The 71,863-nt window shown below is 49.5% G+C and overlaps 1 protein-coding gene across 5 annotated transcripts; it reads left to right on the top strand.

Annotated features, from left to right (window-relative positions):
* Positions 1 to 24,233: 24,233 nt before the first annotated feature.
* Positions 24,234 to 47,812, top strand: LOC140430905 (uncharacterized). 5 transcript variants are annotated; one of them, XM_072518697.1, is made up of 3 exons: positions 24,234 to 24,268; positions 35,354 to 35,583; positions 44,451 to 47,812. In XM_072518697.1, the coding sequence occupies exon 3, from the start codon at positions 44,834 to 44,836 to the stop codon at positions 46,103 to 46,105; it is 1,272 nt and encodes a 423-aa protein (XP_072374798.1). In that variant the 5' UTR covers positions 24,234 to 24,268; positions 35,354 to 35,583; positions 44,451 to 44,833; the 3' UTR covers positions 46,106 to 47,812. The 5 variants fall into 5 exon arrangements, with proteins under 5 accessions (XP_072374798.1, XP_072374801.1, XP_072374800.1 ...); XM_072518700.1 differs by lacking the exon at positions 35,354 to 35,583 and having other exon boundaries at positions 24,235 to 24,268; XM_072518699.1 differs by lacking the exons at positions 24,234 to 24,268; positions 35,354 to 35,583 and adding an exon at positions 37,508 to 38,014.
* Positions 47,813 to 71,863: the final 24,051 nt, after the last annotated feature.

The raw sequence follows: 71,863 nt of genomic DNA, 5'->3' as shown, positions 1-71,863 counted from the left end.
CCGCTCCCGCTGAAATCGACTGGCCTGCTCCTGCGAAGGTAAGTGTTTTTAAAGGAGAAACATACCTCCCAGAAATCACTTGCGCACCGGTCCAGCTGAAATCGACTGGCCTGCTCCTGTGAAGGTAAGTGTTTTTAAAGGAGAAACTTACCTCCCAGAAATCACTTGCGCACTGCTCCGGCTGAAATCGACTGGCCTGCTCCTGCGAAGGTAAGTGTTTTTAAAGGAGAAACTTACTTCCCAGAAATCACTTGCGCACTACTCCCGCTGAAATTGACTAGCCTGCTCCTGTGAAGGTCTCACAGAAATCACTTGCGCACTGCTCCCGCTGAAATCGACTGGCCTGCTCTTGTGAAGGTCTCCCAGAAATAACTTGCGCACCGCTCCCGCTGAAATCGACTGGCCTGCTCCTGCAAAGCTAAGTGTTTTTAAAGGAGAAACATCCCTCCCAGAAATCACTTGCGCACCGCTCCCGCTGAAATCGACTGACCTGCTCCTGTGAAGGTAAGTGTTTTTAAAGGAGAAACTTACCTACCAGAAATCACTTGCGCACTGCTCCCGCTGAAATTGACTAGCCTGCTCCTGTGAAGGTCTCCCAGAAATCACTTGTGCACCGCTCCCACTGAAATCGACTGGCCTGCTCCTGCGAAGGTAACTGTTTTTAAAGGACAAACTTACCTCCCAGAAATCACTTGCGCACTGCTCCCGCTGAAATTGACTAGCCTGCTCCTGTGAAGTACTCCCAGAAATCACTTGCGCACTGCTCCCGCTGAAATCGACTGGCCTGCTCCTGTGAAAGTCTCCCAGAAATCACTTGCGCACCGCTCCCGCTGAAATCGACTGGCCTGCTCCTGCGAAGCTAAGTGTTTTTAAAGGAGAAACTTACCTACCAGAAATCACTTGCGCACTGCTCCCGCTGAAATTGACTAGCCTGCTCCTGTGAAGGTCTGCCAGAAATCACTTGCGCACCGCTCCCGCTGAAATCGACTGGCCTGCTCCTGCGAAGGTAAGTGTTTTTAAAGGAGAAACTTACCTCCCAGAAATCACTTGCGCACTGCTCCCGCTGATATTGACTAGCCTGCCCCTGTGAAGGTCTCCCAGAAATCACTTGCGCACTGCTCCCGCTGAAATCGACTGGCCTGCTCCTGTGAAGGTCTCCCAGAAATCACTTGCGCACTGCTCCCGCTGAAATCGACTGGCCTGCTCCTGCGAAGCAAAGTGTTTTTAAAGGAGAAACATACCTCCCAGAAATCACTTGCGCACCGCTCCAGCTGAAATCGACTGGCCTGCTCCTGTGAAGGTAAGTGTTTTTAAAGGAGAAACTTCCCTACCAGAAATCACTTGCGCACTGCTCCCGCTGAAATTGACTAGCCTGCTCCTGTGAAGGTCTCCCAGAAATCACTTGCGCACCGCTCCCACTGAAATCGACTGGCCTGCTCCTGCGAAGGTAAGTGTTTTTAAAATAGAGAAACTTACCTCCCAGAAATCACTTGCGCACTGCTCCCGCTGAAATTGACTAGTCTGCTCCTGTGAAGGTCTCCCAGAAATCACTTGCGCACCGCTCCCGCTGAAATCGACTGGCCTGCTCCTGCGAAGGTACGTGTTTTTAAAGGAGAAACTTACCTCCCAGAAATCACTTGCGCACTGCTCCCGCTGAAATTGACTAGCCTGCTCCTGTGAAGTTCTCCCAGAAATCACTTGCGCACTGCTCCCTCTGAAATCGACTGGCCTGCTCCTGTGAAGGTCTCCCAGAAATCACTTGCGCACTGTTCCCGCTGAAATCGACTGGCCTGCTCCTGCGAAGGTAAGTGTTTTTAAAGGAGAAACTTCCCTCCCAGAAATCACTTGAGCACCCCTCCCGCTGAAATCGACTGGCCTGCTCCTGCGAAGGTAAGTGTTTTTAAAGGAGAAACTTACCTCCCAGAAATCACTTGCGCACTGCTCCCGCTGAAATCGACTGGCCTGCTCCTGCGAAGGTAAGTGTTTTTAAAGGAGAAACTTACCTCCCAGAAATCACTTGCGCACTACTCCCGCTGAAATTGACTAGCCTGCTCCTGTGAAGGTCTCACAGAAATCACTTGCGCACTGCTTCCGCTGAAATCGACTGGCCTGCTCTTGTGAAGGTCTCCCAGAAATCACTTGCGCACCGCTCCCGCTGAAATCGACTGGCCTGCTCCTGCGAAGCTAAGTGTTTTTAAAGGAGAAACTTACCTACCAGAAATCACTTGCGCACTGCTCCCGCTGAAATTGACTAGCCTGCTCGTGTGAAGGTCTCGCAGAAATCACTTGCGCACCGCTCCCGCTGAAATCGACTGGCCTGCTCCTGCGAAGGTAAGTGTTTTTAAAGGAGAAACTTACCTCCCAGAAATCACTTGAGCACTGCTCCCGCTGAAATTGACTAGCCTGCTCCTGTGAAGGTCTCCCAGAAATCACTTGCGCACTGCTCCCTCTCAAATCGACTGGCCTGCTCCTGTGAAGGTCTCCCAGAAATCACTTGCGCACTGCTCCCGCTGAAATTGACTAGCCTGCTCCTGTGTAGGTCTCCCAGAAATCACTTGCGCAGTGCTCCCGCTGAAATCGACTGGCCTGCTCCTGCGAAGGTTAGTGTTTTTAAAGGAGAAACTTCCCTCCCAGAAATCACTTGCGCACCGCTCCCGGTGAAATCGACTGGCCTGCTCCTGTGAAAGTAAGTGTTTTTAAAGGAGAAACTTACCTCCCAGAAATCACTTGCGCACTGCTCTCACTGAAATTGACTAGCCTGCTCCTGTGAAGGTCTCCCAGAAATCACTTGCGCACCGCTCCCGCTGAAATCGACTGGCCTGCTCCTGCGAAGGTACGTGTTTTTAAAGGAGAAACTTACCTCCCAGAAATCACTTGCGCACTGCTCCCGCTGAAATTGACTAGCCTGCTCCTGTGAAGTTCTCCCAGAAATCACTTGCGCACTGCTCCCTCTGAAATCGACTGGCCTGCTCCTGTGAAGGTCTCCCAGAAATCACTTGCGCACTGTTCCCGCTGAAATCGACTGGCCTGCTCCTGCGAAGGTAAGTGTTTTTAAAGGAGAAACTTCCCTCCCAGAAATCACTTGAGCACCGCTCCCGCTGAAATCGACTGGCCTGCTCCTGCGAAGGTAAGTGTTTTTAAAGGAGAAACTTACCTCCCAGAAATCACTTGCGCACTGCTCCCGCTGAAATCGACTAGCCTGCTCCTGTGAAGGTCTCCCAGAAATCACTTGTGCACCGCTCCCACTGAAATCGACTGGCCTGCTCCTGCGAAGGTAACTGTTTTTAAAGGACAAACTTACCTCCCAGAAATCACTTGCGCACTGCTCCCGCTGAAATTGACTAGCCTGCTCCTGTGAAGTACTCCCAGAAATCACTTGCGCACTGCTCACGCTGAAATCGACTGGCCTGCTCCTGTGAAAGTCTCCCAGAAATCACTTGCGCACCGCTCCCGCTGAAATCGACTGGCCTGCTCCTGCGAAGCTAAGTGTTTTTAAAGGAGAAACTTACCTACCAGAAATCACTTGCGCACTGCTCCCTCTGAAATTGACTAGCCTGCTCCTGTGAAGGTCTCCCAGAAATCACTTGCGCACCGCTCCCGCTGAAATCGACTGGCCTGCTCCTGCGAAGGTAAGTGTTTTTAAAGGAGAAACTTACCTCCCAGAAATCACTTGCGCACTGCTCCCGCTGAAATTGACTAGCCTGCCCCTGTGAAGGTCTCCCAGAAATCACTTGCGCACTGCTCCCGCTGAAATCGACTGGCCTGCTCCTGTGAAGGTCTCCCAGAAATCACTTGCGCACTGCTCCCGCTGAAATCGACTGGCCTGCTCCTGCGAAGCGAAGTGATTTTAAAGGAGAAACATACCTCCCAGAAATCACTTGCGCACCGCTCCAGCTGAAATCGACTGGCCTGCTCCTGTGAAGGTAAGTGTTTTTAAAGGAGAAACTTCCCTCCCAGAAATCACTTGCGCACTGCTCCCGCTGAAATTGACTAGCCTGCTCCTGTGAAGGTCTCCCAGAAATCACTTGCGCACCGCTCCCACTGAAATCGACTGGCCTGCTCCTGCGAAGGTAAGTGTTTTTAAAATAGAGAAACTTACCTCCCAGAAATCACTTGCGCACTGCTCCCGCTGAAATTGACTAGTCTGCTCCTGTGAAGGTCTCCCAGAAATCACTTGCGCACCGCTCCCGCTGAAATCGACTGGCCTGCTCCTGCGAAGGTACGTGTTTTTAAAGGAGAAACTTACCTCCCAGAAATCAGTTGCGCACTGCTCCCGCTGAAATTGACTAGCCTGCTCCTGTGAAGTTCTCCCAGAAATCACTTGCGCACTGCTCCCTCTGAAATCGACTGGCCTGCTCCTGTGAAGGTCTCCCAGAAATCACTTGCGCACTGTTCCCGCTGAAATCGACTGGCCTGCTCCTGCGAAGGTAACTGTTTTTAAAGGAGAAACTTCCCTCCCAGAAATCACTTGAGCACCGCTCCCGCTGAAATCGACTGGCCTGCTCCTGCGAAGGTAAGTGTTTTTAAAGGAGAAACTTACCTCCCAGAAATCACTTGCGCACTGCTCCCGCTGAAATCGACTGGCTTGCTCCTGCGAAGGTAAGTGTTTTTAAAGGAGAAACTTACCTCCCAGAAATCACTTGCGCACTACTCCCGCTGAAATTGACTAGCCTGCTCCTGTGAAGGTCTCACAGAAATCACTTGCGCACTGCTCCCGCTGAAATCGACTGGCCTGCTCTTGTGAAGGTCTCCCAGAAATCACTTGCGCACCGCTCCCGCTGAAATCGACTGGCCTGCTCCTGCGAAGCTAAGTGTATTTAAAGGAGAAACTTACCTACCAGAAATCACTTGCGCACTGCTCCCGCTGAAATTGACTAGCCTGCTCCTGTGAAGGTCTCGCAGAAATCACTTGCGCACCGCTCCCGCTGAAATCGACTGGCCTGCTCCTGCGAAGGTAAGTGTTTTTAAAGGAGAAACTTACCTCCCAGAAATCACTTGAGCACTGCTCCCGCTGAAATTGACTAGCCTGCTCCTGTGAAGGTCTCCCAGAAATCACTTGCGCACTGCTCCCTCTGAAATCGACTGGCCTGCTCCTGTGAAGGTCTCCCAGAAATCACTTGCGCACTGCTCCCGCTGAAATCGACTGGCCTGCTCCTGCGAAGGTAAGTGTTTTTAAAGTATAAACTTCCCTCCCAGAAATCACTTGCGCACCGCTCCCGCTGAAATCGACTGGCCTGCTCCTGTGAAAGAAAGTGTTTTTAAAGGAGAAACTTACCTCCTTCGGGCAGCACGGTAACCTTGTGGATAGCACAATTGCTTCACAGCTCCAGGGTCCCAGGTTCGATTCCAGCTTGGGTCACTGTCTGTGCGGAGTCTGCACATCCTCCCCGTGTGTGCGTGGGTTTCCTCCGGGTGCTCCGGTTTCCCCCCACAGTCCAAAGATGTGCGGGTTAGGTGGATTGGCCATGATAAATTGCCCTTAGTGTCCAAAATTGCCTTTAGTGTTGGGTAGGGGTTTATGGGTTATGGGGACAGGGTGGAGGTGTTGACCTTGGGTAGGGTGCTCTTTCCAAGAGCCGGTGCAGACTCGATGGGCCGAATGGCCTCCTTCTGCATTGTAAATTCTATGATAATCTATGAAATCACTTGCGCACTGCTCCCACTGAAATTGACTAGCTTGCTCCTGCGAAGGGCTCCCAGAAATCACTTGCGCACCGCTCCCGCTGAAATCGACTGGCCTGCTCCTGCGAAGCGAAGTGTTTTTAAAGGAGAAACTTACCTCCCAGAAATCACTTGCGCACCGCTCCCGCTGAAATCGACTGGCCTGCTCCTGCGAAGCTAAGTGTTTTTAAAGGAGAAACTTACCTCCCAGAAATCACTTGCGCACTGCTCCCGCTGAAATTGACTAGCCTGCTCCTGTGAAGGTCTCCCAGAAATCACTTGCGCACTGCTCCCGCTGAAATCGACTGGCCTGCTCCTGTGAAGGTCTCCCAGAAATCACTTGCGCACCGCTCCCGCTGAAATCGACTGGCCTGCTCCTGCGAAGGTAAGTGTTTTTAAAGGAGAAACTTACCTCCCAGAAATCACTTGCGCACTGCTCCCGCTGAAATTGACTAGCCTGCTCCTGTGAAGGTCTCCCAGAAATCACTTGCGCGCCGCTCCCACTGAAATCGACTGGCCTGCTCCTGCGAAGATAAGTGTTTTTAAAATAGAGAGACTTACCTCCCAGAAATCACTTGCGCACTGCTCCCGCTGAAATTGACTAGTTTGCTCCTGTGAAGGTCTCCCAGAAATCACTTGCGCACCGCTCCCGCTGAAATCGACTGGCCTGCTCCTGCGAAGGTACGTGTTTTTAAAGGAGAAACTTACCTCCCAGAAATCAGTTGCGCACTGCTCCCGCTGAAATTGACTAGCCTGCTCCTGTGAAGTTCTCCCAGAAATCACTTGCGCACTGCTCCCTCTGAAATCGACTGGCCTGCTCCTGTGAAGGTCTCCCAGAAATCACTTGCGCACTGTTCCCGCTGAAATCGACTGGCCTGCTCCTGCGAAGGTAACTGTTTTTAAAGGAGAAACTTCCCTCCCAGAAATCACTTGAGCACCGCTCCCGCTGAAATCGACTGGCCTGCTCCTGCGAAGGTAAGTGTTTTTAAAGGAGAAACTTACCTCCCAGAAATCACTTGCGCACCGCTCCAGCTGAAATCGACTGGCCTGCTCCTGTGAAGGTAAGTGTTTTTAAAGGAGAAACTTCCCTCCCAGAAATCACTTGCGCACTGCTCCCGCTGAAATTGACTAGCCTGCTCCTGTGAAGGTCTCCCAGAAATCACTTGCGCACCGCTCCCACTGAAATCGACTGGCCTGCTCCTGCGAAGGTAAGTGTTTTTAAAATAGAGAAACTTACCTCCCAGAAATCACTTGCGCACTGCTCCCGCTGAAATTGACTAGTCTGCTCCTGTGAAGGTCTCCCAGAAATCACTTGCGCACCGCTCCCGCTGAAATCGACTGGCCTGCTCCTGCGAAGGTACGTGTTTTTAAAGGAGAAACTTACCTCCCAGAAATCAGTTGCGCACTGCTCCCGCTGAAATTGACTAGCCTGCTCCTGTGAAGTTCTCCCAGAAATCACTTGCGCACTGCTCCCTCTGAAATCGACTGGCCTGCTCCTGCGAAGGTCTCCCAGAAATCACTTGCGCACTGTTCCCGCTGAAATCGACTGGCCTGCTCCTGCGAAGGTAACTGTTTTTAAAGGAGAAACTTCCCTCCCAGAAATCACTTGAGCACCGCTCCCGCTGAAATCGACTGGCCTGCTCCTGCGAAGGTAAGTGTTTTTAAAGGAGAAACTTACCTCCCAGAAATCACTTGCGCACTGCTCCCGCTGAAATCGACTGGCTTGCTCCTGCGAAGGTAAGTGTTTTTAAAGGAGAAACTTACCTCCCAGAAATCACTTGCGCACTACTCCCGCTGAAATTGACTAGCCTGCTCCTGTGAAGGTCTCACAGAAATCACTTGCGCACTGCTCCCGCTGAAATCGACTGGCCTGCTCTTGTGAAGGTCTCCCAGAAATCACTTGCGCACCGCTCCCGCTGAAATCGACTGGCCTGCTCCTGCGAAGCTAAGTGTATTTAAAGGAGAAACTTACCTACCAGAAATCACTTGCGCACTGCTCCCGCTGAAATTGACTAGCCTGCTCCTGTGAAGGTCTCGCAGAAATCACTTGCGCACCGCTCCCGCTGAAATCGACTGGCCTGCTCCTGCGAAGGTAAGTGTTTTTAAAGGAGAAACTTACCTCCCAGAAATCACTTGAGCACTGCTCCCGCTGAAATTGACTAGCCTGCTCCTGTGAAGGTCTCCCAGAAATCACTTGCGCACTGCTCCCTCTGAAATCGACTGGCCTGCTCCTGTGAAGGTCTCCCAGAAATCACTTGCGCACTGCTCCCGCTGAAATCGACTGGCCTGCTCCTGCGAAGGTAAGTGTTTTTAAAGTATAAACTTCCCTCCCAGAAATCACTTGCGCACCGCTCCCGCTGAAATCGACTGGCCTGCTCCTGTGAAAGTAAGTGTTTTTAAAGGAGAAACTTACCTCCTTCGGGCAGCACGGTAACCTTGTGGATAGCACAATTGCTTCACAGCTCCAGGGTCCCAGGTTCGATTCCAGCTTGGGTCACTGTCTGTGCGGAGTCTGCACATCCTCCCCGTGTGTGCGTGGGTTTCCTCCGGGTGCTCCGGTTTCCCCCCACAGTCCAAAGATGTGCGGGTTAGGTGGATTGGCCATGATAAATTGCCCTTAGTGTCCAAAATTGCCTTTAGTGTTGGGTAGGGGTTTATGGGTTATGGGGACAGGGTGGAGGTGTTGACCTTGGGTAGGGTGCTCTTTCCAAGAGCCGGTGCAGACTCGATGGGCCGAATGGCCTCCTTCTGCACTGTAAATTCTATGATAATCTATGAAATCACTTGCGCACTGCTCCCACTGAAATTGACTAGCTTGCTCCTGCGAAGGGCTCCCAGAAATCACTTGCGCACCGCTCCCGCTGAAATCGACTGGCCTGCTCCTGCGAAGCGAAGTGTTTTTAAAGGAGAAACTTACCTCCCAGAAATCACTTGCGCACCGCTCCCGCTGAAATCGACTGGCCTGCTCCTGCGAAGCTAAGTGTTTTTAAAGGAGAAACTTACCTCCCAGAAATCACTTGCGCACTGCTCCCGCTGAAATTGACTAGCCTGCTCCTGTGAAGGTCTCCCAGAAATCACTTGCGCACTGCTCCCGCTGAAATCGACTGGCCTGCTCCTGTGAAGGTCTCCCAGAAATCACTTGCGCACCGCTCCCGCTGAAATCGACTGGCCTGCTCCTGCGAAGGTAAGTGTTTTTAAAGGAGAAACTTACCTCCCAGAAATCACTTGCGCACTGCTCCCGCTGAAATTGACTAGCCTGCTCCTGTGAAGGTCTCCCAGAAATCACTTGCGCACCGCTCCCGCTGAAATCGACTGGCCTGCTCCTGCGAAGGTAAGTGTTTTTAAAGGAGAAACTTACCTCCCAGAAATCACTTGCGCACTGCTCCCGCTGAAATTGACTAGCCTGCTCCTGTGAAGGTCTCCCAGAAATCACTTGCGCACCGCTCCCGCTGAAATCGACTGGCCTGCTCCTGCGAAGGTAAGTGTTTTTAAAGGAGAAACTTATCTCCCAGAAATCACTTGCGCACTGCTCCCGCTGAAATTGACTAGCCTGCTCCTGTGAAGGTCTCCCAGAAATCACTTGCGCACTGCTCCCGCTGAAATCGACTGTCCTGCTCCTGTGAAGGTCTCCCAGATATCACTTGCGCACTGCTCCCGCTGAAATCGACTGGCCTGCTCCTGCGAAGGTAAGTGTTTTTAAAGGAGAAACTTACCTCCCAGAAATCACTTGCGCACTGCTCCCGCTGAAATTGACTAGCCTGCTCCTGTGAAGGTCTCCCAGAAATCACTTGCGCACCGCTCCCGCTGAAATCTTGATTGTTCGTCTGGTTACTATGTTGCACAACATATTTTTATTGTACGAACATGGGAACAACCTTGCCTCCTTGCTACCAGGTTCTAACACACAGGGAGCTGTCATACATCCGTTCCCCTTACATTATAACCCACCCTACACGATAATTTACTAAAAGGTGTAGATCAAAAGATCAACAGGGAGGGAATTGATGAAGGGAAATTAATGAGTTGCCAACTTAGAAGCATGCTGGGAAATGCTTGACTATAGTTCAACACTGCTTTTGAATGAAAGTAAGTAGGTCAGGTAACATAAATTAAATACTGCTTAATATTCTGGTCTCGGCCTTATTATGAAAACACATTATCCTCCGAAAGATAACAAAATGTGTACTCGAGTTGTTTTTAGCAAAGGGCAAGAACATACGTACTAAGTATTTCATTGTACGTACTTTCCAATGTCTATTTAATATAAACATGCCGGCTTACTTCAAGCTGTTATTTCAGTCTCTAAAATATATGCTTCCTTCAAATCGAATCTCAGAGTGCAGTGCCCTGGCTTTACAGCTAGAACACTCTCTCTCCGCAAATATATTTGTGTAAATAAGTTACCTTAAATCGAACCTCGAGGAATTTGTCTTTATTATAATTTCAACAACAGAATTATACTCTTTATTTTATACTGTCTGTCCATGTTCTTACTACCAAATTCATCACCTCACACTTCTCTGCATTGAACTTCATCTGCTAACTATGTTCCCGACTCCATAAACTTGTACATGGTGGGGATGGTACATGGTGGGGATGGTACATGTGGCGGCCATGGCGTGAGTGGTCGCACATTTGGTAGCTCCCGCTGATGGTGGTCTTTTTTGGGCCTTTTCCAGTGTTTGAAGGTGGAAGTGAGACAGAAAAAGATGTAGGAGATTGACCCTTTGGTTTCTGGAGCTGAGGCCCAAAAAAGATGGAATAAGTCAGTCGAAGCGGGTGTGAAGCTGGCAACGCACGTGGAGATGGCGGAGGGGTAGGGAGTGACCCTGCCGGCTCAATGGTCGACGGACCAACTGGGGAGCTTCTTGAATGAGAAGTTCACCCAGCAACAAAAGGAGTGTCTGGAGGACCTGGCCCAGGCGGTGGACTTGATCAAGGCGATGTTTGACCACGTGGAGATGAGGTTGGAAGCTCAGGGTGTGGCAATTCAGAAGTTGGAGAAGCTGGCGGGAGAGCATGAAGAGCAGTTCACCTCGACGGCAGCGGAGATGGAGCTTATGCGGGACCAGTAGAAGCGGTTGCGGGAGAAGGTGGGGGACCTGGAGAATCGAATACGCAAGAATAATATTCGGATTGTGGGTGTGCCAGACGGGTGTGAAGGAGCCGATGTTGGCGCATATGTGGGGAAGATACTCGAGAAGCTGCTGGATGAAGGTGAGTTTGACTGGCCGTTGGAGGTGGATTGAGCGCACTATTGTTGATGAGGAAGCCCCAGGGGAATGAGCCGTCGAGGGCGATGGAGGTGCGGATGCACTGGTTCCTTGATAAGGAGCGAATCATGAAGAGGCACTGCGCCTGGGAGGGCAGTGAGATTCGTGTGTACCAGGACCTGGGTGCAGAGCTGGCCAAGAGGAGGGCAAGTTTCAATAAGATCAAGGTTACCCTCTAAAAGAAGGGGAGAATTTCGGACTATTGTACCCAGTGCGCCTATGGGGGCCGGGAGCTGTACTTTGGATCTTCGGAGGAGGCAGCGGAGTTTATGAGAGACAATGGACTGGCAGGAGAAGTTGGACCTTGATCTCTGGCGGAGGAGTTGTGATGCTGCTGTAAAAACCTTGTTGGGAGCCATTTTTTTTTCCCTCTTTTTTTTTTTTGGGCTTCAGTTCTGTTTTTTTTGTTCTTTGATAGTTTCTACTTTCTGTTCCTATTGATTGTTTGCATTAATATTTGAGAAGGGGGAGGGGAATCAGTGGGGGGTAGGATGTTGCTTTATCAGGCACCGGTGGTAAACGTGCGGACGAATTTGGTGAGGTTGGAGTATTTTAGGCTGTACTGGGGGACGAGGCAGGAATGTCCACTCTCCCCGTTGCTTTTTTCTTTATAAATGTTTTTTATTGGGTTTTTGAATAAAGTATAATTACCGTTATGTACATAAAATAGAATACGTATATATTTATATGTAGATATATACATAGAAGAGAAGGGAACAAAAAACAAAACAAACAACAACAAAAAAAAAGTTAGAATAAAATAACTGGAAGGGTATTATGTGCTAGCTCAACAACAGCAGCTCTGTACAATTGGCAGTATTGTTTTTAGCACATAAGTAGGCATCTATTTGTGGGGGGGGGGGTACATTTAATTTGGGTGCTGGGGAAACAAATGCAGAACAATTACAGAGGGCAATACGCGAATGGATCAGGTGTTGGTGTTGTCGCTTGCTTCTCCCGGATGGTTTGTCATCCCGGATTGTCATCTCACGATCACCTCCGCTTCAGCCGTTCGTCCCGTCTTTCGCCCGGATTTTCCTTGTTCTCTGCTCCTGTAGATGCCAAGTTTGTTATTGTTTCCCGTGCCCTCCTTCCGGTTGTCATTCCCTTGCCTCCCCCCCACCTCACTGGGTCCCCTCTTTTTTTCGCTGTCTCCTCCCTCTTCCACCACCTCCCCGTCTCCTGTGGTCCGCCTTTCTTTTCTCTTAGGTTTAGCTGCCACCCCCCCCCCCCCCCCCCCCCGGGGTCTATCCCTCCCTCCCCCCAGCCTCGGCTACTTTCCCCTGGTTCTTGGCTACCTGGCTATTCTTCTGCTTGTTCGCTGGCCACAAACAGGTCCCGGAACAATTGGGTGAGTGGCTCCCACGTTCTGTGGAAGTTGTCGTCTGACCCTCGGATGGCGAATTTGATTTTCTCGATCTGGAGAGATTCTGAGAGGTCGGACAGCCAGTCTGCAGCTATGGGTGCTGCTGATCTCCAACCGAACAGGATTCTATGGCGGGCGATCAGGGAGGCAAAGGCAAGGGCGTCCATCCGCCTCTCCAGGAATAGATCTGGCTGGTCTGATACCCCGAAGACCGCCACTTTCGGGCCTGGTTCCACCCTCACACCCACCACCTTGGACATTGCCTCGAAGAATGCTGTCCAGTACCCCGCAAGTCTGGGGCAAGACCAGAATATGTGGGTGTGGTTGGCCAGGCCTCCGTGGCACCGTTCACATCTACCTTCCATCTCCAGGAAGAACCTACTCATACGAGTTCTTGTTAAGTGGGCTCTATGTACCACTTTTAGTTGCGTCAGGCTGAGCCTTGCACACGTGGAGGTGGAGTTGACCCTATGCAGTGCTTCGCTCCAGAGTCCCCACCCTACTTCAATCCCCAGATCCTCCTCCCATTTCTTTTTTGTTGCGTCCAGTACGGTGTCGGCCCTTTCTACCAGTCGGTCATACATGTCGCTACAGTTCCCTTTATCTAGGATGCTTGCGTCCAGTAATTCTTCCAGTAATGTTTGTCGTGGCAGTTGTGGATCCGTCCTTGTCTCCTTTCGTAGGAAGTTTTTGAGTTGCAGGTACCTTAGCTCATTCCCCCTGGCTAGCTGAAATTTCTCTGTCAGTTTGTACATTGTTGCGACCCTGCCGTCCATGTATAGGTCCCTGACTGTCAGGGTCCCTCCGTCCTGTCCCCACTTTTTAAAGGTGGCGTCAGTCAGCGCTGGTGCGAACCTATGTTTGTTGCGGACATTTTGTCCGACATTTTGGTCAGGCCAAATTGCTGCCGTAGTTGGTTCCAGGACTGGAGGGTGGCTATCACCACCGGGCTGCTGAAGTGATTTTTGGGTGGAGATGGGAGTGCCACCGTGGCGAGGGCCTGGAGGGAGGTCCCTTTGCAGGAGGCCTCTTCCGCGCGCACCCACTCGGCTTCTGGCTCCTTGATCCATCCCCTTATTCGCTCGGCCGTCGCCGCCCAGTGGTAGAATTGTAGGTTTGGGAGGGCTAGCCCCACCCCCCCCCCCCCCCCGGATTTTGCTTTTTGTAGGACCTTCTTTGGGACCCTCAATGTCAGCAAAACAAAGGAGCTGGTGATCGACTTCAGGAAGCGAAGTATTGTACACACCCTTGTCTGCATCAATGATACCGTGATGGAGATGGTTGACAGCCTCAAATTCCTAAGTGTGCACATCACCAACATTCTGTCCTGATCCACCCATATTGACGCTACAACCAGGAAATCACAACAGCGCCTATTCTTCCTCAGGAAATTTGGCATTTCCACTTGACTCTTACCAACTTTTATAGATGCACCATAGAACGCATCCTATCTGAGTCCATCACAGCCTGGTATGGCAGCTACTTGGCCCAGACCGTAAGTAACAATAGAGAGTTGTCCATCATGCAAACCCGACTCCATCCATTGACTCCATCTACACCTCCCGCTGCCTTGGGAAAGTGGGCAGCATAATCAAAGGCCCCTCCCACCCAGGCTATTCTCTCTTCCAACCTCTTCCATCGGGCAGAAGATACAAACGTCTGAGAACATGCACTAACAGATTCAAAAACAGCGGTGCGGGATTCTTCTTTCTGAGACTAAGTGTTGATGCTGACGCAGAATTTGTGTACTTCCATGACAGCAAAACTGGCGCCGAACCTGGATCGATTCAGCAACTGTAGAGGGTCTGGCACCAGCACCACGTTGAGCACAATCGATTCCAATGAGAAACGGGGCAGGATTTGCTGGGTCCGTGATTGACTCTCGGGAGGCTGACAAGCTGCAGCCGCATATACACTCCCCACACACACTCATCCCAGCCAACAAGATGGCACTGGTTGCGCTGGAGTGTGCCCATACATGGGTCGGCTGGGGCCAGAGGGCACCTAGGGAGATGTGCTGGTGGGAAATCTATATAACCCGTGGCCCTAAGTGAATTGTCAGCAGCATGCACAGCTGCCTTTCCAGCTGCGGCAATGATATTCTTTGTCCGTCCACCTCGACCCCACAGCCCACCTCCTGGACACCACCAACCGCCACGTCCCCTCACCCAGCCCTGGTAGAAGCCCCTGGGCCAGTGGCATGACTGTCAGCAAACTATGGCTATGTTGGGCATTTTCCATACCCCCCCTCTCTCCCTTAGCAGCCATGACACCGGTTTCACAATTTTTAAAAGCACAAGTGAACTGCGCTATCGGGAACTTGGCCCATCGGAAAAGGAGCATCGGGGAGGCCCTGGAGAATACTGGGTCAGGCCCGCTAATGATATGCAAACGGTGTCGACTGTATGTGCATTCCGGAACACATGGCCGTCGCTGACGAGGCGATGGAGAATTGCAATTTGGCGTGAAGTCGGCGCCTGTCACGATTTCGGCATTGGAACCTATTCTCCGCCCAATCGCATTTCCCGATTCCAGTGTCGGCTGATGGAGAATCCCACTCAACTTCATCCCTGCTGTCATCAGACTCCTGAATTGTTCACTTATAGACTGAAATGATCTCCCTTTGTATCTCTCTTCAGTTGTAGCACTGCGCTGCGCATGCTTCACCCGATGTCTATGTCTAAGTATTTACATTGTGTATTTATAGTGTGTCCTCTGCGGGATTCTCCGTCGGTTGGGTCCTCCTTCCCACCGGGCGCACACCCACGCCCACACATTTTCTGATGGTATGGGGTGGCCCACAATTGGAAACCTAATTGGCCGGCTGCGGGAACGGCGTGCCATGCAGGAAAATTGCAGCTGGAGTGCGGAGCATTCCACCCCTTTTGTTTTTCAGAGATGGAGCGATCTGCCTGGACTGCACACAGAACAATGCTTTTCTCTGTACCTCAGTACACATGACAATAAATCTTAATTTCCCTGTTGAATGTAGACGCCAAATTGCTGGCCAAGGTGTTGGCTTTAAGACTGGAGATGGCCGGAAGGGTTCAGCAGTCTGGAGGAGTGAAGGGAGCTGTTGAGAGGGAGTGAGGTCAGGTATCTGCAGGTATGGGTCTTTGCGCAAAAGGTCTGGAGGGGGTGAGGGGGTTCCCTCGGTTGCCGGCATACATCCTGCTGCAATGACTGCTGCTTCCGGATGTGGAAAGGGAGGGAAGAATTGGGGACATATACAAGTAGCCGGGGGGGGGGGGGCAAGCAGGTGGTGAAGATCAAGGAGAAATGGGAAGGGAAGATCAATTGGGGAGTCTGCGGAGGGTAAACGAGACCTCCTCTTGTGCAAGGATGAGCCTGATACAGTTTAAGGTGGTGCACAGGGTGTACATGACTCGGGCAAGAATGAGTGGGTTCTTTCACGGAATAGCAGATGAGTGAGAGGTGTGGGCCGGGGCCAAGGAATCGTGCGCACATGTTTCGGGGTTGCAAAAAATTGGGTAGCCAGAATAGTGGAGGAAGTGGTTGGTGGCGATATTTGGGGTTTCAGAGAAAACAGAACTCATGGAAAAGGGGAAGGCCGATGTTGTGGCCTTTGTCTCTCTTATTGCACAGTGGCGGATTTTGCTGGAGGGGCGGTCGGCATCGCCTCTGGGGGTAGCGGCTTGGCTGGGTGACCTGTACGACTTCCTACGGTTGGTGAAGATAAAATATGAGTTAAGGGGCTCTGCAGAGGGATTTGAGAAAAGGTGAGGGTGATTATGACCGTGCTCGAGGAGCTGCTCGTTGCGGCGGGTGGAGAGGGGGAAGCCTACGAGGGTGAAAAAAGGGAAAGATTTGTACAGACTGCATAGTTGATTGCTGGGAATTATGTTTCCTGGGATGGTTTATGAGTTGTAACCTGTTTTGATACATGTTGGTAACAAAATACATTAAAAAAGAAGACTGGAGACGGCCCACCGAGTTGACAGGGGAATATCAGACGGGGTTCGTGAAAGGGCGGAGGCTGTTGGTGAATGTGTGGCGATTGCTTAATGTGGGGTTTTCCCTGTGACCAGTCCGGTACTGGAGATTATTGCATCTCTGGACGCAGAGAAGGTGTTTGACCGGGTGAAGTGAGGGTACCTCTTTACAGTATTGGAGAAATTTGGGCTGGATCCGGGAGTTGTGTCATGGGTGCGGCTATTGTATGTGGCACCATTTGCACTAATAATATGACCGCTGAGTCCTTTCAGTTACATCAGGGCACGAGGCAGAGATGCCCGTTGTTTCCTTTGCTGTTTGTAATGGCAATTGAGCCATTGGCCATGGCATTGAGGGCCTCGAAGGAACGGAATGGGATAGTTCGAGATGGGGGATGGGTGTGGAGCACAGGGTATAATAATAATCTTTATTATTGTCACAACTAGGCTCACATTAACACTGCAATGAAGTTACTGTGAAAATCCCCTTGTCGTCACATTCCAGCGCCTGCTCGGGTACACAGAGGGAGAATTCAGAACGTCCAAATGACCTAACAGCATGTCTTTCAGGACTTGTGGGAGGAAACCCACGCAGACACTGGGAGAACGTGCAGACTCCGCACAGACAGTGACCCAAGCAGGAATCGAACCTGGGACCCTAAGCTGTAAGGCAACAGTGCTAACCACTGTGCTACCGTGCCACCCATAAAAGTGTCAGGGATATGAACCCACGCCTCCAGAGCAGACTATGACCTAAACGGAGTGGCTTAGACCGCTCGGCCATCCAAACATACGGGGTACCATTATATGCTGCCGGTCCTTGGAAAGAGCACCCTACTTAAGCCCACACCTCCACCCTTGGTGGGACAGTCCCCACTATTGCTGGTGGGTTGAGTTCAAATGAATATCCTGCCTAGGTTCCTATTCTAGTGTCTTCCAGTATTGCTGCTCAAATCGATTTTTCAAGAGGTAAACCGACTTGTAGGATTTATCTGGGTGGGCAAGATCCTGAGGATTCGAAGGAGGGCGCTTCAGAGGGAGATACAAGCGGGGGGTAGTAAGTCCCATCTAGGGTGGGTAGTAAGTCCGGGACGTACCAGGGTATAGCGGGGGAGGATTTGGGGTCGGTTGAAGGGACAAAGACAAAATGGTTGGAGGAGTTGGGCCGATACTAGAGGAAGGGGTGTGGAGCGAGGCAATGAGGAGGGTGAATGCGACATCGTCTTGCGCGAGGCTCATTCAGTTAAAGGTAGTTTTTCCATGCTCACCTAACCCTCACTCAAGCAAGGAGAGATGCTTCTTTTGAAGGGACAGAAGATATGTGCATGTATTGCTCAAGAGGGCCCGTACATCACACGCACATGCAGCAGCAGCTGTCGACATAGTCAATGGATGGGAGGCGGGTGTGTGTGATGGACTGGGCGGTGTTCACGACTCTCTGAAGTTTCTTGCGGTCCTGGGCCGAGCAGTTGCCATACCAGGCTGTGATGCAGCAGATAGGATGCTTTCTATGGTGCATCTGTAAAAGTTGGTAAGAGTTAATGTGGACATGCCGAATTTAATTAGTTTCCTGAGAAAGTATAGGCGCTGTTGTGCTTTCTTGGTCGTAGCGTCGACGTGGGTGGAGCAGGACAGATTTTTGGTGATGTGTACCCCTAGAAATTCTGAGCTGTCAACCATCTCCACCTCAGCCCTGGAGCCACTTAAAATGGCCAACTCCCGATTTAAAGTGGCAAACGGCAAAGGCTGATGGGAAAGTCAGCCAAGAGGACAAAACGAGCAGCTGCAGGTTGGCTGTGTATTTACCTCTGGAAAGGCCAGACAAGATCGATACCAGCAACCATCAGCATAACAAAACACCAGCTATCTGCATACTGATGAGCAATCCCCGGGAACAATGAGCAACATTTAGACACAGAAAGCAAAAACAGACTCTTTGGCGCCAGCAGAAGCCTACACAAAGGGAGGTGAACGACCACCTCAGGACCGCCCATCGATCAGGGAACCGCTCCAGCATTGGAGAAAATCGAACCAAGCGATTGGGACAAAGTCCAATCACTTGGGACCAGGTACAAGGTCCGCCCCGAAAGGCGGGAAGCCCCTGGGGACTATAAAAATTGAGCCCCAAGTTCAAGGCGCTCTCTTCAACCGCTTCCTCTCTTCACTCGCTCTTCACTCTTCAACAGCCACTCAAAACTGTAAGTCTTACTTCAATGCTCGCTACGAGACAGGCGCTCTTAGCTACCAATCTGTACCAACTTCGAATCCCACAGGCTCAGAACCCGAACGAAAGGCCATTCGTTTCCCTGACTTGGTGGGCCAGTTCCAAGTTAGGTATTGGCCTGTTAGCTGCAGAAGTAGCTTAGACATAGAATTTGTACATGAGTAGTGATTACTGTGTATAATAAATGTGCTTTGATTTAAATCTTACCAAGCGGTGTATTGGATTATTGATCATTACTCGGACTTGAACAACGTGGCAGTATCATAAAGATACCTGGCGACTCGAGAGCAAAGGTGATAAAACAGAGCAATTAAACTAAGGCAAAGTTAGCAACATTTTTTGGCGACATCCTGACGGGACCCGATCGAGAAGTGGAAAACCACTCCGGGAGAACCCAGAATTTGAATTAGAGATTCAATTGGAAGCAGAAAACCACAAGTGTTCAAGCAGTTCTGATCAATACTCATAATTCGGAAGTGTGTGTATGCATGCGTAACTAACAGGGCGATAAGGTAAAACTGATAGATTTTCTGTTGCGACAAAACTGTCGGAAGTTTATATATCGGAAAGTAGCGAAAGCCGTACCCATATTTACAGCACCGCCTTAATACCCCTGTCCCAAATTTGAAGAGCAGCATTTGGATTAATACCCCTGTCCCAAATTTGAAGAGCAGCATTCGGATAGGAAAGATGGCAATGCAGGCAATGCCTAATGAACCCCGAGGAATTTGCGGTCGCAGCGACCAGCAGCAGTAGAGTGGGACAATGTCCCATTTGGGAGGAAGCGATCAGGAAATATCTCAAAGGGAAAGGATGGCCCCTTTGGAATGAATTCTGTGACAACGAGGAATCAGGTCCCAGGAGTATAGGACATACTTGGTGGGAGAACCTGAGCGAGATCCACAAAAAGAGCTTAGGGAAAGCTCGCAAGCCAATGGCAATCGTGTCCTGCTTGGCACAATTGCGAGGCACAGAGGAGGTCGTTAGGACTCTCCGGAAAAAAGTAGAGGGCATACATCGAATGAGTAAGGTCGACGTAAGCGAGGTAGAAAAGGAGAATTTGGAATTGAGAAGGAAGTTGGCAGCAAAAGATGTAGAGGTGGAGGATGCCAAAAGGGCACACCAGTCTTGTCTGGCACACTTAAGCAGCTTCCAGTCTCAATACTAAAAGGCCTATCAGGACACGCAACGTGCAGTCCTGGTACGAGAGGAGACAGAAAAACAGGTAGAGACATTACAGAAACAGTGTAGTGATCTCAAGGCAGCATTAAGAGCACTCCATGCTGCCACCACAGAACAAAGACAAAGCACGCTAGATCACGCAAAGCGCCGGAAGCAGATTGCAGAGCTGCAATCGCTGCTTTCTGTTCAGAAAGGTTTTCAGGAAACTTTTGGAGACAAATTAGATCAGGAAGATGGCCCTGATTGGGAAGAGTTACAAGAAACAGCGCAGAGATATGTTCAGGGAACATATGCGCAGGGAAAGCCACAAAAGAGAAAAGCACCCCAACCCCCCACACAGCAGATAGTTCAAGCTCCAATGAACCCAGTCACCACCCACCGCACAGCCACATCGGACGATGCGGAATTTCTATATTCCACCCCCTTAACAGGGGTCACAATTACGGGACGCGTGCGATAAGATCACACCGTTCTTCCCCACCTCAGACCCCCACCGTTTCTTTGCCACAGTTAAGCATCAGGCGACCATGTACGGCCTGGATGAGCGAGAGCATGAAAGCTCACAGTTTTAAGTTTAGACCATTCACTAGCAGCAGCCGTTCCCGACCCACAGAATGTAGGAGGAGGCACCCTTGCAGAAATGCATACCGCGATTGTGGATGCGATCGGGTATAACCGGGGTGACTCCGTAGATGGCCTCAACAAATGTAGGCAAAAGAAATCCGAGCACCCCACAGCGTTTGCTGGATGCCTGTGGATTCACTTTGCAGCAGTCTTTGGAGACTGAGACCGTGCCCATTTGTCCCCAGACAACATGGCCAAATGGACCCGCATCCTTATCTCCCATGCCACAGAAACAGGACAGAAAGCTTGCACGAGTTATGATCCCTCAGAGGAGGCCCATAACGAGAAGTGGGTAGTGAAAAGATTGTCCCGCGCTTGGGAGCAATCTGTTCAAAGTAAACCCACTGTTAAGAATACCGAGGAAAAGCAGGCCGGCGCAGATATGCAGGCAGTAAAGACAACACACCAGAACCCCGTATGGGTGAATGAGGGAAAGAACAGCCCCCCACCCAAGTCACAGGAGTGTTACAACTGCAGACAGTTGGGACACTTCGCAAGAGAGTGCAATGCCCCTAAAAAAACACAGAGAGCCCAGCAGACGGGCACTCTGAGTAAGAAGAAGACAGAGCCCATTCACAATGTTAGCGCCCGTTCAGATCAGACGGACCTGACCGGAGCGGACTGACGGTGTACGGGCTCCCCCAGTTGGGTCTGCGACACCCTTTGGGATAGGTCCGGACGACCGGTAGTTGCAGCAAAAATTCGGGGACAGCCTATCGAATTTCTCTGGGACACAGGAGGGTCCCGCACCACGATAAATTCCTCCACCCTGTTTCAAAAAGACTCGTGGCCCACTACAGCCACTATCACCCTCAGCGGCTTTACAGGCCACTCACAGCAAGGACACATCACAGCCCCTGTACCCATTCAAATCGGTAACATTACCACCAAGCACCCCGTAGTTTTAGTTGACCTGCCCCACACAGCAGAACACATTCTGGGAATCGATTTCATGAATTCCCATAATGTTTAATTCGATCCAGTCAACCAGTGTGTCTGGAAGATGGCAAAATCCGCAAGAGCACCCGCAACGCTCAACATAGAACAGTACACGAACAAAATTAGCGCAGTAGGTGAATTTTGGTTCAACCCGACCACGCTTAGTACGGACAAGCAGGTTAGGGCAGTTCTGCAAAAGAACAGGGCAGCATTCGCGACCCAGAAGCAAGACTGTGGACGGATGATTGGCTCCGTACAGATAACAGGACCTGACCCTAGACCCCAAAAACAGTATGGATTTTCCCAAGAAGCAGAGGCAGAAATCTCCAAGGTTTATTAGTGTTTATTAGAGCAGGGCGTACTTAGAGCAGTAGCCTCCACTAACAATGCCCCAATTTGGCCAGTGAGAAAGCCCGATGGACCATGGCAACTGACCATCGATTACCGGGAACTCAACAAAATCGCCCCCGTAGCAGCCCCCACAGTAGCAACAAGTCCCGAGACCATGCTCAAGCAGGGACTCAATTCCTGATTCTTTATGGTTTTGGATGTCAGTAATGGATTCTGGTCCATTCCATTGGCAAAGGCGTGCCAGTACAAATTTGCCTTCACCTTTAAAGCACAGCAGTACACATGGACATGCCTGCCACAAGGATTCCACAACTCCCCCTCCATTTTCCACCGACAGCTGGCAAATGGTTTAGCCAAATTCTCTCGCCCCAAATGTCTGGTACAGTATGTAGACGACCTACTACTGCAGACAGACGCCAAGGAAGAGCACATTGAGCTTCTGTCCGAACTCCTTGAACTATTACACTCAATCGGTTGTAAAGTCAACCCCAAAAAGGCCCAGATTTTGGAAGATAAAGTGATATATTTGGGAACAATTATCACACATGGTAAACGCGAGATCGAGCATAAAAGAATTGACTCGATCGCTAAATTGCCCCTTCCCCAGAACGTTTCAGCCCTCTGGTCGTTTTTAGGACTGGTTGGCTATTACAAGTTCCAGACCCACTTTCCCCTTACACCATAGAGGTAGCGACCACAGACCGCACCCTTTCGGCCATGCTCCTCCAGGAACGGCACGACCAGTTAAGACCCATAGCTTACGCCTCCCGACTTCTAGATGCTGTAGAGCAGGAATTTTCAACCTGTGAGAGGCACCTGCTCGCAGTATTTTGGGCAGTGCAGTATTTTTCATATATTACCGGACTGAACCCCATCACAATTCTCACCGAACACACCCCCACCCAACTTTTACTGGACGGACGACTCAAGGACGGTACAGTAAGCCAGATCAGACCCTTCTCTTGCAGGGACGGGACATCACTGTTAAAAGGATGTCCCTTTACGAAATGGGACGCACACCTATTTAGCCGACAACTTACAGTACCCCGGAACCCCCCATGAATGTGAAATTATCTCTCCACACCACAACACAGGTTTATCGCTAAAACACCCCCCAGAAAGATAGGTAGTTCAACCCAGAGCCCCCAGCAGACGGACACGTGTGATCCCATAAAGATCTATGTGGATGGATCTTCCACAGTCTTGGATGGGAAGCGCATAATAGGTTGCGGTATATATGTCGAGGACACGCAGGGACGCGATCTTGAGGAAATATCGTTAAAACTTCCAGGCCACTTAGGCGCGCAGGCAGCAGAGCTCGCGGCCATCGCGTATATAGTGGAACACCCAGATTCCTTCCCCAGCCCAGCAGACATATACTCGGACAGCCTCTATGTCTGCAACAGCCTCACGGAATTTCTGCCCCTGTGGAAAGCAAGAGGATTTGTTTCCGCAGACGGAAAACCTCTCCCCTCAGCCCCATTCCTCCGTCATATTTTACAGAGAGCCCAGAACAGGACTTTTGGGATAATCAATGTCCGCAGTCACCATCGTTCCTCCCCCCCTGGAAATATGAAAGCCGACGCACTGGCTAAGGCAGGTTCCAGGCACGGATACTTTTGGACACCCCCCGAAAGCGCACCAGTAAATGCAGTTCAGGTCTCACAGACAAAGATCGAGGATCTAGTAGAGGCCCAGAAGCAGGACAGCAATCTCAGGGAGACTGTAAAAGGAAAATATCCAGCTCCCTATGACAGGTTCCAAAATGCACTGACCACACATGACGGTGCGGTGTTAAAAGACACCCTTTATGTGGTTCCTGAACAGGACAGGTATCAACTGATTTGTTTGTTCCATGGACATCAGGGAATCGATCCCACTGCAGCCCATCTCAAGCAGCTTTGTTGGTGGCCGAATTTAAAGGAAGATGTAAACCATTACATCAAGAATTGTCTTATCTGTGCCCAGAATAACCCGGACAGATATGGCAAAAAGGCTCAACTCAGCCGCACTCGACCCGTTAATGGCCCCTGGACTAACCTCCAGATTGATTTTATAGGACCATTGCCCCCTTGCAGGAATGGCTATAAATATGTACTTGTGGTAATTGACACATTTACGAAATGGGTGGAAGCATTCCCAGCCCGCACAAACACTGCAAAAACCACAGCCAAGATTTTGACCCACCACATCTTTACAAGATGGGGACTCCCCCGCAGCATTGAATCCGACCAAGGCTTCCACTTTACGGGACGTGTCATGCAGAACGTCCTCACGATATTTGGCATCACCCAAAAATTCCACATAGCATACCACCCACAGAGAGTAGTAAGGGTGTGGAATGCCCTGCCTGCAACAGTAGTGGACTCGCCAAAATTTTGGGCATTCAAATGGTCATTGGATAGACATAGAGACGATAAGAGAATAGTGCTTTCGAGTGGTTTCACAGGTCGGCGCAACATCGAGGGCCGAAAGGCATGTACTGCGCTGTTATGTTCTATGTTCCTCCCCAAGCCCAATCTGTTTTTCAAATCCACTCAGCCACTCGGACTCGCACTCCCTCACATTTGAAATATTTGGATTGGCTGTGAGAGACGACAATCAGAGAGAGTCCACCCACTCGGCCCATTCTCTCCTCTTCCTCTTTCACAGCTGCTTCACATCCTGTAGGGACTGAAAACCAAGTGAGGAGATGGTGAGTGAAGGAGCAGAATTTATAATAATTACATTGCACAATATCCACACTAATGTTCAGGCAGTCTGACTATCCTGTGGGGGATCAGGTGTGGAAATGCCCCTTATGCTGTGTGAGAAGATGCAGCTGAGAGACCTGTTTACTCGCTGCTTTGTGCTGAGCTGACTGATTGACTGTGTTGGATATTGAGTGTGTTAATTGGAAGCATTTCCCTTCTGATTTACAGGCTGAGATTTTTTGATGGGTCATTACTGAATATGAGAAGGTGAGGTGTAATTATCTGGGAGGGGTAGAGACACATTTATTCAAATTCTTTAAAGATTTTATCTGAAGGCCTCGGCCTCTCCCGAAAGCCTGGGCTTGGATTTGATACTTTTGCCCAGTGCTGTGAGCTGAATTTGGGATGTGCAGTGGGGAGTGAGTGCAGTGTATCTAATTTCCCAGGATAAACCAGAACCCTTCAATCAGCTTCACTCGAGTAATGTTTACCTCAGCTTCCAGCACTTGAAATGAAAATGAAAATCACTTATTGTCACAAGTAGGCTTCAAATGAAGTTACTGTGAAAAGCCCCTAGTTGCCACATTCTCGGAGCCTGTTCGGGGAGGCTGGTCAGGAATTGAACTGTGCTGCTGGCCTGCCTTGGCCTGCTTTCAAAGTCAGCGATTTAGTCCTGTGCTAAACCAGCCCCTAATCAGTGTGTTTTCTTCAAATAATTTGGGAGAATAAGGGGGAAAAATTCAAAATTTCCACTGAATTAACATTCCTGCTGAGTGTTTTTTATATTAAACACATTGGATACGATTCTCCAGAAAGATTTCTAAGTGTGGTAGCGAGCGGGAAGTGCTGTGAGCTTCCCGGTCGGTGCTCAGCCTGGTGAGGCAGGCAACGCTATTCAACATTAATTAGTCCACTTAACAAGGCCCCTTGTTAAGGCCCCTTGTGGCTTCTCGCCACAAATGAAGGCTCGCCAGTCAATTTGCCGGACTGCCCTCGCCAGCTGCCCGCTGGCAAGGTCAAGGAGCATTTAAATACCTAACTGCACTCAGCTCACAGCCATGGCATCGAGTCGACTGACCCCACGATTTGGGGATGCAGACTTTGGGAGGTTCCTTGATGCGGTGGAGGCCAGGATGGATGCCCTGTTCCCCTGAGGGTCACGGAGAATAAGGCACAGGGCAGCCAATGCTTCCTGGGATGAAGGGGTGGCAGCCGTGAACTCTGGGAGTGTGACCAGGAGGACTGGCCTCCAGTGTTGCAAGAAGGTCAATGACCGACACCAGGCAGCACGGGTGAGTTGACACCACCGCGCCCCTAAGACCTTCCACTCCCACGCACCAACCCCCCCTCCCACCCTCCCTTCTCACTCCCCCCCCCCCCCCTCACTATTGTGAACCACCAATGCATCCCCTCTCTGCGTCTCTGCAGGAGAAGCTCTCCCACAATCGCTGGGAGAGGGCCCAGACTGGCAGAGGCATGCCGGACATACAAAATCTCACCACCTTCGAGGAACAGATCCTGGAGGTGACTAGGGTGGCAGAGGACAGAGCGGTTACCAAGGCTGAGGTTGGCACACTCCGCCGAGGTGAGGATCCACTGGGCCCCACCCAGAGGACCTGGCAAACGTGAGTCGTTATTGCCATACTGACTGACCCATCCCTGCCACTGACCACAGGTCCTCCAGCTGACAGCACCGCCCATTCGGGGTGGCCCGTTCCCTGCCTCCCATGAGACCACCTTGCGGAGAGGAACTCAGAGGATACCATGTTCGACGCATCACAGCTGTCATCCCCACCCTCCACCAGCACAGATAAACAAACCTCGGTGGGAAACGTTAGTGGACAGGCTTCTGGAGCACAATCTGGTGAGCACCACACAATTGCTGATGTACATCAGTGGAGGCATGAATGCGCAGGCGAGACAGTAGTCGGAGGTCTGCTGGATCCCAGGAAACAGCTGGATCCCAGACAGATGCTGAGCCGAGGGAATGGGTTTACCCGGAGCTGTTATAGACAATAGGGAACGGCCGGGGCATTCAGAGGGAGATGTCAGCAACACTCCAGCAGGTCCATAGCTGATTGGAGGAGTCCCAGATGCTAAAAGTGCAGAAGATGTCACCGGCAATGTGTGGCACCGAGACCAACACTGCTCGTGTGGCGACTGCAGTGGAGAGCCTGGTGCATGACATTGGCACCGTTAGTGGAAGTGTTCAAGTCGTGGCGCAGACTGACAGCCATAGCTGAGGGCCTTGGCAGAATGTCCGACTCGCTGGGGGATGTGACCTAGTCCAAGGCTGACGTTGATGAGATGCTGCGGGACATGGCCTGCTCTCAGATGAGAATAGCCAAGGTGCTACGCAGCTTGTCCCAGTTGCAGGTGGGCGTTGCATAGGTGCTGCAGAGCATGCCCCAGTCACTGAGGAGCATCGCCGAGGGCGCGACATCATGGTGCAGACCCTGGGGAACCGTCAAGGTTTGCAGAGCCAGATGATGCGGGGCAGCCGGGGCTCGAACTAGCTGCCCCTCCGTCCCGAGGTGAACCCCGAGGCCCTATGGGCACCAGCTGTGAGGAGAGGGTGCTGCGTGCAACCCGGACCAGTCCCATGGGGTGGGGCTGGTGGCCGCCAGCTCCCCCGAGTCCCACCCCTCTGACCAGGCTGCGTCTCAAAGTCAGCACACGGGCAGGGCATCACGGCAGTGCATGTGCCGGCGACAAGTGCGCCAGGCCCCTCTGGCCCCAGAGCCCCCAGGGATGCCCACTAGGACATCGAAGGCCATGGAATGTGGTAAGCAGCTGGCTACCTCCATTTCAGATGTGCATCCAAGATGTATCATAGAATTTACAGTGCAGAAGGAGGCCATTCGGCCCATCGAGTCTGCACCAGCCCTTGGAAAGAGCACCCTACTTATGCCCATGCCTCCACCCTATCTCCGTAACCCAGTAACACCACCTAACCTTTTGGACACTAAGGAGCAATTTAGCACGGCCAATCCACCTAACCTGCACATCTTTGGACGTCTGAGGTCCTGGCTAATGACGCCAGTACGGAGGCCGGAGACCTGATACAACGAGGCCCGTGTGGCCACCCGGGCTGTCATTGCATGGTGCATCGGACTGCTCAAAATGCAATTCCAATGCTTTGACTGCTCTGGCGGTGCCCTGCTGTACACCGCCCGGAGGGCTGTCAGCTTTGTGGTGGTCTGTGGGTCCTCCATAACCTGGCACAGCACAAGGGGCGATGTGCACATCTTGTAGTGGTAGATCAAGGGTAGTTAAGCACATTGAGGATCGCTTAGTGCACCGGGTGAGGGGGAAGAGGGTGGGGGGGGGGGGGGGGGGGGGGGTAGGAGGTGGGGGGGTGAGGTTGTGGTGGGGAGAGTGGAGCTGCACCATCGGGAGAGCGGGACATTATTGGACACCTGTGACACATTAAATACTCTTGGCCACAAGCAGTATGACACCTCTGTCACTTTCGTTCGCAATGAGGGCTGACCTCCGAACCCTTGGCACATCTCTCCAGGCACCTCCCCCTCCCCGGCACACCATGTGCAGGTGACGGATGTGAATGAGTTCTCAGCAGACAGGCAGGGGTCAGACCGCCATAGATTGAGGAGGACCGGCGCTTAGCTCTATGCGGGTTATCATCACACCCTGCCATCGACAGTGACCCGCTGACAGTGCCGACACAGTCCCAGCACCCTGGAGTGATGTGACACAGACCCTGGGGGGGGGGGGGGCGGGGTGAGTGGTGGGTAAGGTTTGGGTGATGGACAAGCCATGTCCTTTGTGAAGTGGGTGAGTGTGAGGGCCACCCTGGTCCTCCGGGCTTGCTGGACCCTCACCACTGCCGCCTGTCCTGCAGCCTCCGACTGGTCCTCCGGGTCATTCCTGGGATCATCCTCTAGCCCCTGCTGGTCCGACGGTTCCTCATCATCCTCGTACTCCTTCTTGATGAGCACATGTTCCTCATCCCCAATCTCCAGCACATCGCCTCTGTGCTGTGCCAGGTTGTGGAGGACACACAGACCACCACAAAGCAGTCAGCCCTCCGGGCGGTGTACAGGGCACCGCCAGTGCAGTCGAAGCGAGTCCGTTGCACCATGCAATGACAGCCAGGGTGGCCACACGGGCCTCGTTGTATCAAGTCTCTGGCCTCTGTACTGGCGTCATTAGCCAGGTCCTCAGCGGGTACCGCTTATCCCCCAAGAGCCAGCCACTCATCCTCGTAGAGGCCAGGGGATGTCTGACTGCTCCAGGATGTAGCTGTCGTGCACACTCTCTGGTGGCGACATGGTAGCACAGTGGTTAGCACTGTTGCTTCACAGCGCCAGGGTCCCAGGTTCGATTCCCAACTTGGGTACTGTCTGCAGAGTCTGCATGTTCTCCCTATGTCTGCGTGGGTTTCCTCCGGGTGCTCCGGTTTCCATAAGACCATAAGACATAGGAGCGGAAGTAAGGCCATTCGGCCCATCGGGTCCACTCCACCATTCAGTCATGGCTGATTTCAACTCCATTTACCCGCTCTCTCTCCATAGCCCTTAATTCCTCGAGAAATCAAGAATTTATCAACTTCTGTCTTAAAGATACTCAACGGCCCGGTCTCCACCGCCCTCTGTGGCAATGAATTCCCCAGACCCACCACTCTCTGGCTGAAGAAATTTCTCCTCATCTCTGTTCTAAAGTGACTCCCTGTTATTCTAAGGCCTAGTCTCCCCTGCTAATGGAAACAACTTCCCTACGTCCACCCTTGTAAGTTTCTATTAGATCTCCCCTCAACCTCCTAAACTCCAGTGAATATAATCCCAGGATCCTCAGACGTTCATCGTATGTTAGGCCTACCATTCCTGGGATCATCCGTGTGAATCTCCGCTGGACCCGCTCCAGTGCCAGTATGTCCTTCCTGAGGTGTGGGGCCCAAAATTGTTCACAGTATTCTAAATGGGGCCTAACTAATGCTTCAGAAGTACATCCCTGCTTTTATATTCCAAGCCTCTTGAGATAAATGACAACATCGCATTTGCTTTCTTAATTACGGACTCAACCTGCAAGTTTACCTTTAGAGAATCCTGGACTAGGACTCCCAAGTCCCTTTGCACTTCAGCATTATGAATTTTGTCACCGTTTAGAAGATAGTCCGTGCCTCTATTCTTTTTTCCAAAGTGCAAGACCTCGCACTTGCCCACGTTGAATTTCATCAGCCATTTCTTGGACCACGCTCCTAAACTGTCTAAATCTTTCTGCAGCCTCCCCACCTCCTCAATACTACCTGCCCCTTCACCTATCTTTGTATCATCGGCAAACTTAGCCAGAATGCCCCCAGTCCCGTCATCTAGATCATTACTATCTAAAGAGAACAGCTGTGGCCCCAACACTGAACCCTGCAGGACACCACTCGTCACCGGTTGCCGTTCCGAAAAAGAACCTTTTATCCCAACTCACTGCCTTCTGCCAGACAGCCAATCGTCAATCCATGTTAGTACCTTGCCTCGAATACCATGGGCCCTTATTTTACTCAGCAGTCTCCGTGAGGCACATTATCAAAGGCCTTTTGGAAGTCAAGATAGATGACATCCATTGGCTCTCCTTGGTCTAACCTATTTGTCAGGTGGGGACTTTGAAAACAGCGCGAGAGGTGAGTGAGCCAGGACTTTGAAAACAGCGCGGGAGCTGAGTGAGCCAGGACAGTGAAAACAGCGCGGGAGCTGAGTGAGCCGGGACTTTGAAAACAGCGGGGGAGCTGAGTGAGCCGGGACTTTGAAAACAGCGCGGGAGCTGAGTGAGCCGGGACAGTGAAAACAGCGCGGGAGCTGAGTGAGCCGGGACTTTGAAAACAGAGCGGGAGCTGAGTGAGCCGGGACTTTGAAAACAGCGCGGGAGCTGAGTGAGCCAGGACTTTGAAAACAGCGCGGGAGCTGAGTGAGCCAGGACTCTGAAAACAGCGCGGGAGCTGAGTGAGCCTAACAGTGAAAACAGCGCGGGAGCTGAGTGAGCCGGGACTTTGAAAACAGCGTGGGAGCTGAGTGAGCCGGGACTTTGAAAACAGCGCGGGAGCTGAGTGAGCCGGGACTTTGAAAACAGCGGGGGAGCTGAGTGAGCCGGGACTTTGAAAACAGCGCGGGAGCTGAGTGAGCCGGGACAGTGAAAACAGCGCGGGAGCTGAGTGAGCCGGGACTTTGAAAACAGCGCGGGGAGCTGAGTGAGCCGGGACTTTGAAAACAGCGCGGGAGCTGAGTGAGCCGGGACTTTGAAAACAGCGCGGGAGCTGAGTGAGCCGGGACTTTGAAAACAGTGTGGGAGCTGAGTGAGCCGGGACTTTGAAAACAGCGCGGGAGATTTAAAAAGCGCGGGAGCTGCGAGTCGGAGCGGAGATTTAAAAAGTTTCGGGAGCCGTTCGGAGGAGGAGGAGCAGTCTCTGTCAGGGAGAGAACCTGAGAACATCTAAGACACTCAGAAGGTAAGAAGGTAAGTAAGTGATTTTTACTCATTTTTACTTTTATACCTTTTTCAAATTGTGTGTGTCGGGGGGAAACTGAAGTGACCTCACAGAAAAGCTGTGACCTGAGAGGCTGGTTGGGAATCTACACTAAAAAAATTTTTAAATAAAAAAATTAAGCATTGGTAACTAATTAAACATAATTACTTAATTATAATTGAGAGGGGTATCTAAGCCAGAGATCGGAGAGTACTATATTTAGCTTTCGCATTTCTATTAGAAATCTAGTGCTAGGAAACAGATAGTTAACAGTAACTTTGAAAAAAATTTAAAAATATATTTAAAAACATTTTTTTTTTAATTTTAATTTTAATTAATTGACGCAATGTCAGTTAGAGGGGTGCAGTGCTCTGACTGTGAGATGTGGCAGGTCCGGGAGGCTTCCAGCGTCCCGGGTGGCTTCATCTGCAGAAAGTGCACCCAACTGGAGCTCCTCACAGACCGCATGGTTCGGTTGGAGCAGCAATTGGATGCACTTAGGAGCATGCAGGTGGCGGAAAGCGTCATAGATCGCAGTTATGTAAATGTGGTCACACCCAAGGTGCAGGCAGAGAAATGGGTGACCACCAGAAAAGGCAGGCAGTCAGTGCAGGAATCCCTTGTGGTTGTCCCCCTCTCGAACAGGTATACCCCTTTGGATACTGTCGGGGGGGATAGCCTATCAGGGGAAAACAGCAGCAGCCAGAGCAGTGGCACCACGGCTGGCTCTGATGTTCAGAAGGGAGGGTCAAAGCGCAGAAGAGTAATAGTAATAGGGGACTCTATAGTCAGGGGCAGATAGGCGCTTCTGTGGACGTGAAAGAGACTTCAGGATGGTATGTTGCCTCCCTGGTGCCAGGGTCCAGGATGTCTCCGAACGGGTAGAGGGCATCCTGAAGGGGGAGGGCAAACAGGCAGAGGTCGTTGTACATATTGGTACTAACGACATAGGCAGGATGGGGCATGAGGTCCTGCAGCAGGAGTTCAGGGAGCTAGGCAGAAAGTTAAAAGACAGGACCTCGAGGGTTGTAATCTCGGGATTACTCCCTGTGCCACGTGCCAGTGAGGCTAGAAATAGGAAGATAGAGCAGCTAAACACGTGGCTAAACAGCTGGTGTAGGAGGGAGGGTTTCCGTTATCTGGACCACTGGGAGCTCTTCCGGGGCAGGTGTGACCTATATGAGAAGGACGGGTTGCATCTAAACCGGAGAGGCATAAATATCCTGGCCACGAGGTTTGCTAGTGTCACACGGGAGGGTTTAAACTAGTATGGCAGGGGGGTGGGCACGGGAGCAATAGGTCAGAAGGTGAGAGCATTGAGGGAGAACTAGGGAATAGGGACAGTGGGGCTCTGAGGCAGAGCAGACAGGGAGAAGTTGCTGAACACAGCGGGTCTGGTGGCCTGAAGTGCATATGTTTTAATGCAAGAAGTATTACGGGTAAGGCAGATGAACTTAGAGCTTGGATTAGTACTTGGAACTATGATGTTGTTGCCATTACAGAGACCTGGTTGAGGGAAGGGCAGGATTGGCAGCTAAATGTTCCAGGATTTAGATGTTTCAGGCGGGATAGAGGGGGATGTAAAAGGGGAGGCGGAGTTGCGCTACTGGTTCGGGAGAATATCACAGCTGTACTGCGGGAGGACACCTCAGAGGGCAGTGAGGCTATATGGGTAGAGATCAGGAATAAGAAGGGTGCAGTCACAATGTTGGGGGTTTACTACAGGCCTCCCAACAGCCAGCGGGAGATAGAGGAGCAGATAGGTAGACAGATTTTGGAAAAGAGTAAAAACAACAGGGTTGTGGTGATGGGAGACTTCAACTTCCCCAATATTGACTGGGACTCACTTAGTGCCAGGGGCTTAGACGGGGCGGAGTGTGTAAGGAGCATCCAGGAGGGCTTCTTAAAACAATATGTAGACAGTCCAACTAGGGAAGGGGCGGTACTGGACCTGGTATTGGGGAATGAGCCCGGCCAGGTGGTAGATGTTTCAGTAGGGGAGCATTTCGGTAACAGTGACCACAATTCAGTAAGTTTTAAAGTACTGGTGGACAAGGATAAGAGTGGTCCGAGGATGAATGTGCTAAATTGGGGGAAGGCTAATTATAACAATATTAGGCGGGAACTGAAGAACATAGATTGGGGGCGGATGTTTGAGGGCAAATCAACATCTGACATGTGGGAGGCTTTCAAGTGTCAGTTGAAAGCAATTCAGGACCGGCATGTTCCAGGGAGGAAGAAGGATAAATACGGCAATTTTCGGGAACCTTGGATAACGAGAGATATTGTAGGCCTCGTCAAAAAGAAAAAGGAGGCATTTGTCAGGGCTAAAAGGCTGGGAACAGACGAAGCCTGTGTGGAATATAAGGAAAGTAGGAAGGAACTTAAACAAGGAGTCAGGAGGGCTAGAAGGGGGTCACGAAAAGTCATTGGCAAATAGGGTTAAGGAAAATCCCAAGGCTTTTTACACGTACATAAAAAGCAAGAGGGTAGCCAGGGAAAGGGTTGACCCACTGAAGGAAAGGCAAGGGAATCTATGTGTGGAGCCAGAGGAAATGGGTGAGGTACTAAATGAATACTTTGCATCAGTATTCACCAAAGAGAAGAAATTGGTAGATGTTGAGTCTGGAGAAGGGTGTGTAGATAGCATGGGTCACATTGAGATCCAAAAAGACGAGGTGTTGGGTGTCTTAGAAAATATTAAGGTAGATAAGTCCCCAGGGCCTGATGGGATCTACCCCAGAATACTGAAGGAGGCTGGAGAGGAAATTGCTGAGGCCTTGACAGAAATCTTTGGATCCTCACTGTCTTCAGGGGATGTCCCGGAGGACTGGAGAATAGCCAATGTTGTTCCTCTGTTTAAGAAGGGTAGCAAGGATAATCCCGGGAACTACAGGCCGGTGAGCCTTACTTCAGTGGTAGGGAAATTACTGGAGAGAATTCTTCGAGACAGGATCTACTCCCATTTGGAAGCAAATGGATGTATTAGTGAGAGGCAGCATGGTTTTGTGAAGGGGAGGTCGTGTCTCACTAACTTGATAGAGTTTTTCGAGGAGGTCACTAAGATGATTGATGCAGGTAGGGCAGTGGATGTTGTCTATATGGACTTCAGTAAGGCCTTTGACAAGGTCCCTCATGGTAGACTAGTACAAAAGGTGAAGTCACACAGGATCAGGGGTGAGCTGGCAAGGTGGATACAGAACTGGCTAGGTCATAGAAGGCAGAGAGTAGCAATGGAAGGATGCTTTTCTAATTGGAGGGCTGTGACCAGTGGTGTTCCACAGGGACACTTTCAAGCGTAAGTTAATCGGAATTCAGGACCAGCACGTTCCTGTAAGGATGAAGGATAGGTGTGGCAAGTTTCAGGAACTTGGTTAACGAGATATTGTGAGCCTAGTCAAGAAGAAAAAGGAAGCATTTGTCAATGCTAGGAGGCTGGGACCACACAAAACAAGTGTGGAATACAAGGAAAGCAAGGAAAGTAGAAAGGAGTCAGGAGGGCTAAAAGGGGTGACGAAAAGTCATTGGCCAGCAGGATTAAGGAAAATCCCAAGGCTTTTTAATACGTATATAAAGAGCATGAGGGTAGCCAGGGAGAGGGTTGGTCCACTCAAGGATAGGTGAGGGAATCAATGCGTGGAGCCAGAGGAAATGGGCATTAAATAAATGGTATTAAAGAATATTCTGCATCAGTATTCACCAAAGAGAAGGACTTGGTGGGTGATGAGTCTGGGGAGTGGTGTGTAGATAGTTTGGGTCCTGTTGAGATCAAAAAGGAGATATTGGGGGTTTTGAAAAACATTAAGGTAGACTAGTCCCCAGGGCCTGATGGGATATAAAGAACAATACAGCACTGGAACAGGCCCTTCTGCCCTCCAAGCATGTACCGGTGATGATACCACCCTTGACCAAAACCCTCAGTACTTCCTCGTGCCGTATCCCTCTATACCCATCCTAACTATGTATTTGTCGAGATGCATTTTGAACGCCGTTAATGTATCTGCTTCCACAACCTCTCCTGGCACCGCGTTCCAGGCACTCACCACCTTGTACAAAAAAAATGGCGACACATCTCCTCTAAACTTTGCCCCACGGACCTTAAACCTATGCCCCCTAGTGACTGACCCCCCACCCCAGGAAAGAGTACCTGCCCATCCACTCTATCCATGCTCTCATAATCAACAAGATTATGAGGGGGATGGACAGAGTGGATAGTCGGAAGCTATTTCCTAGGGTGGATGCTTTAAGGTGCGAGGAGCAATGTTTAAAGGAGATGTACGAGGCAACTATTTTTTACACAGAGTGTGATGGGAGCCTGGTACTCGTTGCCGGGGGAGGTAGTGGAAGGGGATACGATAGTGACTTTTAAGATGTGTCTTGACAAATAAATGAATAGGTTGGGAACAGAGGGTTATGATCCCCGGAAGGATAAGGCATTTTATTTCAGTTGGGCAGCATGGTCAGCACGGGCTTGGAGGGCCGAAGGGCCTGTTCCTGTGCTGTAATTTTCTTTGTTCTTTGTTCCTTGAATACCTGTCCACTATCTGTCCTTTCAGTAATGTTTCCCAGTCTGTCATAGCCATAGGCTGTCATGCTTCCTTTTCCTGTTTTACAGAAGATTGCACCGTACTACAACAGGAAATACAGAGAGGATAGACTCCACAGATAGATCCTGACCATCACCCAAGGAACTACTGCACAACTGTGGGAAGACATAAAAGTCTCTTCACAGCATTGAACAAACAAAAAACAAAGAAAAGTACAGCACAGGAACTGGCCCTTAGGCCCTCCAAGCCTGCGCCAACCATGCTGCCCGTCTAAACTAAAATCTGCTACACTTCCGGGGTCCGTATCCCTCTATTCCCATCCTATTCATGTATTTGTCAAGATGCCCCTTAAACGTCATTATCGTCCCTGCTTCCACCACCTCCTCCGGCAGCGAGTTCCAGGCACCCACTACTCTTTGTGTAAAAAACATACCTCGTACATCTCCTCCAAACCTTGCCCCTCGCATCTTAAACCTATGTCCCCTAGTAATTGACCCCTCTACCCTGTATAGAATTGAACACTATACTCCAAGTGTGGCCTAACTAAGGTTCTATACAGCTGCAACATAACTTGCCAATTTTTATACTCAATGCCCCGGCCAATGAAGGCAAGCATGCCGTATGCATTCTTGACTACCTTCTCCACCTGTGATGCCCCTTTCAGTGACCTGTGGACCTGTACGCATAGATCTCTCTGACTGTCAATACTCTTGAGGGTTCTACCATTCACTGTATATTCCCTACCTGCATTAGACCTTCCAAAATGCATTACCTCACATTTGTCCGGATTAAACTCCATTTGCCATCTCGCCGCCCAAGTTGGCAAACAATCTAAATCCTGCTGTATCCTCTGACAGTCCTCATCGCTATCCGCAATTTCACCCATCTTTGTATCGTCCGCAAACGTACTAATCAGACCAGTTACATTTTCCTCCAAATCATTTACATATACTACGAACAGCAAAGGTCCCAGAATTGATCCCTGTGGAACACCACTAGTCACAGCCCTCCAATCAGAAAGGCACCTTTCCGTTGTTACTCTCTGCCTTCTGTGACCTAGCCAGTTTTGTATCCATCTTGCCACCTCACCTCTGATCCCATGTGACTTCACCTTTTCATAGAATTTACAGTGCAGAAGGAGGCCATTTGGCCCATCGAGTCTGCACCGGCTCTTGGAAAGAGCACCCTACCCAAGGTCAACACCTCCTTTGACAAGGTCCCTCATGGTAGACTAGTACAAAAGGTGAAGTCACACGGGATCAGGGGTGAACTGGCAAGGTGGATACAGAACTGGCTAGGCCATAGAAGGCAGAGGGTAGCAATGGAGGGATGCTTTTCTAATTGGAGGGCTGTGACCAGTGGTGTTCCACAGGGATCAGTGCTGGGACCTTTGCTCTTTGTAGTATATATAAATGATTTGGAGGAAAATGTAACTGGTCTGATTAGTAAGTTTGCAGACGACACAAAGGTTGGTGGAATTGCGGATAGCGATGAGGACTGTCTGAGGATACAGCAGGATTTAGATTGTCTGGAGACTTGGGCGGAGAGATGGCAGATGGAGTTTAATCCGGACAAATGTGAGGTAATGCATTTTGGAAGGGCTAATGCAGGTAGGGAATATACAGTGAATGGTAGAACCCTCAAGAGTATTGAAAGTCAAAGAGATCTAGGAGTACAGGTCCACAGATCACTGAAAGGGGCTACACAGGTGGAGAAGGTAGTCAAGAAGGCATACGGCATGCTTGCCTTCATTGGCCGGGGCATTGAGTATAAGAATTGGCAAGTCATGTTGCAGCTGTATAGAACCTTAGTTAGGCCACACTTGGAGTATAGTGTTCAATTCTGGTCGCCACACTACCAGAAGGATGTGGAGGCTTCAGAGAGGGTGCAGAAGAGATTTACCAGAATGTTGCCTGGTATGGAGGGCATAAGCTATGAGGAGCGATTGAATAAACTCGGTTTGTTCTCACTGGAACGAAGGAGGTTGAGGGGCGACCTGATAGAGGTATACAAAATTATGAGGGGCATAGACAGAGTGGATAGTCAGAGGCTTTTCCCCAGGGTAGAGGGGTCAATTACTAGGGGGCATAGGTTTAAGGTGAGAGGGGCAAAGTTTAGAGTAGATGTACGAGGCAAGTTTTTTACGCAGAGGGTAGTGGGTGCCTGGAACTCACTACCGGAGGAGGTAGTGGAGGCAGGGACGATAGGGACATTTAAGGGGCATCTTGACAAATATATGAATAGGATGGGAATAGAAGGATACGGACCCAGGAAGTGTAGAAGATTATAGTTTAGTCGGGCAGTATGGTCGGCACGGGCTTGGAGGGCCGAAGGGCCTGTTCCTGTGCTGTACATTTCTTTGTTCTTTGTTCAACCTATCGCCACAACCCAGTAATCCCACCCAACACTAAGGGCAATTTTGGACACTAAGGGCAATTTATCATGGCCAATCCACCTAACCTGCACATCTTTGGACTGTGGGAGGAAACAGGAGCACCCGGAGGAAACCCACGCACACACGGGGAAGATGTGCAGACTCCACACAGACAGTGACCCAAGCCGTAATCGAACCTGGGACCCTGGAGCTGTGAAGCAATTGTGCTATCCACAATGCTACCAGTCTGCCATGAGGGACCTTGTCAAAGGCCTTACTGAAGTTCATACAGGCAACATCCACTGCCCTGCCTGCATCAATCATCTTTGTGACCTCCTTGAAAAACTGTTATCAAGTTAGTGAGACACGACCTCCCCTTCACAAAACAGTGCTGTCTCTCACTAACACGACCACTTGCTTCCAAATTGGAGTAGATCCTGTCTGGACAAATTCCCTCCAGTAATTTCCCTCGCATTGACGTAAGCCTTGCGTCAATGTAGTTCCCTGGATTATCCTTGCTACCCTTCTTAAACAAAGGAACAACATTGGCTATTCTCCAGTCCTCCGGGACATCACCTGAAGACAGTGAGGATCGAAAGATTTCTGTCAAGGCCTCAGCAATTTCCTCTCTTGCCTCCTTCAGTATTCTGGGGTAGATCCCATCAGGCCCTGGGAACTTATCCACCTTAATATTTTTCAAGATGTCCAGCACCTCGTCTTTTTGGATCTCAATGTGACCCAGGCTATCTACACACCCTTCCCAATTCCTTCTCTTTGGTGAATACTGATGCAAAGTATTCATTTAGTACATCGCTGATTTCCTCTGGCTCCACACATAGATTCCCTCCCCTATCCTTCAGTGGGCCAACCTTTTCCCTGGCTCCCCTCTTGCTTTTAATGCACTTGTAAAAAGTCTTGGGATTTTCCTTAACCTATTTGCCAATTACTTTTTGTGACCCCTTTTAGCCCTCCAGACTCCTTGCTTAATTTCCTTCCCACTTTCCTTCTATTCCAAAGAACAAAGAAAAGTACAGCACAAGAACAGGCCCTTCGGCACTCCAAGCCTGTGTCGACCATGCTGCCCGTCTCAAGTAAATTCTTCTGCACTTCCGGGGTCCGTATCCCTCTATTCTCATCCTATTCATGTATTTGTCAAGATACCCTTTAAATGTCACTATCGTCCCTGCTTCCACCACCTGCTCCGGCAGCGACTTCTAGGCACCCACTACCCTCTGTGTAAAAAACTTGCCTCGCACATTGATGCACGATCAATCACTACTAAAGTGAGATTGAAGGCTTTAATGAACAAGTAGTTACCCTAGTAGCTCCGGTACACAATGACTGCTGTGGGTGAAACACAGACTCTTATGCTCCGCCTGCTGGGCGGAACCAGCAGGCAGGTTCTACCACTCATACTACAGTATAAGGTACAAAGATACCCCTAATAAAGCCTACCACACACATCTCCTCTAAACCTTGCCCCTCGCACCTGAAACCTATCCCCCTAGTAATTGACCCCTCGACCCTGGGAAAACGTCTCTGACTATCCACTCTGTTCTATGCCCCTCATAATTTTGTAGACCTCTATCAGGTCGCCCCTCAACCTCCTTCGTTCCAGTGAGAACAAACCGAGTTTATTCAATCGCTCCTCATAGCTTATGCCCTCCATACCAGGCAACATTCTGGTAAATCTCTTCTGCACCCTCTCTAAAGCCTCCACATCCTTCTGGTAGTGTGGCGACCAGAATTGAACACTATACTCCAAGTGTGGCCTAACTAAGGTTCTATACAGCTGCAACATGACTTGCCAATTCTTATACTCAATGCCCCGGCCAATGAAGGCAAGCATGCCGTATGCCTTCTTGACTACCTTCTCCACCTGTGTAGCCCCTTTCAGTGATCTGTGGACCTGTACTCCTAGATCTCTTTGACTTTCAATACTCTTGAGGGTTCTACCATTCACTGTATATTCCCTACCTGCATTAGCCCTTCCAAAATGCATTACCTCACATTTGTCCGAATTAAACCCCATCTGCCATCTCGCCGCCCAAGTCTCCAAACGATCTAAATCCTGCTGTATCCTCTGACAGTCCTCATCGCTATCCGCAATTCCACCAACCTTTGTGACGTCCGCAAATGTACTATTCAGACCAGTTACATTTTCCTCCAAATCATTTATATACACTACGAACAACAAAGGTCCCAGCACGGATCCCTGCAGAACACCACTAGTCACAGCCCTCCAATCAGAAAAGCACCCTTCCATTGCTACTCTCTGCCTTCTATGACTGAGCCAGTTCTGTATCCATCTTGCCAGCTCACCTCTGATCCCGTGTGACTTCACCTTTTGTACCGGTCTGCCATGAGGGACCTTGTCAAAGGCCTTACTGAAGTCCATATGGACAACATCCACTACCTTACCTGCATCAGTCATATTTGTGACCTCCTTGAAAAACTCTGATCAAGTCAGTAAGACATGACCTCCCCTTCACAAAACCATGCTGCCTCTCGCTAATACGACCCCTTACTTCCAAATGAGAGTAGATCCTGTCTCGAAGAATTCTCTCCAGTAATTTCCCTACCACTGACGTAAGGCTCACCGGCCTGTAGTTCCCTGGATTATCCTTGCTACCCTTCTTAAACAAAGGAACAACATTGGCTATTCTCCAGTCCTCCAGGGCATCACCTGAAGACAGTGAGGATCCAAAGATTTCTGTCAAGGCCTCAGCAATTTCCTCTCTTGCCTCCTTCAGTATTTTGGGGTAGAGCTCATTGGGCCCTGGGGACTTATCCACCTTAATATTTTTTATGACTCCCAACACCTCGTCTTTTTGGATCTCAAAGTGACCCAGGCTATCTACACACCCTTCTCCAGACTCAACATCCACTAATTCCTTCTCTTTGGTGAATACTGATGCAATGTATTCATTTAGTACCTCGCCCATTTCATCTGGCTCCACACATAGATTCCCTCCCCTGTCCTTCAGTGGGCCAACCCTTTCCTTGGTTACCCTCTTGCTTTTTATGTACGTGTAAAAAGCCTTGGGATTTTCCTTAACCCTATTTGCCAATTACTTTTCGTGACCCCTTTTAGCTCTCCTGACTCCTTACTTAAGTTTCTTCCTACTTTCCTTATATTCCACACAGACTTTGTCTGTTCCCAGCCTTCTAGCCCTGACAAATGCCCCCTTTTTCTTTTTGATGAGTCCTACAATAACCCTCGTTATCCAAGGATCACAAAATTTGCCATATTTATCCTTCTTCCTCACAGGAACATGCCGGTCCTGAATTCCTTTCGACTGACATTTGAAAGCCTCCCCCATGTCAGATGTTGATTTACCCTCAAACATCCACCCCCAATCTATGTTCTTCAATTCCCGCCTGATATTGTTATAATTCGCCTTCCCCAATTTTGCACGTTCACCCGAGGACCACTCTTATCCTTGTCCACCAGCACTTTAAAACTTACTGAATGGTGATCACTGTTCCCGAAATGCTGCCCTACTGAAACATCTACCACCTGGCCGGGCTCATTCCCCAATATCAGGTCCAGTACAGCCCCTTTCCTAGTTGGACAATCTACATATTGTTTTAAGCCCTCCTGGATGCTCCTTACAAACTCTGCCCTGTCCAAGCCCCTAGCACTAAGTGTGTCCCAATCAATATTGGGGAAGTTAAAGTCTCCCATCACAACACCCTGTTGCTTTAACTCCTTTCCAAAATCTGTCTATCTATCTGCTCCTCTATCTCCCGCTGGCTGTTGGGTGGCCTGGAGTAAACCCCCAACATTGTGACTGCACCCTTCTTATTCCTGATCTCTACCCATATAGCCTCGCTGCCCTCTGAGGTGTCCTCACGCGGTACAGTTGTGATATTCTTCCTAACCAGCAGCGCAACGCCTCCGCCACTTTTACCTCCCCCTCTATCCCACCTGAAACATCTAAATCCTGGAATGTTTAGCTGCCAATCCTGTCCTTCCCTCAACCAGGTCTCTGTAATGGCAACAACATTATAGTTCCAAGTACTAATCCAAGTTCTAAGTCCATCCGCCTTACCTGTTACACTTCTTGCATTAAAACATATGCACTTCAGGCTTTGTCCGTTCCCAGCCTTCTAGCCCTGACAAATGCCTCCTGTTTCTTTTTGACGAGGCCTACAATATCTCTCGTTATCCAAGGTTCCCGAAATTTGCCATATTTATCCTTCTTACGCACAGGAACATTCCGGTCCTGAATTCCTTTCAACTGACATTTGAAAGCCTCACACATGTCTGATTTTGATGTACCCTCAAACATCCTCCCCCAATCGATGTTCTTCAGTTCCCGCCTAATATTGTTATAATTAGCCTTCCCCCAATTTAGCACATTCACCCTAGGACCACTCGTATCCTTGTCCACCAGCACTTTAAAATTTACCGAATTGTGGACACTGTTCCCGAAATGCTCCGCTACTGAAACTTCTACCACCTGGCCGGGCTCATTCCCCAATACCAGGTCCAGTACAGCCCCTTCCTTAGTTGGACGATGTATATATTGTTTTAAGAAGCCCCCCTGGATGCTCCTTACTAACTCTGTCCCGTCAAAGCCCCTAGCACTTTGTGAGTCCCAGTCAATATTGGGGAAGTTAAAGTCTCCCATCACAACAACCCTGTTGCTTTTACTCCTTTCCAAAATCTGTCTGCATATCTGCTCCTCTATCTCCTGCTGGATGTTGGGAGGCCCATAGTAAACCCCCAACATTGTGACTGCACCCTTCTTCTCCTGATCTCTACCCATATAGCCTCGCTGCCCTCTGAGGTGTCCTCCCGCAGCACAGCTGTGATATTCTCCCTAACCAGTAGCGCAACTCCACCAGCCTTTTACATCCCCCTCTATCCCACCTGAAACATCTAAATCCTGGAACGTTTAGCTGCCAATCCATCCCTTCCCTCAACCAGGTCTCTGTAATGGCAACAACATCATAGTTCCAAGTACTAATCGAAGCTCTAAGTTAATCTGTTATACTTCTTGCAGTAAAACATATGCACTTCAGGCCACCAGTCCCGCTGTTTTCAGCAACATTTCCCTGTCTGCTCTTCCTCAGAGCCAGTGGCCCTATTTCTCAGTTCTCCCTCACTTTTTTCACCTTCTGACCTATTGCTCCGGTACCCACCCCCTGCCATACTAGTTTAAACCCCCCCGTGTGACACTAGCAAACCTCGCAGCCAGGATATTCACGCCTCTCCAGTTTAGATGCAACCCGTCCTTCTTCTTCAGGTCACACCTGCCCCGGAAGAACTCCCAGTGGTCCAGATAACTGAAACCCTCCCTCCTACACCAGCTGTTTAGCCGCTTTATCCTCCTATTTCTAGCCTCACTGGCACACGGCACAGGCAGTAATCCCGAGATACAACCCTTTTAACTTTCTGTCTAGCTCCCTGAACTCCTGCTGCAGGACCTCATCCCCCTTCCTGCCTATGTCGTTAGTACCAATATGTACTACAACCTCTGCCTGTTTGCCCTTCCCCTTCAGGGTGCCCGCTACCCGTTCTGAGACATCCTGGACCCTGGCACCAGGGAGGCAACATACCATCCTGGAGTCGCTTTCAGGTCCACAGAAGAGCCTATCTGTGCCCCTGACTAGAGTCCCCTACGACTATTGCTCTTCTGCAATTTGACCCTCCCTACTGAACATCAGTGCCAGCCGTGGTGCCACTGCTCTGGCTGCTGCTGTTTTTCCCTGATAGGCTAGTCCCCCGACAGTATCCAAAGGGGTATACCTGTTCGAGAGGGGACAACCACAGGGGATTCCTGCACTGACTGCCTGCCCCTTGGGTGTGACCACATCTATACAACTGCTATCTATGACGCTTTCCACGACCTTCATGCTCCTAAGTGCATCCTACTGCTGCTCCAACCGAACCACGTGGTCTGTGAGGAGCCTCAGTTGGGTGCACTTTCTGCAGATGAAGCCTTCCGGGACGCTGGGAGCCTCCCAGACCTGCTGCATCTCACAGTCAGAGCACTGCACCCCTCTAATTGAAATTGTGTTAATTAATAAGTAAATTAAATTTTAAAATACATTTTTTTTAATGTTACTGTTAAGTATATGTTTCCTAGCACTAGATTTCTACTATAAATGTGAATGCTAAATACAGTACTCTCTGGTCTCTGGCTTAGATACCCCTCTAAATTATGATTAAATAATTAATCAATTATGTTTAATTAGTTTAACAGTGTTTAATTTTTAAATTTAGTGCAGATTCCCTACCAGCCAATCAGGTCACAACTTTCCTGCGATATCACTTTTCAGTCCCCCCCCCCAATCAGATCACTCAGAAGAGCAGAATATCCCCGGCTCTCTCTCTCTCCCGCTCCCGGAAATGAATGCCGCTGGAACCTGGGGGTAAGTTTTTATATCACTTACCTGTTGCCAAGCTGCTCCCCGGCTCGCTCTCACCCTCTCCCACTCCCGAAAATGAAGGCCGCTGGAACCTGGGGGAAAGTTTTATATCACCTACCTTCCCAGGATGCTCCCTGGTTTTCTCTCTGCTTCCAGGAATGCATTCTGGATCTCTCCCTGCAGATTACCAGTTACAAAGCCAAACGAAGGAAACAGAACAAAAAGGGAAACAGCACCTCCTCCCACTCCATGCCAAATTACCACACTACCCAAATTACCAAGTTCCAATTCCCACTCTGGCTGTGTCTCACTCACTCAGGCTGTCTCGATTTCATGTGCACAAAGCAGGATGTGTCTCCTTCACCTGCGCAAAGCTTACTGAGTGCGCTTTGTATCTGTCTTTCATACAGAACTCAGCTAAACAAGATGAGTCACACTACTTAAGCTCAACACAGAGACGGTTGGACAGTGAAACCATCATCTTAAATCGATTGCGTCAGGGAAACATTGACATATTATCAGATCTGAAACTGGTCAATGGTGTGGAACATTCCATCAAAACCAACCTTTCAGAAGGTCCGGCTGTGGGTGATTGGCCAGCGTGAGGCTGGGAAGAAGTGTGAATGGGCTCCACCTGTGGTGAGAGCTTCAATCATTCATCGAGCCTCATGAACCACTGACTCATTTCGACAAGCAAGAGGCTGTTCGGGTGTGAAGAGGGTTCCACAGGCTCATTGGATCTCCCAACATACAAGATCCATCTAACACCAACTGTTAACAAAAGGACAACTTCATGGAAGAGAAATCATTCAAGTGTGAGGTGTGCGATCGAGCCTTCCCAAAGTTATCAACACTTGTGCAACATCGACACACTCACACAGGGGAGAAGCCATTCACGTGCGAGGTGTGTGACAAATCCTTTGCTTGGTCATCAAATCTCCGCGTGCACAAATGCATTAAAAAACGTGATAATCTGTTTTCATGCAAGGTTTGTGGTAAAGCATTCACGCAGTCCTGGAGTCTCCGTGTACATCTACGCATTCACACTGGGGAGAAACCATTCACCTGTGAGGTGTGTGACAAATCATTCACACAGCCATCCTCTCTCCGTGAACACCAACGGCTTCACACTGGGGAGAAACCATTCAAATGTGAGATTTGTAACACATCATTCAGGCAGTCATCAGCCTATCGTACACACCAACGCATTCACACTGGGGAAAAGCCATTCAAGTGCGAGGTGTGCGATAAATCATACTCATCGTTAACTAACCTCCGTGAACACCAGCGCATTCACACAGGGGCGGAAGAGGTAAAATGTGATGTTTGTGATAAAGTCTTCACAAATTTAAGGAGCCTCCAGTTACATCAGACAATTCACACAGGAGAGAAGCACTTCAATTGTGAGTTTTGCGATAAAGCTTTCGCGAGATCTTCAACCCTCCTGATACACCAGAGGATTCACACGGGGGAGAAACCCTTCAAGTGTCAATTTTGTCAGATGGCTTTCTCCCAAAACTATCATCTCTTGAGGCACCAGAGAGTGCACACAGGGGAGAAACCCTTCAAGTGTGAGCTGTGCAATGAAGCCTTCACACAGTCATCAACGCTGGTAAAACACCGACGTAGTCACACCAGGGAGAAGCCGTTCAAGTGTGAAGTGTGTGAAAAATCGTTCTCACAATCATCTCATCTCCATAGGCACCAACGCATGCACACTGGGGAGAAACCATTCAAGTGCGAAGTGTGTGATAAATCATTTTCATACTCATCGTCCCTCTGCGCACATCAACACATTCACACTGGGGAGAAACCGTTCAAGTGTGAGGTGTGTGACAAGACCTTTGCGGAATCCTGGGACCTTCTCAAACATCGACGGATTCACCCAGGGGAAAAGCCATTCACTCATGACGTGTGTGACCAGTCAGTCCTGAACTCATCATCCCTCTGTGCACACCAACACATTCACGCAGGGAAGAAACCTTTCCCAGGTGAGGTGTGTGTTAAATCCTACTTGAGGTCCTCGGACCTCCTGTTCCATCAGAGGAACCACACAGGGGAGTGAGAATTCAATTGTGAGCTTAGTGTGGGGAAAGCAGTGGGGAAACTACAAGAAGTTGAACCACTTTGCACACACGTATGCCATCAGATCAAAGAAGAAATTACGTTCTTGTAATAGCCAGAGAGGATTTTGATCAAAGAAGGAACAAGTGTTGGCACAAAAAAAAGCCATTCTGAAGTTATCTCAAAAAAATAAGTTAAAATGTTCGAGATTGGAAAATGAACTTAGAAATGAGGCTATGCCGGGGCAGCACGGTGGCACTGGTTAGCACTGCTGCCTTGCAGCGCCGAGGGTTCGATCCCAGCCCCAGGTCACTGTCCGTGTGGGGTTTGCACATTCTCCCTGTGTCTGTGTGGGTCTCACCCCCACAAACCAAAGATGTGCAGAGTAAGTGGATTGGCCACGCTAAATTGCCCCTTAATTGGAATTTTTTTTTTAAATTTAAAAAAAAAAAGAAATGAGGCTGTGCTAAAGAAGAAAGAGAGAATGTAACTCTGGATTTAACGGAGACATTCTTTGTAGAGTTTAAAGTTGAGAAAGCTACAGACATGGAAACCAATGAGGTTCAAAAGCTGAAATCAGGACCAGCTGTTTAAAAGAGTGAGCTTCAAAATTCACCTGTGAATAAGAATGAATAATTTTCTTTTGTAGACAGAACTTTGCACTATAAATATTGTAAGAAGAAAACTCTCTAAAACATCACAAAAAGTCATAATTTACATCTTGAACTGGACAGGGAATTCAACAGAGTGCTGATGAACTTGTGAAGTTGATTGGACATGGGGAGGATGATTATTGTGTGTATTGCAAGCGATAAGATCATTGTTAAGATCTATAACATATTGTAAGTTGTAATATTCTAGGCTATTTAAATGAAAGTATATCACTTGGTGACACATTTCCATTTTCTTCTGGTGGGAGATTTTGTGAATATTTAGTTAATGGGTCCATTAAGTTTTAGTTGTGGAAATATATCTTTTACGGTAAGGGTTTAAAAAGGGCAGAACAGAGAGCAATATAAAGTAGCAGGTGGGCTTATTAGCTGGAGAGCTGATCCCTGCATTCCAGAGAGGTTGTTTTGGGAATTGAAGCTGAATGAGTTGAAAAGCATTCAGTGAGCCCTGAAAGCTGTGACATCCCATTTACTAAATTATAAATTACACTCAATAAACACCCGCTCAGTGTGAGAATTATATAATTAACAATGCGGAAGGAAGCTATTCGGCCCATTGAGTCTGCACCAGCCCTTGGAAAGAGCACCCTACTTAAGCCAATCTTCCACCCCGTAACCCCACCTAACCTTTTGGGCACTAAGGGGCAATTTAGCATAAAGGCTCTGTTATTTTTCTGCCTCCGTAGATAGTTCAGGCAGTGCCCTATTGGGGCCCCCCTCCATCAACACCCCAACTCCCTCCCTTCCCACCACCCTCCTTTCCCTCTCTCCCCACTTCCTTTCCCTTCTGTTGGTACAGAGGCAAGGGTATCAGGTCTCTCCAGCCCAAAGTTTAGTGCCTGTACCATTTGTTTTTTGTAGAAATGTGTTGTGAACTGTTTTAATAATCAGAGTATCCAACCCCCCCTCCCCATACATTGGTACTGAGGGGAGGGTACCCTGTTTCTCCAAGGCAAAATTAGTGTTTGTACCGTTTGGCCTTGTATATATTTTTTACTGTTCTAATAAAAAGATATGGCCAATCCATCTAACCTGCACATCTTTGGAGTATGTGGTACATGAAATGGTGACATCAGCCACGGAAGGAAAGGATGAACCTTGTCCCTAATCTTCCCCGAATATGGGTGTAATGTCCGAGTTCCAGACAATGAAAACATTGTGGGAGGATCCAGTGTGAGTGACATTCACATGGAGTATTCTCTTTCGGCCATTTTACACAACATGAAGGAGGGGGATGGTATGACATCACAAAAGTGATAACACTTCAGCTGTCAAATGCCCAGTTTTCACTGAAGTTGATATATAAATGCTAGTCTTTCTCTCTTAGGAAAATGTTATGTTTCCTGTGGAATAAACGGAGAAAGTGTACCAACCCTCAGTGACATTGACCAATATATTATTTATAGGACTCTTATTGTAGGCTCCTGGGTATTTCAGTGGATAGGAACACACCATAAATCAGCAAAAATGTGAATCTTTTGTGAGTTATAAATTATAGAGGATTGAGAAAACAGCAGACATACAATAACACAATATTTAGCTTACACCAAACTTAGAATCAAACAAAATAACTAATAACTTAAGATCATTCCCAGACCATGAAATGAATCTTGGAAGAGTGTAAGGTGAACATATCGCATCGTTACAACGATGAGGGAACTCGGTTCTGTAGACTCAGCCCCATTCCCTCACCATACTCAGGATATCTCTGCTCAAACTACGGTGAGAGGCTGCAAGTCCGGCGGTCCCCTCCAGTCTTCTCCTGCTCCCAGCAGTTGTGGGTGCAGTTCCCCTGGGGGACGGGACAGAAAACAACAGCATTAGACAGTATGCATATGCACCCCAAAGGTGGGTAGCTGGTGGCTTCAGTGGACAGGGCACCCAGCCATGGCACGTGCTGCACGGCGGGGATTTAGCCGCTATCCTGGGTGGGGGAGGGCCACAGGGGTTGGTGCCGGGGGCACAGTGCTGCCTACTCATACTGAAGAGGTTGTGCAGTTTTTTACCGTACTGTTGGCCGGTCCGGATGGTTTTGCTCGTGGCTCTGACCACCTCTGCAAACGACGACAACTGGCAGCCTCCTTCCTGGGCCAGGTTACAGGGTGGCCCGCCTCTCCTCCACCGCATCCAGCCAGGTCTCCAGCTCGGTGTCCGTAAATCGTGAGTCCATGCGTCTTGCTGGTACCTTGTTGGCTGGGATGGTGTGTGTGGAGAGTGAAGTGGGTATATGCGGCTGCAGCTTGTCAGCCTCCTGAGTATCAATTGCGAATCCCACACAGTTTCTCATTGGAATCGATTGTGTTACACGTGGCACCGTGCTAGCCTCTTAACAGTCGCTGAATCAGTCCAGGTGTGGTGCAAGATTAGCTGTCATGGAAGTTTTTTATTGGAATTTTTGAATTTTGCACCTATTTGCATTTTATTTTTAGTATGTACAGTGTGTGAGGGTCTTGTGTATACATCTTGTTATCTTCTGTTTTGGTGCACTTTCTCCCCACCTTCCTCTTCTACCCCCCCCCCCCCCTTGGTATCCTCCCTATTCATTCAGGGTGTGTAATCCCCTGGCTTCTGCTCCCCCCTTTCCTCCCCTTTTCTTTGTGCTTTCTGTTGTGTCGGCCTTTTAGGTTTGGTGGGGGAGGTCTTCTGCCCTCTCCCCCTCCCTCTGCGATGTTTCCCTCGGGTTCCCTCCTCTCTTCCTCCCCCCTCCACAGAGTTGTGTATTCTTGTCTGTCTTCTCCCATCTCTTATTTTTTTCCCTCTAGTCACTTGGCTTTGAACAGATCTTGGAACAGGCCGACGAATTGTGCCTATGCTTTGAGGAAACCTTCGTCTGACCCTCGGATGGTGTATTTGATCTTCTCCAAGTGGAGAAATTCATCAGGTCTGCGAGCCAGTCTGCAGCTGTGGGTGGTGATGCTGATAGCCAGCCGAACAGGATTCTCCGGGATGCGATTAGGAAAGCGAAAGCTAGGGTGTCTTCCCCAAGTGTAGCTCTGGCTGCTCTGAAACCCAAAGATTGTCACTTTTCTGCACAGTTCCACCCTCACCCCCACAACCTTGGACATCGCCTCGAAGAAGGCTGTCCAGAACCGACAAGTCTGGGGCAGGCCCAGAACATGTAGGTGTGGTTGGCCGGGCCCCTCTGGCACCGTTCACATTTATCCTCCACCTCTAGGAAGAACCTGTTCATTTGGGTGCGCTCTGTGCACCACTTTGAACTGCATGAGGCTGAGCCTTGCGCAGGAGGAGGTGAAGTTGGCCCTGCTCAGTGTTTCGCTCCAGAGTCCCCAGCCCACTTGTGTCCCCAGTTCGTCTCCTCATTTCCGTCTGGCTTCGTTCAGAGGCAATCTCGCCTTGTCCAGTAGTTGTCCGTACATTTTCTCACAGTTTCCCCCTTCCTTACTGTCCATAAAAAACTTTAGTAGGTGTCAAACTGCAGTGATGAGGTTGGGCATTAAATGCAAAATTAGAGATGCATGTAATAAGGGAATATCGGTGATCATGGGTGATTTTAATCTTCACAGAGATTGGGCAAATCAAATTAGCCACAATGCCGTAGAGGAATTCCCGGAGTGTATATGGGATGGTTTTCTGGACCAATATGTGGAGCAACCAACTACACAGCAGGTCATCTTAGACTGGGTACTGTGTAATGAAAAGGGAATCATTGTCAATCTGGCTGGACAAGACCCCTTGGGGATGAGCGACCATAACATCAAGAAGGAGAGTGAAGTAGTTGATTTGGAGACTAAGGTGCTGAATCTTAATAAAGGGAACTATGAAGATATGAGGCGTGAGTTGGCCTTGATAAATTGGGGAGAGTTACTTAAAGAACAAAGAAAATTACAGCACAGGAACAGGCCCTTCGGCCCTCCCAGCCTGCGCCGGTCCAGATCCTTTATCTAAACCTGTTGCCTATTTTCCAAGGATCTACTTCCCTCTGTTCCCCGCCCGTTCATATATCTGTCTAGATGCATCTCAAATGATTCTATTGTGCCCGCCTCTACCACCTCCGCTGGCAAAGCGTTCCAGGCACCCACCACCCTCTGCGTAAAAAGCTTTCCACGCACATCTCCCTTAAACTTTCCCCCTCTCACCTTGAAATTGTGACCCCTTGTAATTGACACCCCCACTCTTGGAAAAAGCTTGTTGCTATCCACCCTGTCCATACCTCTCATAATTTTGTAGACCTCAATCAGATCCCCCTTCAGCCTCCGTCTTTCCAACGAAAACAATCCTAATCTACTCAACCTTTCTTCATAGCTAGCACCCTCCATACCAGGCAACATCCTGGTGAACCTCCTCTGCACTCTCTCCGCATCCTTCTGGTAATGTGGCGACCAGAACTGCACGCAATATTCCAAATGTGGCCTAACCAAAGTCCAATACAACTGTAACATGACCTGCCGACTCTTGTACTCAATACCCCATCCGATGAAGGCAAGCATGCTGTATGCCTTCTTGACCACTCTATTGACCTGCGTTGCCACCTTCAGGGAACCCCCAGATCTCTCTGTAGATCAATTTTCCTCAGGACTCTTCCATTGACCGTATAGTCCGCTCTTGAATTCGATCTTCCAAAATGCATCACCTCGCCTGGATTGAACTCCATCTGCCATTTGTCTGCCCAACTCTCCAATCTATCTATATTTTGCTGTATTCTCTGACAGTCCTCTTCGCTATTTGCAACTCCACCAATCTTAGTATCATCTGCAAACTTGCTAATCAGACCACCTATACCTTCATCCAGATCATTTATGTATATCACAAACAATACTGGTTCGAGCATGAATCCCTGTGGAACACCACTAGTCACCTTTCTCCATTTTGAGACACTCCCTTCCATCACTACCCTCTGTCTCCTGTTGCCCAGCCAGTTCTTTATCCATCTAGCTAGTACACCCTGAATCCCAGACGACTTCACTTTTTCCATCAACCTGCCATGGGAAACTTTATCAAACGCCTTACTGAAGTCCATGTGTATGACATCTACAGCCCTTCCCTCATCAATTAACTTTGTCACTTCCTCAAAGAATTCTCTTAGGTTTGTAAGATATGACCTTCCCTGCACAAAACCATGCTGCCTATCACTAAGTCTATTTTCTTCCAAATGTGAATAGATCCTATCCCTCAGTATCTTCTCCAACAGTTTGCCTACCACTGACGTCAAGCTCACAGGTCTGTAATTCCCTGGATTTTCCCTGCTACCCTTCTTAAACAAATGGACAACATTAGCAATTCTCCAGCCCTCCAGTACCTCATCCGTGCTCAAGGATGTTGCAAAGATATCTGTTAAGGCCCCAGCTATTTCATCCCTCGCTTCCCTCAGTAATCTGGTATAGATCCCATCCCGACCTGGGGACTTGTCCACCTTAATGCCTTTTGGAATACCCAAAACCTCCCCCTTCCTTATGCCGAATTGACCTAGAGTATTTAAACATCCACCCCTAGCCTCAACATCCATCATGTCCCTCTCCTTGGTGAATACCGATGCAAAGTACTCATTAAGAATCTCACCCATTTCCTCTGACTCCACGCATAAATTCCCTCTTTCGTCTTTGAGTGGGCCAATCCATTCTCTAGTTACCCTCTTGCTCCTTATATATGAATAAAAGGATTTTCCTTAATCCTGTTAGCCAAAGATATTTCATGACCCCTTTTAGCCCTCTTTATTGCGCGTTTGAGATTTGTCCTACTTTCCCGATATTCCTTCAAAGCTTCATCAGTTTTAAGTCGCCTAGATCTTATGTATGCTTACTTTTTCATCTTAGCTAGTCTCACAATTCCACCCGTCATCCATGGTTCCCTAATCTTGCCATTTCTATCCCTCATTTTCACAGGGACATGTCTGTCCTGCACTCTAATCAACCTTTCCTTAAAAGACTCCCACATTTCAAATGTGGATTTATCCTTAAACAGCTGCTCCCAATCCACATTCCCTCGCTCCTGCCGAATTTTGTTATACTTGGCCTTTCCCCAATTCAGCACTATTCCTTTAGGACCCCTCTCGTCTTTGTCCATGAGTATTCTAAAACGTACGGAATTGTGATCACTATTCCCAAAGTAATCACCGACTAAAACTTCAACCACCTGGCCGGGATCATTCCCAGTACCAGGTCCAGTATAGCCCCTTCCCGAGTTGGACTATTTACATACTGCTCTAAAAAACTCTCCTGGATGCTCCTTACAAATTCTGCTCCATCTACGCCTCCAACACTACACGAGTCCCATTCAATGTTGGGGAAGTTAAAATCTCCCATCACGACCACCCTATTGCTCCTATATTTTTCTATAATCTGTCTACATATTTGTACCTCTACTTCACGCTCGCTTTTGGGAGGCCTGTAGTAAAGTCCCAACAATGTTACTGCACCCTTCCTATTTCTTAGCTCTACCCATATTGCCTCAGTGCTCGAATCCTCCATCGTGCCCTCCTTAATCACAGCTGTGATATCATCTCTGAACAGTATTGCAACTCCTCCACCCCTTTTACCTCCCTCTCTATCCCTCCTGAAGCATCTATACCCTGGGATATTTAGTTGCCAGCCTTGCCCTTCCCTCAACCAAGTCTCAGTAATATCAATAACATCATATTCCCAGGTACTAATCCAAGCCCTAAATTCATCTGCCTTACCTGCTACACTTCTCACATTAAAACAAATGTACCTCAGACCAACTGTCCCTTTGCGTTCATCATCTCTTCCCTGTACACTCTTCCCCTTAGTCACATTGAGTTTATTGTCTCGTACCTTATTGGCTTTAGTTGCTGCCTCTTTACTGACCTCTAACTTCCTAATCTGGTTCCCATCCCCCTGACACATTAGTTTAAAACCTCCCCAACAGTGTTCGCAAAGGGATGACAGTGGATAGACAATGGCAAACATTCAAGGAACACATATGGAAACTGCAGCAACTGTTCATTCCTCTGTGGCACAAAAGCAAAGGGGGTAAGAGGGCCAATTTCCTTACAAAGGAAATTAGAATAGTATCCGATCCAAGGAAGAAGCATATAGATTGGCCAAGAAAAATAATAGGTCTGAGGATTGGGAGCAGTTTAGGATTCAGCAAAGAAGGACGAAGGGATTGATTAAGAAGGGGAAAGTACAGCACGAAAGGAAGCTTGCAGGGAACGTAAAGAGAACACTAAGAGTTTCTATAGATATGTGAAGAGAATGAGATTGGTTAAGAGAATGTACAGAAACAGGGGAATGCATAATCCGGGACAAAGAAATGGCTAAGCAATTGAATACATTGGTTCTGTCTTCACAAGAGAGGACACAAATCAGATACCAAAAATGTTGGAGAATGAAAGATTCAGTGAGAGGGAAGATCTGAGGGATTCAACATTAGTAGAGAAATGGTGCTGGGAAAATTTATGGGATTGAAGGCAGATAAATCCCCAGGGCCTGAGAATCTGCATCCCAGAGTTCTGGAGATAGTGGATGCATTGGTGGTCATCTTCCGGGATCCTATAGACTCTGGAACTGTCCCTGCAGATTGGAGGGTAGCTCACGTCACTCCGATATTCAAAAAGGGAGGTAGAGAGAAAGCAGGGAATTATAGACCAGTAAGCCTAACATCGGTAGTGGGGAAAATTCTTGAATCCATTATCAACGACTTTATAGCGGAACATTTAGAAAGCAGTGGCAGAATCAGCATGGATTTATGAAGGGAAAATCATGCTTGACAAATCTGTTGGAATTCTTTGAAGAGGTAACCAGTACAGTCGACAAGGGGGAGCCAGTCGATGTGGTATATTTGGATTTTCAGAAGACGTTTGACAAAGTCCCGCGTTTAATTTTACTGTGCAAAACTAAAGTGCATGGGATTGGGGGAAATGTATTGAGATGGATAGAAAACTGGTTGGCAGAGAGGAAACAAAGAGGACGGATGAATGGGTCCTTTTCAAATTGGCAGGCAGTAATTAGTGGGGTATCACAGGTAGCGGTGCTGGGACCCCAGCTATTCACAATATATATTAATGATTTGGATGAGGGAACAAAATGTAACATCTCAAAGTTTGCAGATGATACCATGTTAGATGGGAGGGTGAATTGTGACAAGGATGCAGGGATTATCATATCATAGAATTTACAGTGCAGAAGGAGGCCATTTGGCCCATCGAGTCTGCACCGGCTCTTGGAAAGAGCACCCCACCCAAGCCTACACCTCCACCCTATCCCCATAACCCAGTAACCCCACCCAACACTAAGGGCAATTTTGGACACTAAGGGCAATTTATCATGGCCAATCCACCTAACCCGCACATCTTTGGACTGTGGGAGGAAACCGGAGCACCCGGAGGAAACCCACGCACACACGGGGAGGATGTGCAGACTCCGCACAGACAGTGACCCAAGTCGGACTCGAACCTGGGACCCTGGAGCTGTGAAGCAATTGTGCTATCCACAATGCTACCGTGCTGCCCCAATCCTATAGCATGATTGGGCAGGTTGGGTGAGTGGGCACATCAATGGCAAATGCAGTATAATTTGGATAAGTGTGAGGTTATTCACTTTGGAAGCAAAAACAGGAAGGCAGATTACTACCTGAATGGTTGTAAATTGGGAGTGGGGAGTGTGCAGTGGGACCTGGGTGTCCTTTTGTACCAGTTGCTGAAGGTAAGCATGCAGGTGGTAAAGAAGGCTAATGGTATGTTGGCCTTCATTGCGAGAGGTTTCGAGTACAGAAGCAGGGATGTGTTGCTGCAATTGTACAGGGCCTTGGTGAGGCCACACTTGGAGTATTGTGTGCAGTTTTGGTCTCCTCTGAGGAAGGATGTTCTTCTCTCAAGGGAGTGCAGCGAAGGTTTACCAGACTGATTCCAGAGATGGCAGGGCTGTCATATGAGGAGATTTTGAGAGGTTGGGATTGGTCTCGCTGGAGTTCAGCCGAATGAGGGGGGAATCTCATAGAGACTTATAAAATTTTAACGGGACTAGACAGGGTAGATGCAGGGAAGATGTTACCAATGTTGGGTATGTCCAGAACCAGGGGTCACAGTCCGAGGATTCAGGGTAAACCATTTCGGACAGAGATAAGGAGACATTTCTTCACAGAAAGAGTGGTGAGCCTGTGGAATTCATTACTACAGGAAATAGTTGATGCTAAAACATTGAATATATTTAGAGGCGGCTGGATATCGCACTTGGGGAGAATGGGATCAAAGGCTATGGGGAGAAAGCAGGATTAGGCTATTGAGTTGGATGATCAGCCATGATCGTGATGAATGGCGGAGCAGACTCGAAGGGCCAAAAGACTTGCTGCTACTATCTTCTATGTATCTATGAGGTCCACTAATAGTGTAGTCTCCAGTGCCCTGGGATATCCTACTGTCTCTTTGCGGAGGAAGTGTTTTCCTTGTAGGTGTCTAAGTTCCTGTTCTGTCGGCAGTTCCAGCTCCTCCGTCAATTTTCTCAGTGTCACTAATCTGTCCCCCATATGAAGGTCCCTGACTGTCAATGTCTCCATGTCTTGAAAGTGGTGTCTAGCATGGCTGGTGGGAACTTGTGGTTTCCGCAGATGGGGCCCATGGGGGACATCTTGATCAGACCAAAATGTTGCCTCATTTGATTCCATGGAACAAGAACAAAGAAAGATATAACACCGAAACAAGCCATTCGGCCCTCCAAGCCTGCACCGACCAATCTGCCCATCTAACCTATTTATCAAGGCTCCCCTTAAATGTCACTAGAATCATAGAATTTACAGTGCAGAAGGAGGCCACCCGGCTCATCGAGTCTGCACCGGCTCTCCGAAAGAGCACCCCACCCAAGCCCGCACCTCTACCCTATCCCCATAACCCAGCAACCCCACCCAACACTAAGGGCAATTTGGGACACTGAGGGCAATTTATCATGGCCAATCCACCTAACCTGCACATCTTTGGACTGTGGGAGGAAACCGGAGCTCCCGGAGGAAAGCCACACACACACGGGGAGAACGTGCAGACTCCTCACAGACAGTGATCCAAGCAGGGAATCGAACCTGGGACCCTGGAGCTGTGAAGCAATTGTGCTAACCACCATGCTGGGAGGCTGCAGAAATATTTAGACTGTTTAGGAGAGTGGTCCAAGAAATGGCTGATGAAATTCAACGTGGGCAAGTGCGAGGTCTTGCACTTTGGACAAAATTCATAATGCTGAAGTGCAAAGGGACTTGGGAGTCCTAGTCCAGGATTCTCTCAAGGTAAACTTGCAGGTTGAGTCCGTAATTAAGAAAGCAAATGCAATGTTGTTATTTATCTCAAGAGGCTTGGAATATAAAAGCAGGGATGTACTTCTGAAGCATTAGTTAGGCCCCATTTAGAATACTGTGAGCAATTTTGGGCCCCACACCTCAGGAAGGACATACTGGCACTGGAGCGGGTCCAGCGGAGATTCACACGAATGATCCCAGGAATGGTAGGCCTAACATACGATGAACGTCTGAGGATCCTGGGATTAGAACATAGAACGATACAGCGCAGTACAGGCCCTTCGGCCCACGATGTTGCACCGAAACAAAAGCCATCTAACCTACACTATGCCATTATCATCCATGTGTCTATCCAATAAACTTTTAAATGCCCTCAATGTTGGCGAGTTCACTACTGTAGCAGGTAGGGCATTCCACGGCCTCACTACTCTTTGCTTAAAGAACCTACCTCTGACCTCTGTCCTATATCTATCACCCCTCAGTTTAAAGCTATGTCCCCTCGTGCCAGCCATTTCCATCCGCGGGAGAAGGCTCTCACTGTCCACCCTATCTAACCCCCTGATCATTTTGTATGCCTCTATTAAGTCACCTCTTAACCTTCTTCTCTCCAACGAAAACAACCTCAAGTCCATCAGCCTTTCCTCATAAGATTTTCCCTCCATACCAGGCAACATCCTGGTAAATCTCCTCTGCACCCGCTCCAAAGCCTCCACGTCCTTCCTATAATGCGGTGACCAGAATACTCCAATACTCCAAATGCGGCCGTACCAGAGTTCTGTACAGCTGCAACATGCCCTCCTGACTCCGGAACTCAATCCCTCTACCAATAAAGGCCAACACTCCATCGGCCTTCTTCACAACCCTATCAACCTGGGTGGCAACTTTCAGGGATCTATGTACATGGACACCTAGATCCCTCTGCTCATCCACACTTCCAAGAACTTTACCATTAGCCAAATATTCCACATTCCTGTTATTCCTTCCAAAGTGAATCACCTCACACTTCTCTACATTAAACTCCATTTGCCACCTCTCAGCCCAGCTCTGCAGCTTATCTATATCCCTCTGTAACCTGCTACATCCTTCCACACTATCGACAACACCACCGACTTTAGTATCGTCTGCAAATTTACTCACCCACCCTTCTGCGCCTTCCTCTAGGTCATTCCTCTAGATAAAAATGACAAACAGCAACGGCCCCAGAACAGATCCTTGTGGTACTCCACTTGTAACTGAACTCCATTCTGAACATTTCCCATCAACCACCACCCTCTGTCTTCTTTCAGCTAGCCAATTTCTGATCCACATCTCTAAATCACCCTCAATCCCCAGCCTCCGTATTTTCTGCAATAGCTAACCGTGGGGAACCTTATCAAACGCTTTGCTGAAATCCATATACACATCAACTGCTCTACCCTCGTCTACCTGTTCAGTCACCTTCTCAAAGAGCTCAATAAGGTTTGTGAGGCATGACCTACCCTTTACAAAGCCATGCTGACTATCCCTGATCATATTATTCCTATCTAGATGATTATAAATCTTGTCTCTTATAATCCCCTCCAAGACTTTACCCACTACAGACGTGAGGCTCACCGGTCTATAGTTGCCGGGGTTGTCTCTGCTCCCCTTTTTGAACAAAGGGACCACATTTGCTATCCTCCAGTCCTCTGGCACTATTCCTGTAGCCTTTAATGACGTAGAAATCAAAGCCAAAGGTCCAGCAATCTCTTCCCTGGCCTCCCAGAGAATCCTAGGATAAATCCCATCAGGACCCGGGGACTTATCTATTTTCAGCCTGTCCAGAATTGCCAACACCTCTTCCCTACGTACCTCAATGCCATCTATTCTATTAGCCTGGGTCTCAGCATTCTCCTCCACAACATTATCTTTTTCCTGAGTAAATACTGACGAAAAATATTCATTTAGTATCTCGCCTATCTCTTCAGACTCCACACACAACTTCCCATCCCTGTCCTTGACTGGTCCTACTCTTTCCCTAGTCATTCGCTTATTCCTGACATACCTATAGAAAGCCTTTGGGTTTTCCTTGATCCTACCTGCCAAATACTTCTCATGTCCCCTCCTTGCTCGTCTTAGCTCTCTCTTTAGATCCTTCCTCGCTACCTTGTAACTATCAATCGCCCCAACTGAAACTTCACACCTCATCTTCACATAGGCCTCCTTCTTCCTCTTAACAAGAGATTCCACTTCTTTGGTAAACCACGGTTCCCTCGCTCGACGCCTTCCTCCCTGCCTGACCGGTACATACTTATCAAGAACACGCAGTAGCTGATCCTTGAACAAGCTCCACTTATCCAGTGTGCCCAACACTTGCAGCCTACTTCTCCACCTTATCCCCCCCAAGTCACGTCTAATGGCATCATAATTGCCCTTCCCCCAGCTATAACTCTTGCCCTGCGGTGTATACTTATCCCTTTCCATCATTAACGTAAACGTCACCGAATTGTGGTCACTGTCCCCAAAGTGCTCTCCTACCTCCAAATCCAACACCTGGCCTGGTTCATTACCCAAAACCAAATCCAACGTGGCCTCGCCTCTTGTTGGCCTGTCAACATATTGTGTCAGGAAACCCTCCTGCACACACTGTACAAAAAACGACCCATCTAATGTACTCGAACTATATCTTTTCCAGTCAATATTTGGAAAGTTAAAGTCTCCCATAATAACTACCCTGTTACTTTCGCTCTTATCCAGGATCATCCTCGCCATCCTTTCCTCTACATCCCTAGAACTATTTGGAGGCCTATAGAAGACTCCCAACAGGGTGAGCTCTCCTTTCATGTTTCTAACCTCAGCCCATACTACCTCGGAAGATGAGTCCCCATCTAGCATCCTCTCCGCCACCGTAATACTGCTCTTGACTAGCAGCGCCACACCTCCCCCTCTTTTGCCTCCTTCTCTGAGCTTACTGAAACACCTAAACCCCGGAACCTGCAACATCCATTCCTGTCCCTGCTCTATCCATGTCTCCGAAATGGCCACAACATCGAAGTCCCAGGTACCAACCCATGCTGCCAGTTCCCCTACCTTATTTCGTATACTCCTGGCATTGAAGTAGACACACTTCAAACCACCTACCTGAACACTGGCCCCCTCCTGCGACGTCAAATCTGTGCTCCTGACCTCTATACTCTCATTCTCCCTTACCCTAAAACTACAATCCAGGTTCCCATGCCCCTGCTGCATTAGTTTAAACCCCCCCAAAGAGCACTAACAAATCTCCCCCCCAGGATATTTGTGCCCCTCAGGTTCAGATGTAGACCATCCTGTCTGTAGAGGTCCCACCTTCCCCAGAAAGAGCCCCAGTTATCCAGAAATCTGAATCCTTCCCGCCTGCACCATCCCTGTAGCCACGTGTTTAATTGCTCTCTCTCCCTATTCCTCATCTCACTATCACGTGGCACGGGCAACAACCCAGAGATAACAACTCTGTTTGTTCTAGTTCTGAGCTTCCATCCTAGCTCCCTGAAAGCCTGCCTGACATCCTTGTCCCCTTTCCTACCTATGTCGTTAGTGCCAATGCGGACCATGACTTGGGGCTGCTCCCCCTCCCCCCTAAGGACCCGGAAAACACGATCCGAGACATCACGTACCCTTGCACCTGGGAGGCAACATACCAAACGATTATATTCATTGGAGTTTAGGAGGTTGAGGGGAGATCTAATAGAAACTTACAAGATAATGAATGGCTTAGATAGGGTGGACGTAGGGAAGTTGTTTCCATTAGCAGGGGAGACTAGGACCCGGGTGCACAGCCTTAGAATAAAAGGGAGTCACTTTAGAACAGAGATGAGGAGAAATTTCTTCAGCCAGAGAGTGGTGGGTCTATGGAATTCATTGCCACAGAGGGCGTTGGAGGCCGGGACGTTGAGTGTCTTTAAGACAGAAGTTGATAAATTCTTGATTTCTCGAGGAATTAAGGGCTCTGGAGAGAGAGCGGGTAAATGGAGTTGAAATCAGCCATGATAGAATGGTGGAGTGGACTCGATGGGCCGAATGGCCTTACTTCCGCTCCTATGTCTTATGCTACCGTGCTGCCCTACCACTATCATACCATCTTCCAAGAGATTGTGTCTCTTTGGCTCCGGCAAGTCATCATGGAGCTGATATGTCAAATCAATCGGCGTATACCTCGCTGGTGAATGTCATCTGCTGAGGGGCGACCTGACAGAGGCCTACAAAATTATGATTCACACCTCTTTAACCTGGGGTTACCCCATCTCTGGATCTGTAAAGATTTAATCACCTGCTAATGCTCGCATTCCTAGCATTGTTTGGCATCTTTGAATTTGTCTATATATATATGTGTTTCTGGAACAGACCTCTTCATTCACCTGAGGAAGGAGCAGCGCTCCGAAAGCTAGTGACATCGAAACAAACCTGTTGGACTTTAACCTGGTGTTGTAAGACTTCGTACTTGGAAGAAGATGGTATTGATGATGAAGATTAGGGATGTAGATTGGTATTGATCTGAAATGAAGAGGAACCTCGGCAGTACGTTCATTTTGATCGTCAGCAGACTCCCCGCCAAGGAAAGCGGGAGTACGTCCCACCTTTGACTTCCTCCACCAGGCTGGTCAGATTCCACTTGTGAATCTGTGTCGAGTTCCTGGCTATTTGGTCCCAGGTAGCCGAATTTGTTTTGGGCTAGTTTGAATGAGAGTCCCTCCAGATCTGTCCCCTCCACCTCGTTTGGTTTCACCGGGAATGCCCAGGTTAAGTTTGTAACCCGAGAAAGTTCCAAACTCTTTCAGGATTTGCATAATTGCTTTCAGTTCTCCCTGTGCCTTTGAGACATATAGGAGCAGGTAATCCGCATAAAGTGAGACACTGTGCTCTCTCTTCCTTCCCCCCCTTTGGATGTCCTGCCAGCTGTTCGAGTCTCACTGAGCCATCGCCAGGGGTTCGATTGCTTGGGCAAACAGGAGTGGGAACAGTGGCCATCCCTGCCTTGTGTCTCTTTGCTGCTGGACGTATTCAGAGCTGCTGGTATTGGTCGAACACTCACCTTGGGGGCGTTGTACAGGATTTTCACCCAGGAGGTGGATCGTGCTCCTAGCCCAAATCGCACCTGTACCCCGAGGCGGTACATCCATTCGACTTTGTCAAAGGCCTTTTCTGCATCCAGGGAGACAATCACCTCAGGTTTTCTCTCCCTGGGGGGGGGGGGGGGGGGGGGGGGGGGGCGGTATTGCCTACCCTTGACACAACCCGTTGGGTGTTCCGCGACCACTTCTGGTATGCTCCAGTCTTTTGGCCAAGACTTTCGCGAGCATTTTCGCATCCACATTTAGCAGTGAAATGGGTCTATATGATCCTCGTTCCGTCGGGTCTTTGTCTTTTTTGGGTATCAATGAGATTGTGGCCTGTGCTAGTGTAGGAGGCAAGGTGCCCATTACCAGCGAGTCTGTGGACATGTCCCTTAGGTGTGGGACCAGGGCCGGTGCGAATCTTTATAGAAGTCCGCTGGGAACCCGTTGGGTCCCGGCGCCTGCATGGAGCTGATGCTCGCCATGAATTCTCCCAGACCTACTGGTGCTTCCAGCTCCCCCCCGTCTGTCCTCCCGCACAACTGGCATATCCAGCCCGGAGGAACAATTTCATCCCCACATCCCCGTTGGGGGGCTCGGAGGTGTGCAGCTCTCGGTAAAAGTCACAAATGCTCAATTGACCTCTTTTGGTTCAGTTACCTGTCTCCCTCTTGCTATCTTTTACCTGTGCTATTTCCCCCATGGCTGCCTGCGTTCTCAGCTGGTGAGCCAGTAGGCAGCCAGCCTTTTCCCCGTGTTCGAAGAAGGTCCAGTTGGTACACTGCTTTTCTCGTGGATAGCAAGTTAAAGTCCGTTTGTAGCTTTTTCCTCTCTGCCAACCATAGGGTTGGGGCCTCGGAGTACTTTCTGTTGATCTCCAAGATGGAGCCTATCAGCTGTTGCTTGGCCTCCCTCTCTTCCCTATTTCTGCACGCCTTGTGGGCTATAATTTCCCCTCTGATCACAGCCTGTAGTGCCTCCCAGAACTTGGAAGGTGAGACTTCCCCGTTTCAGTTATTAGTCACGTAGTCGCCTATGGCCTGTGATGTCTGTCAGAAGGCCGTATCGGCCAGGAGGTCCGTGTCCAACCTCCATGTGGGGCGCTGGGCACGGCCCGTCTCCAACCTCACATCCACGTAGTGCGGAGCGTGGTCGGAGATGACTATCGCTGAGTGTTCCGCTCCTACTATTCCTGGAAGCACCGATTTCCCCACTGTAACAAAGTTGATTCAGGTGTATACCTTATGTACCGGCGAGAAGAACAGGAATTCCCTTTCACCGGAGTGCAGGAACCTCCATGGATCCACCGCCCCCATCTGTTCCATAAATGTTCCCAGTTCCCTAGCCATGTCTGTCCTTTTGATCAGTCGGTCAGCGGGTCCTGTACGCAGTTAAAGTCGCCCCCATTGTCAGTTGGTGTGTGTCGATGTCGGGATTTCCGTCATGGTCTCTTTTATAAAATCTGTGTTGTCCCAGTTGGGAGCGTACACATTTACCAGCACCACCGGTGCCCTGACTAGGACACCGCTTACCATGGCATACATTCCCCCTTGGTCCGTAGCTGTCCTGGTCTCCGTAAATCTCGTCCTCTTACTGATCAGTATGGGCACTCCCCCAGCCCTCGTCCCGGAACATTAATGGTACATCTGTCCCACCCAGCCTTTCCTCACCAGCAGTCCACCCTGCTCCCTCAGGTGTGTCTCCTGCAGGTAGATTATATCGGCAGGCTTCTTAAGTGGGCGTTAAGACCCCTTACATTCCAGGTGACTATTCCTGTGGGATCGACCATACTTACCTGGTGGACGCGCCCTTCGACTTTGGGGTTTCCCTTTGTTAGGGGCCGTCCAAAATGGCCACGATCGCTGCTCTCACCATGAGGTCGGCCCCCTGTGCTGCCAGGTTTCTCTTTGTCCAGGGGGCACCCAACATCGCCGCCAACTGGGTACGCCACATGGGTGCGTCCCTGCACTCCGGGATTTCTCTTTGTTTAGGACCCTCCAAAGTGGCTGCTTGTGGCTCCATCTTGATTTCTCCGCCTGTTCCCTGCCTGCCAAAGCCAATCTTGTTGCCAACTCTTCTCCCCTGATCTGCTTTTCCGATTGGAGGGCTGTGACCAGTGGTGTTCCGCAGGGATCAGTGCTGTTTGACCTTTACTGTTTGTAGTATATATAAATGATTTGGAGGAAAATGTAACTGGTCTGATTCGTAAGTTTGCAGAAAGGTTGGTGGAATTGCGGATAGCGATGAGGACTGTCAGAGGATACAGCAGGATTTAGATTGTTTGGAGACTTGGGCGGAGAGATGGCAGATGGAGTTTAATCCGGACAAATGTGAGGTAATGCATTTTGGAAGGTCTAATGCAGGTAGGGAATATACAGTGAATGGTAGAACCCTCAAGAGTATTGAAAGCCAGAGAGATCTAGGTGTACAGGTCCACAGGTCACTGAAAGGGGCAACACAGGTGGAGAAGGTAGTCAAGAAGGCATACGGCATGCTTGCCTTCATTGGCCGGGGCATTGAGTATAAGAATTGGCAAGTTAGGCCACACTTGGAGTATAGTGTTCAATTCTGGTCGCCACACTACCAGAAGGATGTGGAGGCTTTAGAGAGGGTGCAGAAGAGATTTACCAGAATGTTGCCTGGTATGGAGGGCATTAGCTATGAGGAGCGGTTGAATAAACTCGGTTTGTTCTCACTGGAACGACGGAGGTTGAGGGGCGACCTGATAGAGGTCTACAAAATTGAGGGGCATAGACAGAGTGGATAGTCAGAGGCTTTTCCCCAGGGTAAAGGGGTCAATTACTAGGGGGCATAGGTTTAAGGTGAGAGGGGCAAGGTTTAGAGTAGATGTACGAGGCAAGGTTTTTACACAGAGGGTAGTGGGTGCCTGGAACTCGCTACCGGAGGAGGTGGTGGAAGAAGGGACGATAGTGACATTTAAGGGGCATCTTGACAAATACATGAATAGGATGGGAATAGAGGGATACGGACCCAGGTAGAAGATTGTAGTTTAGTCGGGCAGCATGGTCGGCACGGGCCTGGAGGGCCGAAGGGCCTGTTCCTGTGCTGTACCTTTCTTTGTTCTTTGTTGTTCTTTTGTCCCCTGGCTGTTCTGTGTTCCCCCCCCCCCCCCCCGCCCCCCTCTCTCTCTCCCTGTCTTCCCCTCCATGTGTTCCCCCTCCCTACCGCTGTGTCTTCCCCCCCCCACCCCCCTTGACCAGACACTCCTTCTCCCCTGAGAGGTGCACCACGGCCCCCTTACTACCTGTCTTCCAATGCTAGACCTCCCTGCTAATACAGTGGCTCTCCTCAGAGCTTGTTCAGCCCTGTGCCGTTTGACTGCCTGCATTGCCTTCCCCGCTCCCTCACCTGCTTTCCCTGTCCCCGCTTCCTTCTCTCTGTAGAACAAACAAATAAAGAAAATTACAGCACAGGAACAGGCCCTTCGGCCCTCACAGCCTGCTCCGATCCAGATCCTTTATCTAAACCAGTTGCCTATTTTCCAAGGATCTACTTCCCTCTGTTCCCCGCCCGTTCATATGTCTGTCTAGATGCATCTTGAACGATACTATCATGCCCGCCTCTACCACCTCCACTGGCAAAGCGTTCCAGGCACCCACCACCCTCTGCGTAAAAAACTTTCCACGCACATCTCCCTTAAACTTTCCACCTCTCACCTTGAAATCGTGACCCCTTGTAATTGACACCCCCACCCTTGGAAAAAGCTTGTTGCTATCCACTCTGTCCATACCTCTCATAATTTTGTAGACCTCAATCAGGTCCCCCCTGAACTTCCGTCTTTCCAACGAAAAAATCCTAATACTCAACCTTTCTTCATAGCTAGCACCCCCCATACCAGGCAACATCCTGGTGAACCCCCTCTGCACCCGCTCTAAAGCATCCACATCCTTCTGGTAATGTTGGGACCAGAACTGCATGCAGTATTCCAAATGTGGCCTAACCAAAGTCCTACACAACTAACATGACCTGCCGACTCTTGTACTCAATACCCCGTCCGATGAAGGCATGTTGTATGCCTTCTTAACCACTCTATCAACCTGCGTTGCCGCGTTGCTGCGTCATATTCGGACTCTTTGTTCATAACGGGGCAGTACAGTCCCGCGCAAACACATAGTCCAAACTATAATCTCTGGTTTCATCTCTTTTTTCCCTCTGCAGTCCTCCCCCGACATTGTTGTCAGGCTTGGTCTCTGTCCAGGCCGTTGGTTCGTACAAAGTCGTTTGTCTCTGCCGGGGTGTTAAAATAGAGTTCTTTACCCTAGTACGTAACCCAGAGTTTGGCTGGGAACAACATGCCCAGCTGTACCCGACTCCTGTACAGTGCCAATTTTGCCCTTTTCTTTGACAGGTCTGTTCCAATGTCCTGGTAGACCCGGATTCTATGTCCTTCCCGCGAGCTCGCCTTCATCTGCCTGGCCCACTTCATGATCCTTTCCCGGTCCTGGTATCGGTGCAGCTTTGCTATGATCACTCTCGGCTGCTCCCCTGGTTTGGGCTTTGGCCGGAGAGACCTGTGTGCCCTGTCGTGTTCTGGGAGGTTGGGGAAACTGTCTCTGTCGACTAGGTTGCCCAGCATTTGGGCAATATAGTCTGTTGGGTCCCTGTCCTCGATGCCTTCCGGCAGGCCCACAATCCGAATGTTCTGTCGCTGGGACCTACTCTCCTGGTCCTCGACCTTCCCCTTCAAATTCCCCTGGGCCGCCACCAACCTTTCACTTCTGCTTCCAGAGCCACAATCCTGTTGCTCTGGTCTGTCAAAGCTTTTTCGAGGTCCAGGATTGTTTTTTTCCTGCACCTCAACTATCTTCCCCAGGCCGTCGATCATGTGCTGGAGGGAGGCCATCGCCTCGGTCACCACGACCATCACCAATCATGGATCTCCGTTTTTATTGCCTCCTTCATGGCGGCCAGTTCCTTTTCCCGGCAGCTTCTCCACCTGTCTCTTGGTGGGGAGGGGGAGGCTTTTGTTTGCATCGCACCAGTGCTCGGGACGCCGGCCTTCCCCGCTCTTGTGCTGCTGGGATTTCCACCTCTCCTTGTGGGTCCAGCGGCTCGTCCACCCGTTGGTCATGTCCTTTTCAGCCACTTCTGCCCTCTCGTCTGCTCCTCGAGCAACCGTTTGCCGGCATCCTCTTCACCACTGCACATCTTTCTCTTTGGGAGTTCTTTCTGTTGACTTTTCAGGCCAAATTTCTCTACAGTTTAATTTTTTGGTTCTAGTTGGGTGGGGAGCCATCTGATGTGCATTCGCGCAGCACATCACCATCACCGGCAACTCCGAGTCACAGTGTTAACCTCCGAGTCACAGAACCAATCTCCAAGTCACAGTCACTCCCTGAGTTACAGAGTCAATCTCCACGTCACAACACTTATATACCGAGTCACACTCACTGCCCCCAGTCACAGAGTCAATCTCCCAGTCACAGAGTCATTCTCCCAGTCACAGAGACAATCTCCCAGTCACAGAGTCAATCTCCCAGTCACAGTGTCAATCTCCCAGTCGCAGAGTCAATCTCCCAGTCACAGAGTCAATCCCCCAGTCACAGAGTCAATCTCCCACTCACAGAGTCAATCTCCCAGTCAGAGAGTCAATCTCCCAGTCAGAGAGTCAATCTCCCAGTCACAGAGTCAATCCCCCAGTCACAGAGTCAATCTCCCATTCACGGAGTCAATCTCCAAGTCAGAGAGTCAATCTCCCAGTCAGAGAGTCAATCTCCCAGTCACAGAGTCAATCTCCCGGTCACAGAGTCAATCTCCCAGTCACAGAGTCAATCTCCCAGTCACAGAGTCAATCTCCCAGTCACAAGGTCAATCTCCCAGTCACAAGGTCAATCTCCAAGTCACAGTCAATCTCCCAGTCACAGTCACCCTCCCAGTCACAGGGTCAATCTCCCAGTCACAGACTCAATCTCCCAGTCACAGAGTCAATCTCCCAGTCACAGAGTCAATCTCCCAGTCACAGAGCCAGTCTCCCCATCACCGAGTCAATCTGCCAGTTACAGAGTCAATCTCCCAGTCACAGAGTCAATCCCCCAGTCAGAGAGTCAATCTCCCACTCACGGAGTCAATCTCCCAGTCAGAGAGTCAATCTCCCAGTCAGAGAGTCAATCTCCCAGTCACAGAGTCAATCTCCCAGTCACAGAGTCAATCTCCCAGTCACAGAGTCAATCTCCCAGTCACAGAGTCAATCTCCCAGTCACAGAGTCAATCTGCCAGTCACAGAGTCAATCTCCCAGTCACAGAGTCAATCTCCCAGTCACAGAGTCGATCTCCAAGTCACAGAGTCAATCTCCCAGTCACAGTCACCCTCCCAGTCACACGGTCAATCTCCCAGTCATAGAGTCAATCTCCCAGTCACAGAGTCAATCTCCCAGTCACAGAGTCAATCTCCCAGTCACAGAGTCAGTCTCCCCATCACCGATTCAATCTGCCAGTTACAGAGTCAATCTCCCAGTCACAGTGTCAATCTCCCAGTCACAGAGTCAATCTCCCAGTCACAGAGTCAATCTCCCAGTCACATAGTCAATCTCCCAGTCACAAGGTCAATCTCCCAGTCACAAGGTCAATCTCCAAGTCACAGAGTCAATCTCCCAGTCACAGGGTCAATCTCCCAGTCACAGGGTCAATCTCCCAGTCACAGACTCAATCTCCCAGCCACAGACTCAATCTCCCAGTCACAGAGTCAATCTCCCAGTCACAGAGTCAATCTCCCAGTCACAGAGTCAATCTCCCAGTCACAGAGTCAATCTCCCAGTCACAGAGTCAGTCTCCCCATCACCGAGTCAATCTGCCAGTTACAGAGTCAATCTCCCAGTCACAGTGTCAATCTCCCAGTCACAGAGTCAATCTCCCAGTGAGAGAGTCAATCTCCCAGTCACAGAGTCAATAGCCCAGTCACAGAGTCAATCTCCCGGTCACAGAGTCAATCTCCCGGTCAATGAGTCAATCTCCCAGTCACAGAGTCAATCTCCCAGTCACAGAGTCAATCTCCCAGTCACAGAGTCAATCTCCCAGTCACAGAGTCAATCTGCCAGTCACAGAGTCAATCTGCCAGTCACAGAGTCAATCTCCCAGTCACAGAGTCGATCTCCAAGTCACAGAGTCAATCTCCCAGTCACAGTCACCCTCCCAGTCACAGGGTCAATCTCCCAGTCATAGAGTCAATCTCCCAGTCACAGAGTCAATCTCCCAGTCACAGAGTCTGTCTCCCCATCACCGATTCAATCTGCCAGTTACAGAGTCAACCTCCAAGTCACAGAGTCAATCTGCCAGTCACAGCGTCAATCTCCCAGTCACAGCGTCAATCTCCCAGTCACAGAGTCAATCTCCCAGTCACAGAGTCAATCTCCCAGTCACAGAGTCAGTCTCCCCATCACCAAGTCAATCTGCCAGTTACAGAGTCAATCTCCCAGTCACAGTGTCAATCTCCCAGTCACAGAGTCAATCTCCCAGTCAGAGAGTCAATCTCCCAGTCACAGAGTCAATCCCCCAGTCAGAGAGTCAATCTCCCATTCACGGAGTCAATCTCCCAGTCAGAGAGTCAATCTCCCAGTCACAGAGTCAATCTCCCAGTCACAGAGTCAATCTCCCAGTCACAGAGTCAATCTCCCAGTCACAGAGTCAGTCTCCCCATCACCGAGTCAATTTGCCAGTTACAGAGTCAACCTCCCAGTCTCAGGGTCAATCTCCCAGTCACAGAGTCACTCTCCAAGTCACAGAGTCACTCTCCAAGTCACAGAGTCAATCTCCCAGTCACAGAGTCAGTCTCCCAGTCACAGAGTCAATCTCCCAGTCACAGAGTCAATCTCCCAGTCACAGAGTCAATCTCCCAGTCACAGAGTCAATCTCCCAGTCACAGAGTCAATCTCCCAGTCACAGAGTCAATCTCCCAGTCACAGAGTCAATCTCCCAGTGACAGAGTCAGTCTCCCCATCACCGAGTCAATGTGCCAGTTACAGAGTCAATCTCCCAGTCACAGAGTCAATCTCATGGTCACAGAGTCAGTCTCCCAGTCACAGAGTCAGTCTCCCAATCACATAGTCAATCTCACAGTCACAGAGTCAATCTCCCAGTCACAGAGTCAATCTCCCAGTCACAGAGTCAATCTCCCAGTCACAAGGTCAATTTCCAAGTCACAGAGTCAATCTCCCAGTCACAGGGTCAATCTCCAAGTCACAGGGTCAATCTCCCAGTCACAGGGTCAATCTCCCAGTCACAGACTCAATCTCCCAGTCACAGACTCAATCTCCCAGTCACAGAGTCAATCTCCCAGTCACAGAGTCAATCTCCCAGTCACAGAGTCAGTCTCCCCATCACCGAGTCAATCTCCCAGTCACAGAGTCAATCGCCCAGTCACAGAGTCAATCTCCCAGTCACAGAGTCAATCTGCCAGTCACAGAGTCAATCTCCCAGTCACAGAGTCAGTCTCCCCATCACCGAGTCAATTTGCCAGTTACAGAGTCAACCTCCCAGTCTCAGGGTCAATCTCCCAGTCACAGAGTCACTCTCCAAGTCACAGAGTCACTCTCCAAGTCACAGAGTCAATCTCCCAGTCACAGAGTCAGTCTCCCAGTCACAGAGTCAATCTCCCAGTCACAGAGTCAATCTCCCAGTCACAGAGTCAATCTCCCAGTCACAGAGTCAATCTCCCAGTCACAGAGTCAATCTCCCAGTCACAGAGTCAATCTCCCAGTCACAGAGTCAATCTCCCAGTCACAGAGTCAATCTCCCAGTCACAGAGTCAGTCTCCCCATCACCGAGTCAATCTGCCAGTTACAGAGTCAATCTCCCAGTCACAGAGTCAATCTCATGGTCACAGAGTCAGTCTCCCAGTCACAGAGTCAGTCTCCCAATCACATAGTCAATCTCACAGTCACAGAGTCAATCTCCCAGTCACAGAGTCAATCTCCCAGTCACAGAGTCAATCTCCCAGTCACAAGGTCAATTTCCAAGTCACAGAGTCAATCTCCCAGTCACAGGGTCAATCTCCAAGTCACAGGGTCAATCTCCCAGTCACAGGGTCAATCTCCCAGTCACAGACTCAATCTCCCAGTCACAGACTCAATCTCCCAGTCACAGAGTCAATCTCCCAGTCACAGAGTCAATCTCCCAGTCACAGAGTCAGTCTCCCCATCACCGAGTCAATCTCCCAGTCACAGAGTCAATCTCCCAGTCACAGAGTCAATCTGCCAGTCACAGAGTCAATCTGCCAGTCACAGAGTCAATCTGCCAGTCACAGAGTCAATCTCCCAGTCACAGAGTCAATCTCCCAGTCACAGAGTCAATCTCCCAGTCACAGAGTCAGTCTCCCCATCACCGAGTCAATCTCCCAGTCACAGAGTCAATCTCCCAGTCACAGAGTCAATCTCCCAGTCACAGAGTCAATCTCCCAGTCACAGAGTCGATCTCCAAGTCACAGAGTCAATCTCCCAGTCACAGTCACCCTCCCAGTCACAGGGTCAATCACCCAGTCATAGAGTCAATCTCCCAGTCACAGAGTCAATCTCCCAGTCACAGAGTCAGTCTCCCCATCACCAAGTCAATCTGCCAGTTACAGAGTCAATCTCCCAGTCACAGTGTCAATCTCCCAGTCACAGAGTCAATCCCCCAGTCAGAGAGTCAATCTCCCATTCACGGAGTCAATCTCCCAGTCAGAGAGTCAATCTCCCAGTCACAGAGTCAATCTCCCAGTCACAGAGTCAATCTCCCAGTCACAGAGTCAATCTCCCAGTCACAGAGTCAATCTCCCAGTCACAGAGTCAATCGCCCAGTCACAGAGTGAATCTCCCAGTCACAGAGTCAATCTGCCAGTCACAGAGT

Source organism: Scyliorhinus torazame, chromosome 10 (genome assembly GCF_047496885.1).
Source record: "Scyliorhinus torazame isolate Kashiwa2021f chromosome 10, sScyTor2.1, whole genome shotgun sequence".
In the NCBI taxonomy this organism is placed as follows: domain Eukaryota; kingdom Metazoa; phylum Chordata; class Chondrichthyes; order Carcharhiniformes; family Scyliorhinidae; genus Scyliorhinus; species Scyliorhinus torazame.
Note: the sequence above shows the minus strand (reverse complement) of the source record. Positions and strands in the feature narration are given on the sequence as shown.

What these genes read in the sequence shown, in the direction of transcription:
- LOC140430905 (XM_072518697.1), top strand. Translation starts at nt 44,834, where the DNA reads ATGGAAGAGAAATCATTCAAGTGTGAGGTGTGCGATCGAGCCTTCCCA.